The sequence below is a fragment of the Citrus sinensis genome, chromosome 3, assembly GCF_022201045.2.
Source record: "Citrus sinensis cultivar Valencia sweet orange chromosome 3, DVS_A1.0, whole genome shotgun sequence".
NCBI classification, from domain to species: domain Eukaryota; kingdom Viridiplantae; phylum Streptophyta; class Magnoliopsida; order Sapindales; family Rutaceae; genus Citrus; species Citrus sinensis.
The window spans coordinates 9,037,415-9,106,497 of NC_068558.1; the positions used below are offsets into that span (position 1 = coordinate 9,037,415).

A 69,083-nucleotide genomic window follows, 5' to 3' on the forward strand; every position below is an offset into this window, starting at 1 on the left:
ACTGTATAAGGTTGCTTATGTCTTAGCCAAACATGAGTATGCATATTCAATGCATGTATGATCCTATCCTTATTGTCTATACATCTTTCAAATTTAAGAGAAAAAGATAAGGGGTAAATGATCACTGTACCTGAAGAAGCATTGAGGGTGGACCAGGCTCTGGAATGACATGACTTCTGGTTTTTCTTCCACTTAATGCAGTAACTGATGGGCTGTTAGCTGCTGTTATGTCCCAAAAGCTTCTCTTTTTAGTTGTTGGGACTGGTGATCGAAAACGATGACTAGGGCTCTTCAACTCCCCTGTATTTTTTTCCTTGGGCCGTAAGGTAGCCCTTGTTTGTACGCCTGACTTCTTCACTCCTTCAGTTCCCCCTCTTTCCAACTGCTTATCACTTTTTCGTTTAAGTTCTCGAATAACATCATCCTTTTGCTTTAGTTGCAAAGCATGATCCTTCTTCATTTTCTCAATTTCTGCTTCTAATGTCTTCACAGTCTGTTGAAGCTCTCGAAATCCTTCTGGTGCTACCTTTCTCTTAAGTTCTGGTGTAAAACAATTCCCATGTAAGAAAGATGATCTTGGCTTTCGTTTTTCATTTGGATGGGCAGTGGATGGAGGAGTTAAGAGAGAGGAAACTGAAGAGGGGGTTGGAGAATTTGCAGCTAAGGCTTGTGCTTCAAGGGCTAGTAGTCTCTGTTGCTGGCGAGCCATTTGTACTCGCAACTCACGATTCTCCTTCTGCAGTTCAAGTAATAGCTTCGCTTGATCTGTTCCAGAATCAGGTACTTGAAGTGTTTCCTCATTTGCCTCACCTTCCTGCAGTTGTAGCATATGGCAGAGGGTACCATTAACAATAATTGAAACATATGTTATTTACTAATCACTATATAAAAGATAATTGGGTAGAAGTGATTGAATGACTAGGAAAAAGATATGAATTAATCTGCAAGGACGATAAAAGCAATGCTATTTGAATATTAAAAGTTCAAGGAGCTGATGCTATCTTGCCGTTAGAAGCAGAAAAATAAGAAGAAATATTGTGACACAAGGAGAGAATCTAGCCACAGTGATTAAAATGAAAGTTACTGCAAGTGAAGAGTGAAAAGTCAAGAGGATGAACCTTTGTCCGGATCTCCTTGGCTCGATCAGCCCAATGCAGGGTGTTTTGAGTTTCACCAAACGAGAGATTGCATGGACTTATATTAGCAATCATTACAGTGTTACAAGCTCCTCCTAATGAGTCCTTGAGAAGTTGCGTAAGCTTTGAGTTTCGGTACGGTATGTGTTTCTTACCCTCAACAAGGGCATTGATACAACTGCTCAGTGCAAGGAGTGACCGATTTATGTTGGCGCCCTCAAGTGATCGCAGTGTTCTCTGATCTGTTGCAAGGGCTCTTTCTGACCCAGCAAGATCAATGAGTGACAGTTTTCCTACTCTATTAATGATGTTCATAGAAGCATCCTTAACTCTATATTCAATTATAACCTGAACAGAATTTTGAAAAAGAGAGAGAAGATCAGTATTCAGTACACAGAATCCTATAAATCAGTACACAAAATCCTATAAAATTAATGAACTGATGGGGATAACATCCATGGCTACCTGCAGAATAGCATGGGAACGTGAAGAAGTTTCATTGGCACGAGTTGGTTCAGTGGTTCGGTTTTGGTTTCCTCGTTGAAGCAATGCCATTACCTGGCGCAACAAACATGAAAATGTTTTTCTCTTCTCTCATTTGACCATCTCCTAACTATCGAAATCATCATGTTGGAAACAAAATGTTTACCTCATCCGTAGAGTAAGCTCTGTATTGCGTAAGTCCTGCAGCTAAAATCCCCTACAACACATTTGAACGACCAATTTTCCATCAGATATTATTTCAATTTTCAAAAGCCTTGATTGAATTGAAGAGACGAGACTAATGAAGATCAGTATTCTTACTCAAGATCACGTTGATATTTGTATTCAAAACAAATAAATTTAATATATTTGGTTCAGGAAGAAAAAAAGACAAATGGATGCAAAATTTCAGGCCTGCATCTTTATTATTAGATAATATAATAAAAGAAGAATGCCCTCACAGCCAATTAGGCTATTCAAATGAAATTCACTGAAGTAGCTACTTTGCTTATTGGTCTTGCATTTTTAGTATGAGTTCATGACGGTACATTGTAAGTTATTCTGCTTGCTGGAAGAAGATTTCTAATAATACAACGTAATTAGACATCTATGGAAGTGTATAACATAAATCTTGTCAGCAAATGATGAATTTAGAAGATATTCTGGGAAAAGATACGGAACCATTTTAATTATCTTGCAAGCTAAACCATTTGGCAGTAAATATTGAGCTGTTAATTTCAAAAGCAACAATCGGCCACATTCAGAAGAGTGAAAAACTATTAGTTTCTAAAGACATGCAATGTGACAATCTGAAGTCGTGTGAGCTAGGAAACAGACCTGTTTATCTTCTCTAAGGACCAGAGGTCTTCCAGGTGAGAGCAAATCCCTGACAGTTTCATTGTAGACCTCCAGATACGAGAGGTGAACTACATGGTTTCCGTCACAACTTCTCTGCCTAATTTTGGTAAAGAGATCCTTGATTGCCAAAACCATCACTCCTGGATTCTCAATTGTACCAAGCATCGTATATGTTTTCCCAGCTCCCGTGGCACCATAGCAGAACACTGAACCATTCCTTCCCTGCAGAACTGCTTCCACCAGGTCTGCGGTTCTGAAAAGTCAGAAAGAAATTCTGTTCTGTTAAATAATCTCCCAAAGTCAAACTTCAAGTGGTAATAATACTTGAATGTACTAGTTAAATTAAAGTTTTAGGCAGTATTAGTAGCCTCTTTCAGGTGACATCAGGCCTTTATTTCCCTCTTGTTATCCTCCAATTGGTAACAAATATATAGATAATGAACATAAGAAAAAAAAGAAACTCATCACATAAGCAGTAACAAGTTTCACACAACATTAGCAGCATGTTTTATGTGGCAAGTTCAAAATATAGAATAAAGTTTAAAATGTTTTCTTTTCCATATTATCTTAGCTTACACAATGGGTAAATACTTTACAAAGCATTTAACAAGTACAAAAATGGAAACTCAATACATATTTGAAACACACAGCGGGAATAGCATTAACACATAAAAATTCAAACAAACACATGTAAGGTTAAATTTCCCGGAAACGATCTAATAATAAAAATATTCAAACAGAGAACTGTTCCAGTTTCATAGCATTAAATCAAGTATAGAGAATCAATCAAAGCTCAAGGTTTTCACAGACTCACGTTCTGGAATAAACCTCATGTTGAGAAGTGGAATCCGGAAATGAAGCATCAAAAGTAAAATGCCGGCCACGAAGCCTCTTCAGTCTAAGATAATCATGTTCATTGGCAAACTCAGTCAAATAAACATCCCTTTTATTCACAATTCTCACACAACACCTTGACCCAGATTCCTTCTCCTTCTTGGACATAGGCCTAAGCCTAACGAACACAAGAATTCGACTCCCACTTGGGACATGTTTCCCCAAAACAGCCTCCGGTTTCTCCAATTCTTGCATATTTTTATCCCCAGTTACACCTTTTAACTCTGTTTGTGCCACAGAACTCCCCATTGAAAGCTTTCTCGCCACAGTAGTCGTCACATTAGCCTTTCTTGGACAAGATGGAAAGCCTAGAATTCGATCAGGACCCATCAAAAGATTCTCCTTGGCGTCTTCCGTAGGTGGTTGAGGCAACACAAAGGTTCTTGTTACTCTAGAACTTGGCAGCTTTGCTCCCATTGGTGCTGGCATTGTTGACATTGAGTTCTCTTTCATCACATCTTGCAACAACCTTGAATCTTTTGTTTCTTTGTCTTCTCTTTTGCAAGAATTCACGAGATCAACGCTCGGATGTGTAGCGAATCTTTTTTCATCAGGCTTTGGCGACTGGTTCCTGAAAGCTGATGAAGCCCTCTTCTGCTGCTCATACAAGAGAGTCAAAGCTTTCATTTTCTCTTTCAAGCCATGATGTGGGTTCCTTAGAGCAACATTCACGTGGGAAGAAGCATCTTCTTGATCTGATCTGTGTCTCGTTCTTGTTCTTTGCTCATTTTCTTCGTGATTTGTGACTTGAGACCGAGTTGACACAGGCATTTGATTCTGTTATAATTTTTTCTTGCTATCCAAACATACCCAGAAGAAATTTTCCCTGACCCAGCTGAAAAAACCGCTCAAATTGCAAGATAGTTGTAATCTTTTTCCGGGAAAATGCAAGAAATTTTGCTGAAAAATAAAATCAATATGAAAGACCCTGTTGCAAGTGAAGAAGCAAAGAGAGGGAAGATGACGATCATGGGCGATTTGCTAATAATCTGAGCCGTCGATCTAAATTTTTGAAGTGAATTGCTATTTACACTCTTTTTTTTTTTTGAGAAGATGCTATTTACACTCTTATTTTTGCTATTAGCATTTCAAATAAGAAAAAGTTACTTTCACAAAAAGGGGAGTGGAAGAAGTAACATCTGGAGTTCAATTAGTGGCTTTTCTACTTTTGAATCAACAATATTTTAAATGTTTGTGTGTAACGGTCAAATTGTTGTCAGGAAACTACAAACGGTTCAATTCAATATCGAGAGGCAAATGAGTGGGGTCCATTTAGTAATTTCGCTTTTATTACAATGTTAATAATTAAAGAGAAAATCTCTTTTCAAAGTGACAAAACAGAAGGCAAAGGGGCGAATATTATCCGATGCACATCCTTTGTGCACGCTACATCAATAATTAATTTTTTTCGGATTTGTTTTGTTAATTACTGATTACATAATAAAAACCCAGATTAAAAAAAAAAAAAGGAAACAATTTGAGTACTGTGGCATTTATGATGATAGTGATCAAAATGCAGATTTGGGATGAGATTTGTATCAAGTGGTTGTAATTGCATCATGGGTTTCTGTTCAACCAAGTGGATTGCGGAGATCACGTATATATTTTCTCACTTTCTAGAATCGTTCGACTCGTGGGGGGTGAATGATGAGATGACAAATATAAGTCTTATCACTTTATGCTAACATATAAAAAAGGAAAAATATCCACCGTCTACTTATTTTTTACACCTTTTTTTAAAAATACATAATTCCTTCATTTTTTTACTAGACTCCACTTAAAGTTACATTTTTTTTTTACTTTTCCACTTCCGTTTGGAATCCGTTAAGAAAACTAACGGAAACTTAAAAAAATGACTATTTTACCCCCAAAACGAAAACTATAATTTCACCCTAAAAAATGCCAAAAATAATAAGATTTAATGATAAATATCATTATTGGTACGTTAATGAAGTACAAAAAAATCTTAACTATTAGAGATTATAACTCAATGAATAATAAAATTTTACTTATCTTAAATTCAATTAATGGTTTGTGAGATTGAGCTATTTTTAATACTACTGTTATAATTTAGCATTCTAATTACCGACATATTTTAAAAAAAAAACTTGCATTTGATGGTTGTGGAATTAATGTCTTTATTGACCGATGGGAAAAATTATTAGATTTAATCTGATTATTTTTTATAATTTTTAAGGTGAAATTGTAATTTTTGTTTTGGGGGTAAAATGGTCATTTTTTTAAGTTTCCGTTAGTTTTCTTAACGGATTCCAAACGGAAGTGGAAAAGTGAAAAAAAATGTAACTTTAGGTGGATTCCAGCCAAAAAATGAAGGAATTGTGTATTTTTGAAAATGATGTAAAAAACGGGTGGACGGTGGATATTTTCCCTATAAAAAATTGTCTTTGTTTTTATCTAGAAGGAAGCGCACCCCTGTTGAACAATCAATTTTCTACTTGGCTTCCAAATTTTCTTAATTTCTTTAATCAAATCTTTATCTTGAAGTCAAAATTATAGTAATGAACTAATGATTCCGTGTGTTAAGCTGCATTGAGCTAATTTAATTACTTCCTCAATCTAAATGCTTGTAGCTTGGTTACACGAATTAAGCTGGGCACAAGAAAAAATATTTTAAAATAATTGCAAATATTTTTATTATATTGTATTAAATAAAAATAATTAATTTAAATAATTTATAATATATATTTCTAAAATACCCAAAAAAAAAAAAAGTGGTTAGGTGAATGTGATTGAGAGTGATCTCAATTCTCATAGGATACTAATGAAGAATCTAATGCTTAAGAGTGAGGCATCATAATTTCGCATTGATTTGTTAGAAATAATCATTGGACAATACACGTAAAACCCTTCTCAAGCAATATATTCTTTGAAATAAGAGATTTAAAGTTAAAATTGTGCAAGCCGAGACCCAAAGTTAAAAATATCGTTTGTTACGAAGAAGTCTTTAAGTAAAATTTTCACCCCTAACAGTTGCATTTATTTTGTTTAATTAAGCATATCAAAAGCAAATAAAAAATATTATTGCTTTGGTTATATAAAAACATCATCCCAATACTAAAGACTATACAAATGCAATCAAACTGAATGAATGAATGGATGAATCTGTGCCATCTCAAGTTATAAACTAATCTTAGATCAAGTGGGACATCATTATATCAACAGCCCTTGGCAATGATAATTTGTGAGTGGCATATATACATACATATATATATATATATATATATATATATATATATATATATATATATATATAATTAATTAATTCCTTCAAAGGGAGGCCAATGCAACAACCAAATTATGAGTCTTAATTCATGTATGCTTTAGAGTAGAGAATGTCATCATTATATATTTTTATAGTCTATTAGTTTTCTCGTGATGAGTAAATTAAATGGGGATCGATATATGTAATAATAGCAATCTAGTTAATTATAAATTCTGTGCTTGGTTCGAATTGCACAATACAATTGATCAAACTATCAATTATCATTCTCGTCGTACACTAGCTAGTCCATGTGCTAATCCCATGCCACGTTTGGAAGCCAAATAAAAATAATTAAGAACGTTTTTTTATGGATTTAAGAAGACTTTGTGACTAATAAGAAATCTTTAAAAAGCTACAAATATGGCAAAGTGTTTTGTTATCTATCATAAATTCAGAAAGTACAAAAATAAAACTATTTTCTCAATATTCTAACGCTAAATTATTTGTCCCTCCTTCTCTCACGTAACATATGTGACAATTGACCCTTTTGGCAACAACCTAGATAGCTCAAGTTGATTCAATATGGAATATTAACCTCCATTTATCAACATTACTCTTAAACTAATTGTTCAAGGCAAAAAATCTAAATTGACCATATATAGTTTTTTTAATGGAAAGTAGCGTGAATGTATTCATAATTTCAACGAATATTACATGTTGCCACGCCATATATTTGGATTAGTCGTTTCTATAGCTAACTAATTAACTAGAGAATGGGCACATGTATTATAAGATATAAGAAAAAAATTGAAATTTTATATGTTGAAAACTCTTGCTTAGATTCTGAATGATTGAAATAACCTAAAAAAGTTAAATAATTTTTAATTTCTAAATTGTTTGTGCTATAATAAGCAAATATTCAGATCATTCTTGATGGATGTTTTTCATTTATAGAGTGATGATATTAATAGTAGGAGGCGGCTACTTTGCACTTGTGATTCCAAATCCCCCAATTTTGTTTTTACCAAACCTACCGTTGGATATTATCTAACGGATGAAAAAGCGATACACTGGCAGTGAAAGTTGTTAACATGAATATGTTAATAATATTGATTTTGATGATAAGAAACTTTAAATGGTTTTTAATTAAAATATTGGACATATTCCTTAATAAATGAAAACCTTATAATCATTCCAATCATATTCATAAAAAATGGACTTTCAAAGTAGAAAATGACTCTCTGCAAAATCTGGTTTAAAATGTGATTCTGAAAATAAACGGTGAACCGTTTTCTTTCAAACGATTAACCGATTAAAACCAGAGAGCAACAAATTGCCTAAGCTCTAACCAATTAAGAAAAACGGAAAACACAGAAAGTTGGGAAGGCTACTGGAATTTAACGGTGAACCGTTTATTTAAACGGTTAACCTATAAAATCCAGAATTGAAGGTTGTACTCTTCTAGCACCGTTTAACAAAACCGGATAAGGCTAAATTATTTTACAGGTTACTGGAAACAAACGGCGAACCGTTTATTATAAACGGTTAACCGGTAATATCCAGAGAAGTCACTTCATGCAAATCCTTAACCGTTTAATGTAAACAGATAACTGATGTTCATCTTGCAGGTCTCTGGAATTTAACGGCGAAAGGGTAATCCTAAACGGCAAACCGTTTATTTGAAATTTGGCCCAACGGTAACTTTTGACTAGTCTAAACGGTTAACCGTTAATGGTTAACGGCGAACCGTTTTCGGGCTGACAATTTGCAACGGCTAGTTTTTCAGCTCCAAATATAAATAAGCTCATTCAAATTCAAACAAGTTTGATCGCAACACGACTATTGAGCTTATACTCGAGAATACAATCTTCATAGAGCTTTGAACACATACTTGCTTCATCTATTCAGATATTGGGCATCATTGTGTAATCTTAAATATTGTGAGAGGCAAAACAAATTTGTAATCTTTTGTTTTGAGTGATTGTAAGTGTTGGGATACACTTGGGTTAAAGAGATTGAGATAATCTCTTGTTGTAAAGGTTATTGACACCTTGGAAGTCAAGTGTAAGCATTTGAAGCCTTGGAGGCTTGCTTAGTGGAATCCTCAAGCCCGGAAAGCTTGGAGGCGTGGACGTAGGCGAGGTTGGCCGAACCACGTAAAAATCTCTGTGTTTGAATCTCTCTTCCCTTATCTTTTTATATTGTGATCACCTTATTTGTTATTGCTTTGAATTTAGTTTATATTTGCATTAAGCTTTTTTTTTTTTATAAATTGAATAATTTTTAGAATTCTAATTCACCTCCCTCTTGGGTTGCATAACTAGAATTTCAAAAGTAACCTGACAAATAAGTTACAAACCGGTCACTAAAAATTGTGCAATTGTATGGTACACAATTACAACTAACTGGTTAGAAACAATTAACACATTTGGACAAGTATACTGCTGATGATACGTTAATGGAAGCTGCAGCAAAAATTGAAGGAATTTCTAGAAGGTAGATTGCAGAGTTAATGCAAGCGTGCAGGCATCTGGTTATGAAAGTGAGAATTGTGTGATTCATCCATCCTTATCCCGTGTAATTGTAGATTATAAAGTATCCAAGCATCAGCAGAGAAGGAAACTTGCAGCAATAGGCGGAGGAAGCGAGAGATTCAGGAATGATATTTTTATTTTAATCAGGTACTTTTCACTTGTAGGCTAAAAGAAAAATATTAATGAGCATTTGCATTTCCTAACATGTATATGATGTCAAGCTTCTGTTGTCGGCACCGTTACATTAACTTATCTCATTCTCTTTTGCTTTTTTCTTTTTATTAGATCATCATATCACCTTCAAAAGACGCCCCATTTTCTATAGGGGACTTTGTTCGCTCTATTAGTCAGTTCCAATAAATGTTGTCAAGTAATTTACTAGTATAATAATAAATTTCAATTTGTATTCTGCTCTCATTTTAATGTTTTTACCCGTTATTTTTTTTTCCTCATTTCTTGCTCCATGCTTATAGTGTGATGAAGAATAATCTGTAGATAATGGAAAAGCCTCTTGCGAATGACCAATCAAATATTGGAGTCCTAGGAATATGATTATCGAAATATTATATGGTAAAGCAATCTAAAAAAAACCCGGCTATGAGGTTACTGTAGCAGCACATAAGGTAAAAGAAGATTGATCATTCAAGTACACATACAAAAACAATTATGTCAATAGTAATTTAGTGCATATTCACAGCCTGAAATCAGAAAATGCTTGGAGCAAGGAAACAATCACAAATAATGGTATAGCTTAATAATAACACACCCCAGCAACTATCCAAAGGATATAATTAGTTTATTTACCCAAGCACCATCATTATTCATGAGCGATGTCGGCTAAGAAAAAGTTTAACATAAACCAATGACAAGTTTAATATAAGCATAAGCATTAAACCCAGTCAAAACATTCTTGCCAATACATAAACTATTATTATGATATGAAAACATACAAAATTTAAGATTACATATCATATTGAATTCCCATGATACAGCAAACAAAAAGGTTGCCAGACTTCAGGCATTTGCAATATCCAATCACAAAAGGAATCTTAATCTCAGCTGGGTACAATTATGCAGAAAGGTGTCGAATCCCTGTCCCCAATTATCCAATCACGAGAATCGTTTTCAAGCTTCCTGCTTCTCCCAAACTTCTTCAGTTTAATGAAAACTCAGCACACACCTCGGTTTCCACTGCACTCATTCTTTTCTTTTGTTCTTGTTTCTTCTCTCTCGTTGGTTTTATATCCACGTAACTTAGTTAATAACATAAGCTTCCACTATAGCATGACCAATAACTAATACAATTTACATACCAAGGGGGTTTTCCCAATCTACAATTCTTGTCCAACTTAACTCAGTCTTTAAATTAAATCTGAATCTAAAAATTAATATAAATTCAAAATATGAAAAGAGATAAAGACATAACACAATCGGGATGTTACAAAAGCAGGCTAATAGAGATCCAACACATTTGCATAGTGTTGATGGATATATATAAAATTTTGTAGATGAAAAATAGAGATAATCCAGATGACACAATGAACAAATGGTATGCAATGTGATTATGATTAAGAATGTGAATGTGGAAAATAAATTTAGATTGCATACAGAGCTGCAGGTGGTCTTTTGCAAGCCAAATACTTGGTGTAAATCAAAATATTGTGCAGCAATTAATAGTGAGTGATTTTGCATTAAAGGATGCCCTGATTAAAACTGACATGATTGTTCAAAAGGTTTTGTGCACAGAGGCTATATTTTGCCTACTTCCTGGGCATATGACGAGTTTATTTCTATTTTCCATGACATGAGATGTAGAATAAGTAGTCGGCTATGTGAATTTCAACAGCCATGGATGACAAGTTTGTAATCATATTATCATATAACAAGGTTACAACAACACATATTATTTTTATTATGACTTCAAAACATACAAAAGATTGTATACCATATTAAATTCCCTGAAATGATAAAAAAGAAAAGCAGCCCACACAACAACAATTTTCATTATTTAACAACAAAAGTATGCCAAATTAACTTGACAGTGTCGAACAACCGAGAAATAATCTAGAACAACTCAGTTTGAAGTCTATGGAGTTGTTGCAGTAAGACAAAACCGTATCAGTAACACGAACAATCGAGATAAAACCAGTCATATAGGAAGATACTTATTTACTGGTTAAGCTTTTGGGATCCGGTGAAACCAGCTCTGAAAGCCTTCATAGAGAAACAATCAAAGTGAATAAATTTAAATCCATAATACGCTGATTATAAAAAGAAACCCGACTTACATCTACATTACCCAAGCAAATACCCATATATTGTGTGTATCCCGTTCTATAATTTAATCCCATTGTATAATTTCAGAGCCCCAATATACCCACTCTAAAATTACACAAATTAGTTATTCACAAGCATGCTAACTAAGATACTCAAGTTTGCGATTCTTATGAAACACCTACCTCAATCTTCACTGACGCGTTCAATCACCAGCATCTGAATCTCGACCGACGATTTGACCTTCTTAAAATCCCCTTCAATACAGCTCGTGTACGAGTTTTCTTCTCAGTTCATCAATGAACGATGCGATTTCCTAGTTCTCCTCTCTTACCCCAGCGTCTGGATATAAAAAGCCTAATTAACGACTTACCATAAGAAACCCCTTAATGTCACGCTGCCGACGATTTTTCTAACCCAGTTTTTTTTTTAAAGTCTGGTGATGCCGGTGACCAGTTAACATCTTTATTGCCGGACGTTAGTTTAGAGCCTTTGGATTTTTCTCTTTGCAATCTAACGGTCAGATAACTAAAAGACAAAAATCAGTGATTCTAAATCACGTATGCACAGTAGTTGGACCCTTAATAGTATACCAAATCTTTTAATTCCCTTCTACATTTCACGTAATTTTGAAAAAAAAAAATCATTCTAAAAATAATAATAATAATAATTAGTGACTGTGACACTCAAACGAATTTCAAGTTTCTTAAAGAAAATCACTTTCATGCTAATTGCATTGGACCCTTAATAGTATACCAAATCTTTTAATTCCCTTCTACATTTCACGTAATTTTGAAAAAAAAAAAATCATTCTAAAAAAATAATAATAATTAGTGACTGTGACACTCAAACGAATTTCAAGTTTCTTAAAGAAAATCACTTTCATGCCATTGTCATTGTCGAGAGAGAAGTTGAGAAAAACGTGCCATTGTCATCACAATATAATATTGATAATTTGATAATACTGATTGGTACATAATATTAGTGCGTAATTTTCAATGTTGCACGGACCGGTCTAGTCAAAATATTGGACTTGTACAATATGACCACCACAATTTTGACTTGCTCGCGCCCATCACTCAAATTGATCCATCCCCAGTAAATTCTCATTATTTAAATAAAATAATATATATATATATATATATATATTGTTTGAATTTATATTAGGGATATTATCATTTTACTACTAAAGTTTTACTGACATATCATGTCAGTACCAAGGTTTGCCGAAAAGTGCATTTTACTACCAAAGTTTTGCGTCATTATCAATTTACTACCATTCCGTTAACAACGTCAAAAATTTATTAATGTCATAAGGGCATCAAAGACATTTCCAGCTGTAAGAGTAAAATTGTCTATTAATTTGATAGATAAATTATCATTTTACTACCAAAATTTTAGGAGAATTATCATTTTACTACCGAATTTTTAAGGGAATTATCATTTTACTACCAAACTCTTGGGGTTAAAATCGACTTTTAACTCAATTTCCGTTAAACATTAACTTTTTCTTAACGAAATGGTAGTGAATTGATAACGGCGCAAAACTTTAGTAGTAAAATGCACTTTTCGGCAAATCTTGGTACTGACATGATATGTCAGTAAAACTTTAGTAGTAAAATGATAATTTCCCTTTATATTAATACTGATTTTAACGTCTGTCACCATCGGCCTTTAAACCTCTCAAGTGACAATTTTATATCTCTATATACCAACCGCCGCCACTCATCCAAACCGTGTAAATTCTCATTATTTAAATAAAATAATTTATATATTGTTTGAATTTATATTAATACTAAATTTTAACGTCTGTCACCATCGGCCTTTAAACCTCTCAATTGACAGTTAAAAATAAACAAAAATGCGTTGCAGATTCTTGCCACCGTAAAACATGGTTGCCGATTAGCGACCGAGAACATTAAATAGGGCGATGCGTTGAATTCTTTTTTATAAAATAAATTACAAAATAAATTTCAGTGATTAAAAATCTTAAATTTAATGCAGTACAATATTTGGTCAAGCCTCGTCCGGAAGCGGCCGAATAACATGTATAATTGTTTGTTTAATTTTCAAAATTAAATAATAGAAAAATTAAAAATAAAATATATAGTTTTTATAAGACACTAGAATATATATACATATATAACTCTTCTCTAATGATTATTCACTTATCTAATGGAAATTAAAAAAAATTACGAAATAAAAGTTATTTTCTCACTTTCCTTACTGTCTGAGAATAAAACTAGTTCTCTGTTCACACAATAAGACTATTGAACTCAAAAATTTCCTTTTTGGAACAGGAATACTAATAATATTAAGATCCCTTAAGTTACATGCATATAATTTAGTATTAGCCATAATATTATTGAAGGCTATACATCATACATACATATATGTGTGTGTGTGTGCAAACACATATTCATCGACCCAATTAATATCTTCTCTTTCAAAATTTCAAAGATGGCGAGCGACTATGAAGATTACTGCGAAATATGGGCAGAAAATGCTAAAAGCATTGAAGACGAGGTACGAGCTTCTGTTACATTCTCTCTTGTCTTTCATGTTTCATTCATTCATCTACCACGGGATCCAGCGGAAGATGATGATGAAGAAGAAGATGGAGTAGCCGAAATCAACAACTTGACGGAATCGGCCGTTGAAGACAGGGACATCGAGGTGGCACGCGACCGATTGATAAACGAGGAGACATGTCAAGAAACCCTAGAAGGGATTCTTTCGTCCGTGCGCGTCCCTTCCAGGCCACTCTTTGTCGAAAAGATACTGAGCTGTGCTCGAGCCATGGCGAGTGACAAGGCCTTTGAAGGGTACAAGGTTTTACGCATGCACGTGAGAATATGTGCGGTCGTTGATGATGATGATGGTGATATTGAAGAAGTTAGCGAAAGCGCGTCGGTGGCGGAGGGTGCAAGCAGAGAGGCAATTGAAAGATTGGAGAAGGTCCAAATTGATGAAGACCGGTTGAGGCGGCAACAGTGTCTGTGTGCAATTTGTTTGCAAGAATTTGTGGTAGGTTTGCAAGTGACTCGCTTGCCTTGTTCCCATATTTTCCACGGCGACTGCGTCTTGAATTGGCTCACCAAGAGCAAGGCCTGTCCCCTTTGTAGGTCTGAGTTATGATCGTGCCGGGCAGCTTAATTTGCTATAGCTAATTAAGTGTCAGTGTGTCACTAGTGAACTTTTTATTTGTATTGTCAATTGTGTTATACATTCTATCTATCTTTCTCACAAAATTTAATTGGTGGATTTGCACGGAAGCTCTCAATTTTGGACTGAGTCATTGCGATTAATTAATATATTTACGCTTACGTACATATTGTCTGAATGAGTTAATAATGTTATATGTGTTTGTTCATTTTGGATATTTAATTGGGATACTTAATGATATAGTATATTCTATGTCATGTATTGAGTGAGTTGTAAAAATAATAGGTTAATAATTAACAAAAAAATCAATTAATATCATACACGTCATCATCTCAACAACTTCTAACAAAATAAGTTAATTTTGAAGATGCATATTTATGATTATGCGTAACTTTGATAGAGAAAAGTATTACGACAGCACGTGTAATTAGAATTTTTTTTAAGTAATATTCAATTATATTCTAAATTTATAATAATTTATCTCCAAAATCTTCAAAGACAATGATTAATTAGACCCTACGGTTTCAGAAATGGACAATCAGGTCACATTCCGTTTCTTTTTTTTTTTTTTTTGAGAGATTGTGTTACTACTACACTGCAATGCCGCCTACCAATGTTAATTAACTATATCATCCTTATTTTGTTCATTAATATATATATGGACTCTAGAAAATATTAACTTTTTATTAGATCTATTCTTAAAAATCTAGGTGTGTTTTTTTATAAAATTGGAAAAGAAACATGAGCCTTTTTTTACGCTATCATCAACCCACGTTCTAGAGCTTGGTTAAAATGTCTAAATCATTAACCGGTAGACTTTTTTTTTCTCCCTCAAAGAGATAAGTAGTAGCCTTAACAACACTTTGAAGAATCTTATAAATGTTAATTCAACAAGACTTTTTTTTTCTCCCTCAAAGAGATAAGTGGTAGCCTTAACAACACTTTGAAGAATCTTATCAATGTTGATTCAACAAGACTTTTTCACATGCCGTGTCACTTTCACATGCACATTATTATTGTATATATATGCAACCGGCATGGTGTAATTTCGTGAGAACCAAATGGTTTGCGTGTGATTCTTGCAACATAAAGTAGAACAAAATTGCTGAATTCAATAATTTATTGATAATAATATTTAAATTGCTGTGACCATATATACTACTAATTAAATTGAGGAAATTCAATAGTTTGATGATTTTGATTTAGTTATTTCTCTCTAGCTGCTTTTGTGTTAATAGAATATTCGTTTTTTTTTTTCAATTATTAATCTCTTATTGGTTTTATTTTAATTTTTTTTAAATTATTCTAAACTCATGTACCATTGAAACTTGAATATAGGACTTGAGCTCTAAGAAGGCCATTCCTTACTACTAGAGCTAGACTTTGACTTCATTTTAAGCTTTAATTATATTGATTAATTTATTGTTAATCAAAATCATAGTTTTAACATTGACCAATTCTAACTTTGTAATGATAGAAGGGCCCACTCCAACCTTATTTCAACCCTACATAAGAGTAAATAAAAGTTGAATTAATAAAGTTATTAAAATTTTAAGATTAATAATAAACTTGTCCCAAAAATTTGCTTTGATGGGGCTGAGATGGGATTCATTAGTGAAGTGCATATCATTTTTATTCTTACGTACAATGTGGTTAACACCTCACCACCTTATTTTTTAGTGGAGAGTTTGAGTTTTCTCATAAGATTACATTCTCTCTTATTTTTTTTTTCTTTCTCATAGTCTCAGCTTGATTTTATAATCTAGTGACATGTGGAAAATACAAAATTGAGCAGTTAAGATTGAGTTATAAAATAATTAATATTTTAAACTTATCCTTTATTGCCTTTTCTTTTTTCAGCTTTCTCATGATTATCTCTCTCATGGTAGAATTTGTATGTGTACACAAATTTGTTATCTATAATGAAAGAAGTTTTATTGTAGCTTCTGTTAGAATAAAGTCCTATTCTTTAGGGACATTTACTTGTATTTGAATTATTCCAAGTTTCTGTTACCACTTGGCTTTATTTTCGCTAAAGTTGGCTGCTTTCTCGTTTTTTGTTAAGATCGTGTGTTGAATGGCTATTTAAGCCAAAGTTATTGTCAATAAAAAAGTTATCAAGTGCAACTTGTTGTGTTCTTGTTCTCAGCTACATATAAGATCAAAGATTCCAACAATCTGGTATCAGAGCCACCTACTAGGCCTGATAAATTAAAGCAGCAGTCTTTGAAGTTCTTGTAGCAACGCAACAGATGACTACTGAAGGGAGTTTTATATAACAAGCCATTCCTCACTTTGATGGTCATTATGACCACTGGAGCATGCTGATGGAAAATTTCCTACAATCTAAGGAATTTTGGGAGCTGGTGGAGCCTGGATATGTTGAGTCAGCTAGTGGATCAATGCAGACGGATGCACAACGAAAGAAGAATGATGAGATGAAGATGAAGGATCTGAAAGTGAAGAACTATCTCTTTCAGGCGATCGATTGCACCGTTCTCGACACCATTCTCAAAATGATACTGCCAAAGAAATATGGGACGCCATGAAAAAAAAGTTCGAAGGAAATGCAAGGGTCAAGAGGTCTCATCTCCAAGCTCTCCGCAGAGAATTTGAAACTCTTGAGATGAGATCCGGTGAAAGAGTGATAGAGTACTTCTCTAGGGTCATGACAGTGGCAAACAAGATGTGAATTTATGGAGAAGATATGCAGGATGTTAAAGTGGTGGAGAAAATTCTACGCTTTTTAACTGAGAAGTTCAACTATGTTGTGTGTTCTATTGAGAAGTCAAAAGACATTGATGCTCTCACTATTAATGAGTTACAAAGCTCATTAATAGTGCATGAACAGAAGTTCCAGAGGCGTAATAGTGAGGAGCAGGTCTTAAAGGTGACTTATGAAGGAGGAAGAGGTCATGAGGAGCAAGCATTAAAGGTGACATATGAAGGAGGAAGAGGTCGTGGTCGTGGAGCCTACAGAGGAAGAGGAAGAGGGAGAGATCGAGCAGACTTCAACAAGGAAATTGTGGAGTGTTACTGATGCCATAAACTTGGACATTTTCGATATGAATGTCCTTCTAGGAACAAAGAAGCAAACTATGCAGAGCTTGGTGAGGAAGAAAAGATACTTTTGATGTCTTGTGTGGAGCTATATGAGGCTAGAAGAGACGATGCATGGTTCCTCGATTCAGGGTGTTCTAATCACATGTGCGGTGATCGAACTTTGTTTAGTGAACTCGATGAAAAATTTTGGTATTCGGTAAAATTAGGGAACAACACCAAGATGAATGTGATGGGAAAGGGAAGTGTAAAACTGTTGCTAAATGGAGTCAATCATGTTATTACGGAGGTATACTATATTCCGGAGTTAAGAAATAATCTCTTGAGCATAGGGCAATTATAAGACAGAGGCTTGGTTATTTTGATCAAGGGAGGGATGTGCAAGATATTTCATCCAGAGAAAGGTTTGATCATTCAAACCAACATGAGTGCCAATAGGATGTTTATCTTGTTGACTCAGTCTCAAGCTCATTTTCAAACACAATCTGATCAGTGCTTTCATGCAAGAGTTGAAAACTTGTCTCATCTTTGGCATCGAGGTATGGGCATCTGAGTTACAAGGGTTTGAGAACATTGATGTACAAGAACATGGTTCTCTGCCTTAAGTGTGACATGCACTGATTGCATCAACGGGAAACAACATTGGACCCCATCCAAAAAAAAAGTACTTGGAGAGCAACTCAGAAGTTAAAGTTCATTCATGCGGATATTTGTGGCCCGATTACTCCTACATCTAATAGCAACAAGAGGTACATTTTGTTATTCATTGATGATTATAATAGAAAAGCATGGGTGTATTTATTAGTAGAGAAGTCAGAAGCCTTAAATTCTTTTAAATGCTTTAAGACTATGGTTGAGAAAGAAACATTGCTGTTTGTTAAGTGTTTGCGTACTAATAGAGGAGGAGAATTTAATTCAAATGAGTTCAACGAATTTTGCAAACAAAATGCAATCAAAAGGCAATTGACCACCGCTTATACTCCACAATAAAACAGAGTTGCTGAAAGGAAGAATATAACCGTGATGAACATGGTTCGTTCAATGCTATCTGACAAGAACATTCCTAAGACCTTTTGGCCAGAGGCGGTGGACTGGACTATTTACGTCTTAAACAGATGTCCTACATTGGCTGTCAAATATGTTACACCAGAGGAGGCTTGGAGTGGTGTGAAACCCTCAGTAAATCATTTTTGGGTCTTTGGTTGCATAGCACACATCCATGTTCCAGAAGCAAGGAGGACCAAACTTGATAGTAGAAGCATTACTTGTGTGCTATTAGGAGTTAATGAGGAATCAAAAGGTTACAGGCTATTTAATCCTGTTACTAAGAAAATTGTTGTGAGTAGAGATGTAATTTTCGAAGAAGAAAAGCAATGAGATTGGGATGTGACCTATGACAAACAAATAGTAGTAGACTTAGAATGAGGTGATAGTGATGGTGAAGTAGGAGAGACCAATGATGAGGGAGATAGAGAAGAGGAAGCTAATTCTAGTGAGGGTGAAGAGAGAGTGAGGGAATTGAGGCAATCTAATGAGAGGCGACCTCCTATGTGGATGGGTGATTATGTTAGTGGAGAAGGTCTGTCTGAGGATGAAGTTAATATGACACTGGTGGAGCCAATTGATCCATTGTATTTTAAGAAAGCTGTGAAGAGTGCAAATTGGAGATTGGCCATGGACTATGAAATTAAATCCGTTGAGAAGAAAAAAACATGGACACTCACTGAGCTGCCAGCCAGAGCGAAAAGAATTGAAGTGAAGTGGGTTTACAAAACTAAATACAATGAGCATGGAAAGATTGATAAGCACAAGGCTCGTTTGGTTGCTAAAGGGTACTCTCAGAAGCATGGAGTAGACTATACAGAAATTTTTGCACCTGTAGCAAGGATGGATACAGTAAGGATGATTATTGCTCTAGATGCACCAAAAGATTGGAAGATTTTTCAGCTGTATGTCAAATCGGCTTTTCTTAGTGGTGAGTTGAGGGAAGATGTTTATGTGGAACAACTAAGAGGTTATGAAAAAAAGGGCAGTGAGCATTTGATTTATAAGTTACACAAAGCGATGTATAGATTAAAACAAGCTCCACGAGCTTGGTTTAGTCGAATCGAAGCACATTTCATTGGTGAAGGGTTTCAGAGGTGCGATAGCGAGCAGACATTATTCACAAAGAGAAGTACAGAAGGAAAAATTATCATTGTAAGTGTTTATGTTGATGATTTAATTTTTACTGGTGACGATGAAGCTTTGATGTCTGAATTTAAAAACTCTATGTTAAGATCGTTTGATATGTCTGACTTGGGGAAAATGAGATTTTTTCTTTTGATCGAGGAGCTACAAAAGTCTGATGGTATTTATATATGCCAAAGGAAATATGCACCGGAGATTTTGAGAAGGATTGGTATGATGGAAAGTAATTCGGTGGGCAGTCTAATAGTTCCAGGTTTCAAAATGAGCAAAGATGAAGATGAAGTCTTTGTTGATGAGACGTACTACAAGCAGCTGGTGGGGAGTTTAATGTATCTCACTGCCACGAGACCTGATATGATGTTTGTTACTTGTCTCATAAGTAGATATATGGCAAAACCAATGGAGATTCATCTACGGGCAGCTAAGAGAGCACTTCGATACTTAAAAGGGACTGTAAACTATGGAATTCATTATAAGAAATGAGGAGATGGTGAGTTGTTAGCATTTATAGATAGCGACTATGCTGGAGATATAGAGGACATGAAGAGTACATCTGGGTACGTGTTGCTAATGAGTGTAGGTGCTGTTTCATGGTGCTAAAAAAAGCAGCCTATTGTGACTTCATCAACTACAGAAGCTAAGTTTGTGGCTGCTACAGTATGTGCTTGTCAAGGAGTTTGGATGAAGAGAATTTTAAAGGAGTTGAGACATTCAGATGGAGGTTGTACTACTGTGATGTGTGACAATAGTTCAACCATCAAGCTGTCTAAAAATCCAATTATACATGGTCGCAGCAAACATATTGATGTAAGGTTTCCTTTCTTAAAGAATCTTACTAAGGAGGGTACAATTGAATTAGTTCATTGTGGGAGTCAAGATCAGGTGGCTGACATAATGAGCAAACCATTAAAGCTTGAGGTTTTTCAGAAGCTTCGAAAACTGCTGGGAGTATGTGATATTTTTGGCATAAACTAATTGCTTCACAGCACTTAGTTTAAGGGAGCGAATGAAAGAAGTTTTATTGTAGCTTCTGTTAGAATAAAGTTCTATTCTTTAGGGACATTTACTTGTATTTGAATTATTCCAAATTTCTGTTACCACTTGGTTTTATTTTTGCTAAAGTTGGGCTGTTTTCTCGTTTTCTATTAAGATCGTGTGTTGAATGACTATTTAAGCCAAAGTTATTATTAATAAAAAAAGTTATCTAGTGCAGCTTGTTGTGTTCTTGTTCTCAGCTTCATATAAGATCAAAGATTCCAACATGCAACAGCAAAACAATACTAGAAAAAAATCAAAATTAAATTAAATTAAATCCTGTATATCACTTATTTACAATCTTTACAACATTTAATTTGGAGGCAATCTTAGGTTGGAGCATCAACCAAAGCTTCTTTTTTTTATTTTTTTATAATCAAGTCATTTAATTTAGTTCAATTAGATTGCAAGTACAAGACTATCAAAGATTTCTATACTTGATTAAATTAAACTTCCTCAACTTCTTCAAATCTAATGATATAATATTCCAGAGCAGAAGCTATGTGTTCTTTTCTCTGTTCAAACAGCAAGGCAAATTATCAATCATCTACCTTCTATCAGTCTTGTTAAATTAACAAAGGGGCATACAACATATTTGGCAAGAGAACACATGCATGGCTATAATACGTAGTTTGAAGATTCGGATAGCTGTTGAACCACAACTTCGAAAACATTTATAATTTGAAGACAATGTCAAGATACCACAATCAAGACTTGGTCAAAACAACACATGCTCATAGACCATTACTCTTTATCTATTCATTATTATCATGATTATTAGTCAAAGCATACATATGACAATGCTCTAGAAACATCCATTTTTTTTCAAGATTCAAGGTTAAATCAAAACAAGTTACGAACACCAAGAAGAGAGAATAGAGCGAGCCTAGTCAGACAATCTACAATTCAAGCACACATGGCATGTTGCTGTGCGACACCATAAGTAAAACACATCCTTAATTAATTAAAAATTTCCAATTTTTTTTTTTTATATTTAGTGTGAACTAAAGAGTTATTTTCTTATCCCAGTGCTAAATTACAACCAGGATGCTGGCGGCCGTTGCCAGTAAAAGTTGAAATAGGTAGCCGTCATCATCAAAATGGATGACTAAAAAGAATGAAAAAAAATTGGGAAATGGGTTTTGGGTGGTGAATTAATGTTGGGTGCACTTAACAATCGATAATTTTTTCTTCTTCGCTGAGTGTTGAAGCCCTGAGGTTTTAATTATGTATAGTTTCTTAGGAATTAATAATTGAACCATAACCAAAGCAGTCTCTAATTTCAAGCATCGTAACAAGTAACACTGAAAATTCACACCAGAAAAGGATCCACATATAAGCTTAATAAACCGATAACCACTGCCAAAAACACAAATGATAGTAATATCCATATAGTAAACACGAAAATAGCAAATTAAGCATTAATCAAAACTAATACAATAGTAACCCTGAAAACGACATAATGAGCAACATAATAGTTAGAGAAGCAATGGCGGCAGGCCTTTCAATGGCAGCATCATTCGACGGTGGAGGGGTGGTGGTCTGGTTTTGATAAGGAAATGGACTTGGAGTCTCCAAAACTTTGATGATCATCTTCAGCCCTCGCTCACAGTGACCCGAAACTCCACTGATGAAGTAGAACAAGCCCGGCTTGGCCAACTTGTACACCGTGTTGCCGTTGTTGGAGTAGAACAATGGATGCGAGGAGCGGCATTTTTTGTACTCCACTTCAGTAACTGCCATTACTGAGTCTTTCTTGTACTTGAATTCTAAATGAATCCATCATCAATCATACACATGAAAATTTGTTCTAGCTATTAGTCCAGGATTCAATATTGCACATGTTACATGTTTATAAATAGTTTACATAAATGATACTCACTCAATCGCCACCTGAAGAACCCCCCCTCAAGCCAGAATAAATTAAAAAATAAAAAATAAAAACTGAGATTTCAAAGTGGCTTTTAATATGGGGTGAGTATCATTTCTGTTCATTATTTAACGTATTAATGCTCGTTTTGTTATTACCCAAAAAAAAAAAATTTATAATGCACTACATGTTATCACTAGGGCACAATATATATAAAAAAATGTTAAGATAAAGTTAAAAGGAGGATTAATTTAGTACTTACGAAGAGTGTCACCGATCTTGAACCTGTGGTTGGATGCCCATTTGTTGTACATTTGGGCACCTTCCTTAGCGTTGGGAACATGCCAGCCATTATCACCACCAACTTCAAATTCAGTGGAAGTTACAGTGCGGATATGAAGAAATAAAAGAGAAAAGAAAAAGAAAATGAAAATGAGAGAAGCTTTAAAGATAGAAGCCATGTTTGGACTCAAAGGGAGCTCCCTCTAGAGAGAATATCAGGAAGCTTTGTGTTGGAGAAGTTAACTAAATATACGGTTGATGTGCTTTTGGCTAGAGACTTAAAGGAGAGGACATTTGAACTTTGAAGTCCGTTCTGTTATTGAGAGAATTATTAGGAGAGAGATGTGGAGTTAGTGGGTTTATTGGAGGTAACCGTTGAGACGTGAGACCTATCCGTAATTGACTTGGTATTACTATTAATGTTTCAGTTGTTATTATTATTAATAATAAAAAAAAAAGAAAGGAAGGAAGAAAGAGTGACCAATTTGGGTTAAATTTCATTGAGGCATTATCATCATTAGGTCAGCAGCGTGTATGCGTTTCAAGTACTTAACCCAAAAAAAAAATAAAAAATAAAGGTTCGTGTAAAGAAAAGGTCAAAAAAGAGGGTTGATGATTATGAATTAAAATCGTTTAGCTGCTTTTTATTGTACTGAATCTGACACGAGAGAAACTGTGCCTATGCTAGTTCAGGCTGAACTGCTGAAGCAAAGCTTGAGGCCGTACCCTAATCATCTTTTCTGCTTTTGCCCTTGCGTTTTCTGCACATATAGGATAAGTGGTGGCCACCTTTATGTTAATAATATTTCACTATTCGAGGATAATACTTATTTCGAGACTGGGCCAGAGTAGAGACGGCAAAATCTGCATCGAGATGCAGGTGTATCCCAATTTGTACCTTGTATTGATATTTTGAGATGTGCATTCATATTTAGATTCGTAAAAAAAATATGCGGAATCGCGTGTAATTGGAGTTGATAAAATTTGACACTACTTAATTAGTCGACACGAATGTAATATAAATAAATAAGTATGTGTCGTCGAATTTAAAAAGATTATTAAATGAGTTGGGTATGGGTCGATATAATTTTTTTTCGTGTTGGGTTAGAGTTAAAGTTCTTGACACATTTATACAATCAATGACTTGATTATATTTTTTATTTTAAAATAATTTGTAAATTTTTATTATCAAAACTCAAATATTAGAGATGATCTCTCATTTATTTTTATTTTTTAAAAATATGAATATAAACACAGTATTTTATTTATAAAATTTTATATTCATTTAGAGCTTCAATAATGTAAATGTGTAAAATATTGCTAGACTCGTATATTTTATAATATCGATATATAATATTTTATATACATATATATAATTAAAACTTCAATAGTATAAATGTATAATATTTTGGTAGATATGTACATTTTATAATATCGATAAATTATGTATGTATTTATGTATGTACGTCAATGTATAAATATTTTATGTAAATTTTGTTTAATATATAGATATTTAGCGGGTTATTGGGTAACCAGATTATTTTTTCGTGTTGGGTTTGGGTCTCAATATTTTGACACGATTATTAAATGGGTCGGCTTTGAGTCGACCTAAATTTGACACGACACGAAGCTGACACGACACGAACACAACCCGATAATCCGTTTTACCAACTCTACATGTAAGTAATATCCATAAAGTGTGTGGGCAGATTTTCTTAATTATCTAAATCTGTATAATATTAAATTTAAATATAATTTAAAATGCAACAAATTTATCTAATAAAGTTTATCTAAATCTGGGCATAATTGCCATTTTCTTTGGCAAATTCCCCGTCAGCTTATTATCGTTGAGACCCAAAAATCTTAGCCTCTCCATTTCTGCCACAGACTCCGGAATTGCACCCATCAATTCCATGTTACAAAGATCCAAAATTTCCAAATTTTGAAGATTTTCCCATCGAATCCCGTTTAGGCCACCACCAAATATTGGGTTATTTGATACCACCATCTCTATTAATGATACAATTTCTTCAATTGACTGAACCAACCCACCCGAAAAATTATTGCTCCTTAGGTCCAAAAATGTCACATTATGTAAATTTCCAATCTCTTTTGGTATCTTTTCTTGTAAATTGTTGTAGCTCAAATCAAGCTTTAGTAGTCGAGCAAGTTTTCCCAAAGTCAATAGCATTGACCCTGATAAATTATTCCTGCTTAAGTCAAATATCAAGAGCTTGGTCAACCCTCCGATACTCGCCGGAATTTGACCATTGATTTGGTTTCCGGCAAGGGCGAGACGCCTCAAATTGACCAATTTGCTCGGTTCTATTGGTAATTTTCCAGTTAATCCCTTTTCTAGTAGTACTAGAGACTGGAGGTTCTTTAAGTAATCAATGCTTGTAGGAATTGTGCCAATGAGACGGGGGTTTGATCCAAATTCTAAGGAGTCCAAGCTGTTTGCAAGTTTTTGCCAATTTGAAGAGGGGATTTCAATGGGGCTTTGGCTTGGTGAAGAGAAGCAATTGAAAATTGATAGGGAATTTAGGTGATTGAACTCACAGAGGTGGTTTGAAAATTTTGCACTGTGAGCAAACGAGAGAATTGTCGTAAACTGGACCGATGCTTATAGCACTCACATGCCATAATCCATGAAAGAAATCGCAGGAAACTCCCTGAACATTATTTATTTTCCCAAATCAAGGTATTAATTGACCAAGGAAAAGTTAATTAAGAATAGACCATTTTATAGACATATATGATCGATCCCAATGCATGCACGCATTAACAAATTATATATTAGCATAGATTCATTTTGCATGCAACAAAAACATAGCCTGTATTTTCTTAGTGAAAAAAAAAAAAGAACCTGCAATCCTGTCCGCCCAAAAGGATCTGGATAGAGATCTGAGCCATTCCACCATTTCCCTACGAATCCTTGAATTGTAGAATAAAGAGCTTCTTTCTCTTTTCTCTCCATAGGTGCTACAGTTGATGTCCCTTCTTGGCCTGCACATGAAAGAAAAAGACCAACAAAAGGAAACAGAAGAAGTAAATCTCGAATTGTTGCAATTGAGCCCTTCATTTCCTTCCTCAGCCTACAAACAGAAGTTTTAGAGAAGAAAATTAGAGATTGTTTATCAATATGAAAGGAAGTACAGAGAGAAAGAGGCAAAATGTTAATAATACTTTACAGCTCAATATTTAATAAAGAAGGGCGTCATTAGATTGTATTTGTAAGTTTCAAAAAACCGTAAGTAACTTCGTTTTTGTTTGTACTTATAACTTACGTGTTAACCTAATATGTGTGAGCATCTAAAATGCATAATGTAAAATATGCATATTTAATTTCTAAAATGATTCAAAGAACAACAAAGTCTAAGAATATCATAAAAAAAACTCTTCAAATGGGATTCTACTTCTCATTTAAAGAGTTAAATAAGTGAAAAGAGTTCTAAAATTTCTTTAAATAGAAAAGAGAGAAGGATAATCTCATTTAAAAAATCTCATTTGAAGAGTTTATTGGGGCTTTTTAATTTAGTTTTATATTATTTTATGTCTTATAATTCTTGAGTAGAGGAAAGTATTATAATTATTGTTATTTTGGTGGAGGAAAAAATTTAATTAAAATAATATAAATTTATTTTTATTTTGAAGAGTCTTATGAAAAAGATTTATCTTTTTTATATTTATATTTACCACGTAAGTGAATAAATGAATATTTAAATAAAAAAAAGATTTTTTTTTGTCTGAACCACGAGGTGATTCTAAGTGGCCCCAACTGTGGGAGATACCTTTAAATTTGTACCACAACTTAGACTAATCTCCGCTCGCACCGAGTTGACCCATAAGCGGTAAAGTGCTGGCTAAAGTGGTGACTTTATACGAGAGCGGAACTTGAACCCCTGACCTTTCTTAAGAAATGACAATACCGACACTCTCACACCAACCAACTTTAATTAAAAAAATATAAATTTTTTTGTGATAGTGTAAGAAACGCTGAGAGAGTAAGTAATGAGAATCACTTCTCGAGGAGAAAAGCGCAAGATGTATAGTTATTGCAATTGCAGACGAAAAAAGAGCTGGCTCTTATCTTTTTAGTCTTTTAGATATGCTGGGTCGCCATCGGCCATCTCACAAAATCTTGCATGTACTCTTGAAGTTAGTGAAGTTGGCTTTTAGTTAAAGAGTTTTGGGGTTTTGTTCGGGATTATTCGATTAGCTACATGGGGATTTAGGGCTAGAGTTAGGGTTAGGGTTTATTTTGAAATGCTATATAGAGAGCTGGTGAGTGGCAAGCATTGTGTATTTTTGCTGATTCTTGGGTGATGGTGATGAAAGTGCAAATGGGGTAATTAAGTACTATGTTAAAAGTTTTGGGGATATGGAGTAGCATTTAGCATCAATCGATTTGTTAATTGGCGTTGAGGTGTGGGTTAGGGCTTTTGAATTGTGGGTGACCAATTAGTTTTGTTGCATGCTTTTGCACAATTTTGTATTCATCTGCAAATGCATGGACAAATTTGGAAAGTATGCACGTGCGTATTGCTTTCTTCTGTGTTGCAGCTGCTGTCCCCAAGAAAGGGTGCAGACTTTGCTCCCCATGCACCTTCAAGTCAGAATTACATTGAAGTCTCTACCAATTTTCGAGATAGTGAAATCAAACTTACAGGTAAAATCTATTATTTTGATACAACAATTTCAAACTGGAATCTGTAATTTTCACAGCAGGGAATAGGCAAACCTTAAATCAATTTAAGTTGTTAGAAAATCACTTAATTAAACCTTCTCAAACCAATCAGGTATCGTAAGTTAACGTGAGTTTTTCTTTCTCTGCGAATTTTAGTCCACAAATCAATGATCTAGTAGCCCCTATATTCGCTGCTCTACAGCAGCCCAACTCTGACGCAGACCATAGCAATAACATAGACGCACGGCGCATACATCAAGCGCGGCCGTTCATTTCATTTTAATTTGTAAACCGTACAAGGGGATAATCACGTGGATTAGAAAACGACATGTCAATTAGATGCTACAGGCTTGAGCCTTGAGGCCTGCCAGCAGAGCATCACTTTCACTTAGGCTGGTCCTCCATTGATTGATTCAGTATAGCTTACTGTTCCAATGATGGTTCGACTTCGACAGCATCTTCGCCTTGTGCCAAGTGCCAATCCATCCCCATCTTTGAATTGGGACTGTCTGTGTAGCCCATATCTTTTGCGGGTTCTGGGCTCGTCTGCGTTGTTGGTTGGGGCCTTAATATACACATTCTTGGCTTATTTGTGTTGTCTGTTGGGGCCTTAAGCCCATGCCTATGCACATTCTGGGCCTATGTTGTATGGATTGCTATTGGAGACAAGCTTAATCAGCATTTCAGCTTCCTATATTTTACAGTATTATTTTATTTAATCAGAATTATTAAAAATTTCATCTTTTATTCTTTTACCACAAAACTTCACGATTCAATGAAATATCTATTCGCGAAAAGAAAAGTCGATCCGATCAACGGTGATTATAAAGCAATCAGATGTAACAAAAAAATTTCATCCTGCATGTACAGTCACGGGATCAGTCCCCCCATCACAGTGAGCAAAAGTGCGCCTTTCTGTTGTGCGCGTGTCATCGCCATCTGCCGATTTAGGGACGGAATCACATACTCGAAGAGACGCCGAAGGACGGTGTCGTTCTGAACGAGACAAAAGGTTTATTATTTCAAATTTCAAAAATTCTTGAAAAAGAAAATTAATTGAAAGTAACAAACAATGGCTCAGGATTCAGAGAAGAGATTCCACTCGATCATGGATAAGCTTTTTCAGCCTCCTAAATCTACACCAAGCTCCTCCAGGTTCTCCTCTTTGTTAATCTTTTTGTTTTTGTTTTTGGTTTTATTTTTATTTTTAAAATTTTTACTTTGAGCGTTTGGTTCCCGAGAAAACGCAAGAAGATTTCGGAAAATGAAACACTGAGGGGGAAAAAAATGGCGAAGCTATCTTATTTATGCATTTGTGAAATACAGAGCATAGTATTAACATTTTTTCTCTTCTAAATAAATAGTAATGGTTCAGGAGTGGAAGAATTAAGAAGAGGCACAAAGCGTTCAAATCCAGAATCTGCACTAGCACTAGTAGAACCGAGAGTAGTAGACAGATACCACCACCATTCTTTACATTCGGCTTCAGCTGGATTATCAGAAGCTCCGTTATGTAGACCGTGGGACCGCGGTGATCTTATGCGGAGGGTCGCCACATTTAAGTCTATGACATGGTTCGCCAAACCTAAGGTTTGATTTTCCAATCCTCTGCAGTTGTTTGGTTGAATGAATATGATGTATTATGTACTTGTTTTCTATTAATATGTCATTTGGTTATTATAGGTTTGTATTATCATCATCATTTTTTTGTTTATTATCATATATGTTCAACTATGCTCTGCGTGTGTGTGTGTTTCAATTTTCTCTTTCTCGCTTTTATAATTTGTGGGATGTGAGATTACCACAATTTGGATGCTCGTTCATGCAAAACTTTCGATCTTACAAATGTTGTAAGAAGTTGTGTTATCTTCATTTAAGGTTTACATTTATCAAGTCCTCTGTTATTATAGGATGTGGTTTGTCATAGACTAAACAGCCCTTACAACGTCATTTTCTTTTGCTGCATACTTGTGATCGAATTCTATATAATATATTTACAATTATCACCAAGAGGAGGAAAGATAACTTCTCTTGTTTCTCTCTGATACTAACTTTTGTATACTCTTCTTATGTCTTTTGTAGGTTGTAAGTGCTGTAAATTGTGCTAGGAGAGGTTGGATCAATGTGGACACAGATACTATAGCCTGTGAATCTTGTGGGGCACGTATCCTTTTTTCAACCCCTTCATCTTGGACGCAGCAGCAAGGCATGTCATATTCCTTCATCATGACAGTGACTATTAAAACGAAATTGTGTAATTTTTTTATTCAACTTTAGGTGTATTTTTATCTAAATTGGACTGTTTCCTATATTCTCTCAGTTGAGAAGGCAGCCTTGGTGTTTAGCTTAAAGCTCGATAATGGACACAAGTTACTCTGCCCGTGGATTGACAATATCTGTGATGAAACACTGGCACAGTTTCCTCCTATGCCACCTCCTGTTTTAGTTGAGAAGTTTAGAGAGAGATCATCTGCTCTCATTCAACTTTTAGCTCTTCCAGTAATTTCACCTTCGGCCATTGAGTATATGAGAAGCACCCAGCTTGAAGAATTTCTTAAATGGTTTCCAATTCTAGAATGTGGGAATGAAGCGGCAAAGGGTTCTGAGACGGATTCCCTTAGGAACCAATGTCAAGATAATTCTGTTAACCTGTATTATCAGGTTTGATACTTGTTTGAATGTTTTCTAACTTATAGTATACTGTATCAATTGTTTGAATGATTTCTAAATTATAGTTTACTCACACTAATATATGTTTATTCCTAACATTTTTACTCATCAGCATATGAGCTTCAGTGCATTTAATGTTGTTGCCGTCAGCCCCTATCATATATTGAGTTTTTTGTATTCACTGCAATGGTTGAGACACTGCATTCCTTCTAGCTGATAGATTGTTCCATTCTCTTTCCGTTCTTTTACAGTCTCGTTTACTTCCATTATCTGCTGATGTTAACTCTATTCATTGCCGATTTCTCACTTGGAATTCAATTATGTGATGGAAGTCAGCTTGTCTCGATCTATATTGATGGTCAGATTACTCTGATTATATCATTATATCATTTTGAATCCTGCTTATGTTCGTTGTACTTGCAATTAAAAAAAATAATGAAGATGTTCAGTTATTGTTGAATGCATTTAATATTTCTTCTCTCATATATAATTTGCGTGTGTTACTTCATTTTTTCACCTTCCTCTCACATTTCAATGCAATAAACTAGAAAGTGTATTTATTTGCTATACAACACACCAGTGTTTTCATGCTCTTCTTCTGTTTCCAAGCCCTCAAAGAAAAAAGGCAAAATACTGAAAAATTTTGCAATTTAGTTGCTTTGTTTCTGCATTCTTAATGATGAGTGGTGTTGTCATTTTCAGGCAGAAAAGCTCATAAGTTTATGTGGCTGGGAACCACGTTCACTTCCTTATGTGGTTGACTGTGAGGATGGAGTAAATCAGTTTGTCGATGATGTCAATGGACAGAATCCGAGTGTCAATGTCCACTCTGCTGGTAGCAAAGAAATTGTTGAGGTGACAGAAGACTATGGGGCTCATAAGTCTGTTGTGTTGGATTGCAGGCTTTGTGGTGCCAGTGTTGGATTATGGGCTTTTGCTACAGTTGCACGTCCTGTAGAGTTTTTCAGGGTAGTAGGAGATACAGAAGTAAATGGTGAAAACCACTGTGGGTCTCATGTTTCGGGGAATGAAAATCATGTTGGCAATAGGGAAGTTGCCATGAATACCGTGTCAAATGGTGAACCATCGCATGCTGAGAGTTCATCACATTTAAATCTGACGATTGCAGGGGGTCCCCCACCAACAAAACAGAATTTTAAAGCAACAATTTCTTTTCCGGTTGTTGGCCGTGCTTTAAGAGCTAAGTTCTCTTATGATTCTGATTTTAGAGATTATACATTTGATCACCCCAAAGAAATTCAATCCACATCTAGGAATAATAATTTGCCTGAGGAAGGGAAAGACCATACTGAAAATAATCTTACTGGACAAGTTGTCCTGGCTGAAGATGCTGGGTCGTTAAATAGGGGACAATATGATCATGGATCAGATAGTTCTATAAATGAAGAAACTCTTGGAAAGGAAAACAATGATCATGTGCCATTGGAAGGACCGAGTGTCACCGGACAAGATACATTTCCTGGAGCTGGTACTGGTTGTGCCATTGTCCAAAGTTCCACAGAAACAACACAGAATGAAAAACTAGGCCAAAGTCAAAGTGATATGCTGGCTGAAAATGGGGAACAAAGCAAAAATGAAGGATCACTTGTGATTCCATCTGGCAGTGCAGTTATGGCTGGAAGTGCAGGTAAGATGTAGTATCAGTTGGACCATAGCTCGTACACTAATATTTTGTAATGCCATTGATATTCATCTAGGCTATGTATATTTGCTTCCTTGATTAGGAGTTCATTGTTTTTATGCCTTTTCTGTTTTAATTTTCTCTTGTTTGGGGTTCTTGCTTATTCAGATGAACTGAGAAGTTGACTTTTCAGACTTCTTGCATATTTATTTCAATATTGACTTTTTTAAAAATAAATAAATAAATGAGAAAGTATGCCATCTTCTTTCTTCTGGCAGTTGTTATCAGGTTCTTGCTTGCCTCTTCTGGTGAATGACATTGTAACTTTCTGCTCTGACCTTTTGATTTCACCATTACATCATCCTTACAGAACTTAGTATTTCTAAACCATTTCTTGTCTGTTTTATGTATATTTGTTGATATCTATATTGTCTAGTATTTTTAGTTACGTCTTTAACTATCCCCTCTGCATATAAATGTGCTGAAATTAAATTAGTAATTCTAATGTGGTTGCAACTTTTTATATTGCAACTCTTTTTTAATTTAATATCATTCGTACCTTAGGTGAGCTTAGAGGAGGTTCCTATTTGTTTCTTGGATTGGTTATTTATAGTTTAATATGGGCCCCTACTAAATTGATAGTGTACCCAGAAGACACAAGTTCGAAGAAGGCCCCGCCCACCCGCTCCCAAACCCCAACACCAAAAAAAGAAAGGAGTTCTAAGAAGCAACTATTCATTTCTTTAATATGTATATATATGTTTTTTCCCAAGTTTAATTGATCACCTATCCAACTTTTTGAAAACTTTAACTGTGTTGACTACTTAGATGTACTCTTTTGCAACCAGCACATCATTGACGATTGATCCTAATTGAACTTCCTATGATTTCTTTCCTTATCAAGTTAAATTGGTTGAAATTCTAAATTTGGCAGCTTGGCTAACTTTTCTAAATCCTTTCATTGGTACATGTGGATTACTAGCAAGAGTTTTTATTAACGATGCCCCTTTGTTTCAGGAATGGATCCGAAGCAACTACAGGAAGTGAATGCAATGAAGTTTGATCCAATTAGGCAGCACAGACATTTTTGTCCATGGATTGTATCAACAGGTGGTGCCTTACCTGGATGGCAACAAACCCTTTCTGCTTTACATCGACAGAGAGACGGTTCTTATTCATCACCTGCAGATTCTTCTCCATCTTCCTCATTGATCAAGGTATATCCTGACCTTTTTTATTATTAATAGTAGTTCATGGCGATCATGATGACCAAATGGGTAAAGGGAATGAGATTCATCCCCGTTTTACTCAAGTTCTGTTAATTTTAATGTAAGCCTGTATAAATATGGGTAGTGTTTTCCCTGTGAAACCTCCTGGTCCTGTTTCAGTTTGATCCTGTATAAAGATTAAGCATATAGGCAATGATGGCAAAAATGAGTTTTTATTTTTATTTTTTTTCCCTCTTTTGATCATCTGAAAGGATTCATATCTTACTGCTTGTAATTTGACAGGTGGATGATCCAATTGCCTCAGTTAGAAAGCTTTTCACGTCTCCTGTCGCCAAAAGAATGAAGTCAACTCATGGGTCAAGTTGAAGTGTTGGCAGTCAGATCAGTTTGTCTAGGTGTCAATGAGTTTCCAAAAGACTCTGGGATGAGACTCCATTCCTCTCTTATATGGTGGTGCCACTGGTATGCAAAATGCTTATGAGTTATGTCCATAGAAATGTATTAATTCTCTCTTCTCGTGCCACAATTTAAACCCATGAAAGTGTTGTACCCACTGTTGTAAGAAGGAAAAAAGTTTTGTTCAAATTATCATCCCATATTTCTTAACCCCGATCCAGGGCTCTGTGTTTTCAAAGTTCGATTTTTCTTTCTTTTGAGAATGGCAATTAAATTTATGTTACTCGCATGAAATTGTTCTCTCATTACACAAAATTGAAGGAACAAGAAAAGAGTTTCAAACTGTTGCTATTCCATTAAGCCACAATTTGTGACTAGCACCTTTGAATAGGGGCGGTTGAATCCTCGTTCCGCCACAACAGCCCTTTTGTCTCCTATTAGTTTCGCCACTCTGATCACCAAATAATATGGTTATTTTCTTCGTGATTATATAAAAGATCATGAGCAGCCAAGTTAGAACAAAGGAAAAAGCTATTTTGAAAAGGCAGACACTGAGCAACCTTTAGCTTTGAGCTTTGCAAAGATGAATTATCCCATTGTTTCCTCTTATAAATTAGATCATGTTTTAGCTTCGGTTTCTCTTATAAATTAGAACATGCTTTTGCTTTGAGGTTAAAATTTTGACAACCAGACTAGATCTCCGAGAAAGAATGAGAAACATCCAAGGAAACACTTGAGATTTTCTGAAAAAAAAAAACTAACCTGAAATACGGAGAACCAGTATTTTCCTGCACAGTCTTCACTTCTCCAATCTTCTCTGCAACCTCCATTCCTTCCAGGACTCTTCCAACGACCAGAGACGAGGCATCAAGCTCCGGAGAGTCCTTTGTTACAATCACAAACTCTGTTCCGTTCGGGTCCTTACCCACCTCCTCTTGATCAATCTCCAGCTTGCCTTGCCGGGCAACCAACTTGATCTTTGGAGGTGGCTTGGAAGGATCTCTCACGATAATACCGACAGTTCCAGCCAAGTTCTTAGTCCCAGGACACCTTTCATTGTTTGCCTTCCACTCTTCCATGAGTCTCTCAGTTTCCAAATTGCTTCCTGATCTCCGTGCTAGCTCAGCATCCACACCATACGATCGAACTCCACCATGCTGCACATAGTTTGGCATGATTTTGATGAACTCTTTTCTTCTGTAGCTAATCCCAGCTGTTCCGCTAACAAGACTACTAAACCTAGCAGCTCCAGCTGGAGCACTGTCTCCATATAACCCGATGACAATGCGACCAGCAGATTTTCCATCAATCGATATGTCAAGAAAAACTCGCTTTGTAGGATCTTTGTTGGCACAGTTCTGTTCTTGCTCATTTTTATCGGCGTTAGGCAATTCATCGGCTCGCGCCCTGGACAGATTGAACGGTTCTAGAACCAGGCTGCCCCAAAGAAGAAGCAATGAAGAGTTGCCGCATAATGTGAGCTCTCGGCGTGATAAATTGCAGGTTTGTTTGAGGCTGGGAAGAGATCGAGACGTGGGAAAGTTCTGTACTAGTGGATGAATTTTTGGTGATGGAGTTGGGGGAAGGATTTGTGGGGAAGAATTCAAGATTTTTTGGCTTTGTAACATTTCTAAGAACAAATTATTTTCTGGGTTGGTGCCTTCGTTCTCAAGGCTGTGTTTTTTGGTGAGCCTAAAATCTGTTTCTCATTTGAGTAAGGGATTTTTTAGGATAAGATACAAGGCCAAATCCATCCAGATATGCTTGGAAAGGCATGATTTTATGATTTTATGGCACTGAATGCACATCAGCAATCTGAAGTGTTCATAGTGGGCCAAGCCTACTCCCAACTTAGATTCAAGGTCTCAAATCCTATGCGGACCACAACTATAAGAAAAAAAAAAAAAAAAGAGAATCTTGGTCCATAATTTCATGAACTTCACTCAAGAATTTTCATGAACAAAAATGCATGAGGCCAGAATGTAATGGACTAATTCGAAAATGGAAACTAGAGTATACTTTGGTCTAATTCCGGTATCAAATTAAAACTTTTTAGATCGTGATCCTATTATAATTTTGCTACAAGTTTGATTATTAACATGTTACATGCTCATGGTTTAGCAATTAGTAGTCTAATATTCTCTGTCAAAAAAGAAAAAAAAAGTTCAATATTTATTCTATAAATCATTAAATAAATACTAAAAGAAATTGTGTTTTTGCCGCGTGTTACTAAACCACGAAAAGTGAAGAAAGAAACATTTTGCCACCACTAGGGTTTAAGCCAAAACCCACCACGAAAACCAAAAATCACAAACACAAAGGCATTGAAACTAATCAATCAACCCAGAAAAGAAATTGAAGATGATGGCAGCTCTCACAAGAAGATTCTATCGCTCTCTTCTCTTAAACCCTAAATTCTCTGAGTCTCCAAAGCCCTTTTTCACCTCCAACATCTTCTCCTCCTCATCTCGCGTGGACTCCGACCTGGACGAGTCTGCTATCCACTCCGACGCCGACCCACTCCCTGACTCATCTTCAACTCAGAACTCGGGTCAGCAACGAGAGAGTTTTGATCGGCCCCTCGAAAACGGTCTCGATCCTGGCATTTTCAAGGTAAAACTTCGCCCCCCCATTTAAATTAAACATTTTGTTGGCATTTTTATTGTACACGGTGGACAAATTTGTCTGACATTTGATGGGTGTTAGTTTGTTTTTTCTTTTTTATTTATTTTTATTTTTTTAGGCAATATTGGTAGGACAGGTGGGCCAGAGTCCGGTGCAGAAGAAGCTGAAGAGTGGGAGGACTGTAACGCTGTTCTCGTTGGGGACAGGTGGAATTCGTAACAATAGGAGGCCATTGGAGAATGAAAATCCGACCGAGTATGCAAATCGGTGTGCTGTTCAGTGGCATAGAGTTTCGGTTTACCCCGAGAGGTTGGGTGGGGTTGTTATGAAGCATCTTGTTCCTGGGTAAGCCTTTTATTTTATTTTATTTTATTTTTTATCAAGAATGTTTCAATATATGACGCCACATGGATGCATGCTTATTCATGGTGTAAATGATTGCCTTTTTGTAGAACCACATTTCATCTCGGTTTCATTATGAGCCTTTTTTATAGTACTTTATTTAATTAGTAAATAATATAAGATTGATACAAATTATTCATGAGCATCAGAGCATGATGAAAGTCTAAATTTGCGTGCTCATTGGCATGGGAACTCATATTAAGCATTCAATCAAGAATCATTAACCATACCATAATTCAAAATTTGAAACTTATACTGGCTTAACTGGGTTACAAGTGAAACTCTGGCTCTCATGGACTCTCGTGGTGGGGTAAACTTAATGCCAGTATTTGTAGCTTATATACCAAATGTTGTTGTTAACTAGATGATGATCTGAGATGATTGGTAACCTATAAGTCTCTGGGAAAAAAATGAATTGTTTGTTGTTTCAACTTCAGTGATGTGGAACATTTCACCATTTGTATTGTTTAACTATTATTGCTAGTGTTTTTGTCATTCTTTTGTTTGTTTCTGTTTTAAACATTGCTGGTTCTTCTGAATTTGTATTTCTGATTGTGTCTGATTTCAGTTGCAGGTTATTACTTCCTGATCTCCATTATGACATTGAAATTCTTTTATTTGCTATAGGTCAACTATTTATGTTGAAGGAAATTTGGAGCAAAAAGTTTTCAATGATCCAATAACTGGCCTTGTCCGGCGTATAAGAGAGATTGCTATTCGTCGTAATGGTACTTACCTCATTTTCTTCTAGTGTGTTACTTGGCACCCAAAAAATGAAAATTACTTTTCTTCTTCTTTTTACATAAACTGCATCAATAAAATCTGACCTCAAACTTATAGAATTCTATTTTTGTAGCATATTACTTAAGAGTTATCTTTAATTTTTTTTTTTTTTAGTTATTTAAAAAAGACATCCCACTTTAGAAGCACGGCTCTACTTGAAAAAATCATTTCAAATTTGTCATTGTGACAATTCAGTAGCTACTTTAACCTCCATTACTTGTTTCAAACTATGTGCAACCTGCATTCAACATTTTGAAAAGTATCTTTTCTATGCTGCTTTCTTGTATCATCTAGTCGGATATTATTCTTTTACCTTACCTATGCTGACATGATTAGCATTTTTTCCCCCATTTCCATGAGACTAGTTTTGCAATTTTTTTTTTTCCTCCACCAAGCAGAACATGTATTACAAACTATGTGGCTATTCTCTCATCTCGGGGATGACACTAACTTAGAAGAAATATATATCTCCTCATGAGATATAATATATTTTGGGAACACTGGTTATTAATGAAAGCAGGAAGACAGAGGTGTATAGTGGCTATAGTTAGAATAATTTCAATTAAGGAGTGTCAGTATTATATTGAAGACATGTAAGGAATACTCAAATATTAAGGATCATAAGTGCAAAATATAAGCGAATTGTGAGTAAGGAAGGGTGAGGAATATGGTTGTTTTGGACCCAGCCATTTGACAAAACAATCAAACAAGTGGAAGTTAAAATGACATTAATTTTTATGAACAGTTAAAGACTAAACTTTTATAAGTTAATTTAACTGTCATATTATTCTTCTTAAAAAAAAAAAAGGAAGTCATATTATTCTTTGCTAGGCAACTTGCTTGAAGACCTTAACAATTACTAATTAGGCACTTACCGAGATCAAGTGTTTTTTGTCTTTCCTCCATGTATCTCATCATATAAGGTGATATTGATTTTAAACAAACACATCTTTGCTTTGTGTAAACGTCCCTTTTCCTGTGGTCCGAATGCTTTGAAAATGATGCAAGAAAAATTTTCTGCTGAAGACAACAGTAATTATTGTCAAAATATAACAACCAAAAATGTTCGGGCTGTCAATTTTGTAATCCAACATCAGCTGGGTGAGATGGCTAACTGGCATATTATTTCTGTCTGGATTTTTTTCTTGAGATTAGCTGCGCCACCTTGGAATTTTGTACTCTGTTATCATGGAAGTTTTAGATGGCTAAGAAGCTTTCGCACTTAGTTTATGGTGACAAAAGTTTACTCATGGATAGAGAACTGTGTTTTTCATTTTGCTGACCTCCTCCCATCATCTTTAACAAGCTTTTCCAATGTGGATGTGGCAGGTCGTCTTGTGTTTTTGGGAAAAGGTGGTGATGCGCAGCCACCATCTCCGTCAGAGGTTAGAGGTGCGGGCTATTTCTGAAAGCATAGCCTGAAATGGGAACAACCGGAATTCATTAAACATTGACTCGAATTTCGGTTCACTTGTGTAATTATATTTTTCACTATTCTTCCCAGTTAGTCGTGATGGATGCAGAATTGGGCCTAGTGTGAAAAACTTTGAGCCAATCGGCCCAATCCTTTTAAGCCAGAAAAGCTCTCGGTATCAATCTTTATTATCGACGGTGACGTTTCTAATGCCGCAAAGAAAAATGAAAAATTGCTGGTTTCTTCAATGGGGTTATTGGCTCATTGCTAATTCATCATATCATCATTATAAGGTGCTTTAATTGGGGAAAATTTTGAAAATAAATAGTGTGATATATTGTGATGTATATGACGAGTAACAAATTGAAAAGGTGGGTGAGTTAGTGAATTTCATGAACTTCAAAAAGAACACTTCACATGTGTTCTTTGAAATTGAGGTGGATATACTATTGTGATGAAAATTGAAAAGAGGAGAAGATTGAATGAATGGTCCGAATTGCTGGACTATAATTGTGAATAATATGTAGCCATGGAGTATCATCGGAGTTCAAATTTGTACATCATGTGTCATTGAATAATGTCGGTCAAAAATCACTGCATCGTTCCCACTATACATCTAGCGTATGTTCATTTTTTTTCTTTCGTACATTTTGGAAAAAACATTAATCGTGCCAGTTGCCACCGCTCAGCGTGTAATGGGTGGGTTATTTACACTGTAAAAATTATTTTAAATATTATGTTGTTGCGTGTAATCATATTAATTTTTAAAAAATTAAGTTTTATTTTGTATACTCTTTTAAATTCTTAAAAAAAATCTTACTTAAATTATTTAAATTAATAATTTTATTTACTTAAAAAGACCAATAAGATCATTTAATACACATAATTTTAAGCGATTTGACACTTACGATAATATAATCAAGTCAAGTTGTGAATAGATTATTTAGCATAATTTTAATTATTAAATTTTTACTTATTTATGTTCAATATTAGATTTTCCACCAAAAATAACTTGCAATGCACCTTAACAGAAAGTATTATATACGTAATACCAAAAAAAAAAAAATTCACATAAAGTGAGTTTTTTTAATTTTATTTTTGAGACAAACGAATCGCATTTATTATCTAGTCAGTTTTTTTTTTTAAATATTGATTTTCTCGTTACTCATCTAAATATTAATTAATATATTAAAAATAAAAGTTTTATGGTTTAAGAAATAAGAATTATACATTAAATAATGAATGTCTTACATGAGTTTTCAAAATAATTATATAATATTGACTTATGGTAAAATATCCTTAATAGTAATTTATACTATAGCTATATTTGTAATAAATTTTTTTTTATTAAAATCATATTGTTTAAAGTAAATTTTTTAGAGTGGAAATAACAGCACCCGTATGCAATCTATACATCAGTACATATATGAAATAAAAATAGAGCTGAATTGTAATATACTGAAGTGGCGGTGATAACTGATAACAACGTTTAAGACTTTTTTAGTTAAAGCATACTTTTGCTGAAAGTTTGCACGTTTTGTTGCTGCAGTATACTGCATACATCTCAATTTAAACGTTTATTGCATAGGTAATGACCATTTCAAAATTGATAATATGACCCCAAAAAAAAAATAATTACCTTACAAAATTGTTTAATTTAATAATTTATCTAAATAATATGTATTTATCTCAATCTTGATGGCATCTATTTATTTAAAAAAAAGTTCGCTTTCCTTTTTTTTTTTCTCTTAATAGTGTATCATTTTTTACGCATCCTTAATAAGATACTCCCAACCAATTCTTTATTTTTTTAATCAAATAAATCCATAAAAATTCCTTCTAATTTGTAAATGTTCTCCTGTTAATTAAAAAAAAAAAAAAAAGGAAGAAGAAATCTCATGGTACGTATAGGGTGGTCCAATTTGATGGACATATTAAATAAATCAAGGCCGTTCAAGTCACCGGGGCCCAACCGTTGTGGCCTTTTGCTGACGTGTACGTCACTGATGCAAGTGGACTGTTACAGCACTAGAACGAAGGCCTTACAAACGACACAACCAAATGGAACAGAAATAACCGACGTCGAGCACAACGCAACCACTTCGCGCGCGCGCTCTCTCTCTCTCTCTCTCTCTGTCGTCATCACTCGTCATCCACCGAGATAAAAGAAAAATAAAACGACAAGACAGCCACTGATTCGTATCAGTATTTTTAATCAGTAAGCTAATGACCGTACACGTGGGTTCGTTGCATTGTCAGCTGATGACGCGCTCTATGCATGCCCAGCTCGTTTATCTGATCAAATGGTTTCGAATCGATCAGGGCCATGACACTTGGCAATCATCGAGTGGTATTAAGGCCTTAAAGTTGACCGCCGGTATAATGATGAGATACAAATTACGACGTCGTATATTTGTTAATAATTGCAATATTTCTCATGAATGTGAAGGGGACGTGCTAGTATTTATTATGGATAAAAGTGACATGTTTTGGTCATCATAAAATTTTACCATCCCAAATTTATTTGAATTTTTTGTTTATTCGATATGATATGATAATTACACACCGTATGATCAAAATGCCAATTCGCATTCTAATTTATCTGATACTATTTGTAAGGATTTCTGCCCACCATTTGAACGCTCCTGATTTTGACATGTTACGTATGCACAGCTGTACAATATAATTCCCCAACAATCACATTAGGCTCTTAATTAATAATGATCAAACTCAGCTGTCGCGAATTCATGCCATTTAAAAACTCGACCAGCCCAATCCAGATTTCTGAGTACAGAAACCAGCTAGCTCATAACTCTTATGCCAAATTTATTATCAAGACTTGACAAAAACAAAGACAAAACACAACTCAAAAAACTCAATGAGTAGAAATATATTATGAGCTGTCTCCAGCAAACCCATTTCGCCAAATTAAGTTAGAACATCAAAAACCAATGGATGTGAAGAAAATAGTGGTGATTGTAGAAGATGTTGACGCGGCAAGAGCAGCACTTTTGTGGGCACTTCAGAATCTTCTTCGTTTCGGTGATGTCGTCACTCTTCTTCATGTATTCCCTTCGTTGAATTCAAGAAACAGGAAGAAACTGAGGCTGCTTCGCCTGAAAGGGTATCAGTTGGCTCTTTCTTTCAAAGACATATGCAACGATTTCTTTAATGTAAGTTTTAGTTCTGTAACCGTACGTAGAGCTACTGTTTAATCTTAGCAAAATTTTGTTGTTTGTGGGAATGCGTCTTGTATGAGACTGATGGATGTTATGTCGTCGATGGATCTTATGTTGTTGATATAGATGAGAAAATTGTAATGTTACAGACAAATGTTGAGATAATAGTCACGGAAGGGGATCAAGAGGGTGCCAGGATTGCGGCTCTTGTGAGGGAGATTGGTGCTTCTGCTCTTGTTGTTGGTCTCCATGATCGCAGCTTTCTTCACAAGTGAGTTTGTACATATTTAAAACTCTACTTTTATGATTTGTGTGATGATTGTGATGATGCTTTTTAGTGGGTTAAAAGGGAGATAAAGTGAGCTTCTCTGGAAAGTTCAATTAGCGAATCAACTGTCTTGTAGGTCATTGGGCTGAGTTTCTGTCTTTCAAGCATTGTCTTGAAATTGAAAATCCATTGTTGCAGCCACGATGGTGAAGTGAAGGAGCCAAAATGTTTTATGGGTTTTTGGACCTTTGGTTAAGAAATTGGTCAATAGTAGATATTGGTTTGGTGGCTGAATCAATCTTAACAAACTGGAGAAGAAAGTTTTATTTTGTTAATAGCAGTAGCAAATGGGGGGCCCTTGACCAAACGTGCCCTAATGTGATTGAAAACCACTAGTTTCATTGTTAATCCACTCAAACGTCATCAAACAACAAGACCCTTTAGAAAATGGTTGCCACAAGACGTCCAATTGTACTAAATTAATATGGGTATATGAGCTGCAATCATTTACTGCAAGCTTCAGGGACCAAAATCTTATCCATATGAATTATGCAGAAATGAAACGACATTGGTTCATGTGAACTTTGTGCTGTAACCAAGGAGAGAAATTATATTTATAGAAGTAGACACTAGACAGAACTCAAAACAGTGTTTGTTTTCATAATTGTGCAGGTTGGCCATGTCGCATAACGATATATCAAGCAGCTTCAATTGCAGAGTACTTGCTATCAAACAACCTGCAGCATCACCCCAGCTGAGGACCCAAACCAGTGCAGCAACAACACCTGACAGATCATCTAACCTGGACTTTTCGCTTTCGCAGATTGAGATTGATAGATTAGAGTGAGATTCCTCATTTCAATTTCTTACCCATCATTATTTACCTGCTCCCCTGATAAAGTTTCCTAATGATGAACAAATTACAAACTATTTTTCTGCATCAACCCAAATGCCTTTTGTTGCAAGAATCAAGTGTTTTCAAGTGATGATTACACACAATGTTTGTATCCTATCTAACAAGTCATACAAAGCAATAATTATTAATAGCTGAGATACCTATGTTGCTCATAAATTTTGTAACATTGTGTCAAGTGCATTATCATATCGTTGGCCATGTATTAACTAATGCAGATACTATCATGAATGGATTGCAGAGTCCCTGATATTCCTCCACCAAAAATTCCATATCGAATCTGCCCAAACCCATCTGCGATAATATGGAGATCAAGGAAATCAAGAAGAAAGGGCAGTTCTCGAAGGGAGGCCCACTTGTGAGCTAATTTATATATCAAAGGCCTGTTAATCGTCCAGACAGATCATTTAGATAGTTTTGGCTGTTTAGGCACAGTCTGGTGTCTGCCTTTTTTACCCCCTTCCTCTCTCTCTTTAACTTGCCTCACATCACACACTTAGATATACAAAAGCACAGTGGAATTGACATTGCTTACAAATTTCTGATTTGTGGAAGATTTGATTACGACATTGTAGTTTGTACACATAGTGAGAATAACACAGCATTCACAGTGAGAATAACAAAGCATTCATCTTTTTCTTCTCTTCTTGCTATATGCAGCCAAGTTTGGGCTTCAATACCTACCAATCCTTAAGCAATTTCTTCAGAAGGTACTGATCTGATATTCCGACAAAATTTTTTAGATAAAATGTTAACAAAAACAGCCATAAACCGAGCTCAATTTACTTAATTGTGAACACGGTAAATTGGAACCATTTTAATGTTGTTTTTGTTAGGGTTTATCTCTTTATCTTTATCTTTTTTCTTTTTTTTAATTTCTTTAAAAGCACAAGCAATCACTAAGTTAGGTCAAACGTAAATTACAGTCTAAAAGATCTCAACCACTCAATCTGTTAAAATCTTATCCAATGGATGATGTTTAATTTGTCCAAAAGTAGTAACGAATGGAAACTGGCTGAATTGGTTTGTTTAGAATGATGGGCAACCTGAACAAATGGTTTGAAGACTATTTGTGGAGGGTAAAAATTATAAATTTAAGAGGAAATGCTCCAGGGTTTTTGAAAAGGGAGAAAAATTAAAAAATGAAAAGTGCTGGTTTAGGCCTCTAGGGATTGTAGAGTTATAGAATTTAATTAAAGTAAAATAAATTAAAATCTTTTTAATAGAATAAGATAGTAATCTAGTTGTTTGACATAAATATTCTTTTGAGTGGTGCATATATTTGTTCTTCACAAGTTGATTAGTTTGGTAGCATTAAAAACAAATTCTATCATAGTTGATCTTAATTTAATTTTGTAATAAAAGATGTAATTATAACATCAACTTTTATTATAAAGTCAACACTATTGTTTTGTTTTTGATTCATCACAATAGATATAATTTGATTTGTTCAATATTTCAGTTTAGTTAATGTGTTATCATATCAATAAAAATTTTAAGTAATTAAAAAATAACTTCAAGAATAATACAAAAAAATTAGGTTTATATATAATATTGAAAATACATAAATTGCTAAGGGTATTTTTGAGACTTGAAATTAAAATTTTTCATTTAGACTTCAAACTTTAGATAAAAGTGAACTTTTTCTATTCAGATAAAATTGTCTAACAATAAGTGATAAGTTAAAAAAAAATAAACAACTTAAAATAAATAATTATCTAAAAAAAAGTTAAATTCAGATTTCAAACTAAAAAACAAATAGCACCTAACTATAATTTTTTTAATTCAATTCTTCGGAGTGTATTAATACTTTTGATAGCAACAAATAGAATTAAAATCATTATTGAAATGTAGTATCTATTTTTTTTTAACCATATTGAATTTAGTTTCATTAAAAGAATATGTAATATTGTGAATCGTTTACACGTAAGTGATAAAATTTGAAGTATAGCCACATATTCAATTGAAATTGCTAGTAAATTTACAAATCAAAAAATAATATAACTGATAATCCAAAATCAATATAATTGAATTGGGACAAATAAAACACTGCTAGATTTTTGGTTATTGCATTTAATCATTCAAAAAAACAGTTATAATATGAGACACTTACAATTAGCATTAAGATATATTGAATTGTAAGCATTATGGATGCGTTTGGCACATTGTTTTGTACCATATTATTTTAGTTATATTGCATTATACTGTGTTATATTAAGGTATATCCCTCTTTGGTGTAATATAAACTCTATTATATAAAATAGTATTATTTATATTAATGTTAAAATTAAATTAATATTATTTTAAATTCATTAAGATTTTAGGGGTTTATTAATAATTTTTGAAATTAAGTTAAAATATTTATTTTTATATATTAATTTTTGTAATAAAAATGATTTAATAATAAACTATTATTAAATAATAAAATATTGCAATATTATGTTTTATATTAATCATATTATATTGTAATATCATTTATTTCTATTTATTAGTTATTATAATATAGGATACTAATGTTGAATATAATTGTTTAATTTAATTTTTTTTAAATTTAGTGTGTTTTTAAATAATTAATGATTAAATAAAATTTATAAATTTAATTTTTACTTATTATAACGATAATAAAACGATTCTATGTAATGAAAATAAAATAATGTATTATTATTTGTTTATTAGATATTTTGGTTTATTACTATCTTATATTATTATTTAAATTATTATATTTGTTTAAATATAAATATAAATTTAACAACTTTATAATTTATTAAATAATAAAAAATTAAATAATTATATTTAAAATGTGAATAGTATTTTAATGCAATAAAACCTAAACTGAACCTTGCAAGTAGTGGCGGATTTAGAAAAATAATTTACCGAGGGCTAAATTAAATAATAGCAAAATGTAAAAATTGAAACTTAAATATATAAAATTTTTGGTAACCCACTTACAATTGTTCTCTACGCGATTTCATATTCTGAAAACATTGTGCAATAGACTCATTATCAATACTATTAAATCCATCTTTTTCTACACAAACAATCAAATTATCATTCATCCATTTATCTCCTATCTAATTCCGAAGTTCATTCTTCATAAATTTCATTGCTCAAAATTATATATATGAGTACTTATGTAAAAATAAATTAATTACAATTGAAAAAATTAATTTACTAATAGTTATAAGCAAAATCACTAAAAAAAGAAATTGTAAAGACTATAATTAGTCACTTGAACAATTACAATTTATATAGAGATGTGTTGACATGTGAACAAAAAATAAAATACGAAATTCTTAACTTAATTTGAAAAAAAAAACCGAAAAGAACATGCTTATTCTCATTACGATTATGAGAATAAAGAACAGAACTGATGCCTGCAACTTCCTCTTTTCTTCAAGACAATCCCTAATTACAAGTTTGGCACTCACCGTTCAGTTTTGGGATTATAAATATTTTGGGCTGTGGGCTTTATTTTTTTAAGTAAAATTATTACTTTATAATTATTAAAATAATAGTTTAAATTTTAAAGAATGAGATTATCTAATAATTTTTACAGGGGTTATTTTAAATTTTAAATTTTCTTTTAAACAAAAAAAAGATTTTTTTTTTAGTGGGGCCTTGAGCCCCCAATGGTCCTGCACTGGCACTGCATCCGCCCCTGCTTGCAAGAGCTTATTTATATGTATTTTATTGTATTAGCTACATTTTTTTAATAAATGCAATGCAATCAGAAACTACATTCAAATATGGGTTACCATAAAAACAATACTCTAAATGCAATGTAACCTACCAAATGCACCTTATGAAAACTATGATGTATGTCGTGTAATACATGCTATCAACAATGTAATCAGTTGAGATTAATGAAACACTTTTATTTAATAGAAAATGATATCAATAGTGAAAATATATTAAATTTACCCCCTACTATTATAATACTATTAATAACAATTGCGTGAACATTATCTAGTACATTAGACAAGTGTTGTCGTGCTGATAAGCATAAGTTGTATAACATTCATCACCTTTTAACATATTACTCTTAAGTCCTTAACTGGTAATAAAATTTTATTTAATAATTAATTCTAATTAATACCTATTTTAGTGTTTTATGTAATATAAAATAATAAGTGTTAGGGGTCAATCTCGTAATAAAAGTGGTACTTATAATTGCACATAATATACACTATTATTTGGAGATGGCCAAGGTACAGACGCTGTACCTAACAGCACAGCTGCACTTTAGTCAGCTTCACAAAGGGTGCATTTGGTTCGTAATTTCTCTCTCCTGTGCTTGTATGTCCTTCCACCATTGGGTGGCTACGTAACAGACAACGTACGATAGCAAGCTCCCTATTATTTAATCGCATGCATCGTGAATTTTATTTTTTTTTTGAAAAAACTTACATCATGAAATTGGGATAAAAAAATTCGGTAATTACTCTACTTGCTGATCACCTGATTTGTTGTGTTGTTTTGGTGTTTGAAATTTTATCTTAAAATATTTGATGTTTTGAGCATGCAAGAACTAAAATGGTTAATTAATTAATTAATTTTTTAAAGTTGCTGAAATCATCATCCACCCCACTGTCACAAGTCCAATCCATAAAAAAGAGCTCACATGAAGATTAGAATAATAGGAGAAAATTATAGTGCAATAGAAGTACCGTGTCATCATTGCACCTAATCGTTAAATTTTAAAAGATTCATTCATCTAAGTGAATCTAACAACTGGATGCAATGGTGGCATAATGAGAGAAAATTATAGTGCAACAATGGTATCATATTATTGTTGCACTCAGTTGTTGAATCCCAATAAATTCATTCATCTAAATAGATCTAACGACTGAATGTAACGATGACACAGTACCACCATAGCCGAACCTAAAATAATGATAATAATATGAAGCTTGTTATCTTGTACGATAATATAAAAAATATGATTTTTTTTACAATCATTTGATGAAAATTTAACGATCGTGAAAATATAAGATAATAAAATTATATTATTTTACAATCGTTGAATTTTTATTAAATGACTGTGAAAGAATCATATTCCTTACATGGTAAGATAACTAGAGCCAAATTAATGATAATAAAAGACCGGTAATCTTTTGGGTTGATTTTTTTAAGTCACCCGTCTGCAAGCATTTTATCGTTTAAGCCAGTTACATTTTATTTCTGTTATGTGCATGTGGCGCACTTTTATTGGTTAAGTAGTCAAGTCATAGGCTGTAAGTTATGAAAACAGTAACTTAGGGAGATCCTTGAATTGCTCGTTTACACTGCAACTTGTGTCGGAATTTTGTCGGCTTTGTTGTGCTTGCATGCTGTAGATGCTTTGGTTCAGCCCTCCAAGCTAACCTTTCAGAACTTAAGAGACTCAAGGAATTGTCTAATTTCATCACCAGACAGACACATTGCCTTTAATACTATGTTTTGGTTGTAATTTTTTTTTATTAATTACGGTGTTATAGTATTAAGAAATTGTCACAATCTTCTTTTTAGTTAGTTACTGCCTAAGGAATGAGAAGAATGCGAGTTAAACCAACCGTGCTCTGTATCTTTGAAATTCAAAAAAATTGTACAAGTTAGGTTCCTCACATATATAAATTTAAAACAAATATTTCTCTTTTTCTTTCTTTATTATTTATAGAGGTGTACGGAATCCAGTATTAGGTTTCTCACATATATAAATTAAAAGAGTAAGCTTATGTTACAATTTATGTAAGAAACATAACTGACACGACCAATTAACTGATGTAAGCGCAACACGTGTCAATTTGGGACAGTAATAAAAACTTATTGAAATCAGTTGGAAACCAATTGCAAAATGGATCAATGGTAAAGTCGATCCCAGGCGTTTCTCATTATAGCCGGTTCAATTTGCTCTGTCATTTCTTTCCATCTGCTTAACATTTTACCTTTCCACTAAAATAAACTAACAAATTTCCTACTTTCATCCTTTCATTCCTAACCCTTGATATGCGCCCTTCACTAAGCTTCGCTTACACACGTAACCCATGCTCATTTTGCTGCCATGCTTTTATCAGGATCAATTTTGAGATTTTTCCAAATCACCGTGTTCCAATAATAACGACCCACCCATAACAAGGAATGATGTGAGGGAAAATATATGGTGAAGACAACTTAACAAGATGATGCTTCAAATTTTAGCATTTTCTGTGATATTCCAGCGCCTCTACCTTCGATTTTATGGTGCTGCAATTTTTTTTTTTTTTGACAAGTGGTGCTGCAATTTTTTTGGTTTCCCCAATTTGTGATCTGAAAAAATGAAATAGGAATTTGGTTATCTCGTTTGCTGCTTCTATTGCTTTCCCTCTTTCAAAACTTATTTACTGTACTTTCTGTCTTGAATTTTCTGGAATATTTAGACGACCGCTCGTCACTCATCATTTCCCTCTAAAATTATCATTACCGACTAACCCCTTAGGTTAGTTTTTTCAACAACCGTTTTAGCAGGTTGCCATTCTTTTGTTTTTAAAAATGAATTTACAGCCAGTACCTGAACCTAATTTTGCGTTAACTTTCATCATAGCTGTTGGATCTACAAAATGAGGAATCCAACGATTCATTTTCTCGGAATGTTACTTACAGTAAATGTAAGTCAAGCGCTGCCAAATTAAAAATAAATATTTCTCTTTTTCTTTCTTCATTGTTTAACACTAATAACATGTGCACGTTATTAGAGATCCTATCTAGATAAATCAATTTCGTGATAGTATAATTTGGATATCTAAACTCAAAATAAATTATACTTCTAGATATTTGAATTGTACACAAAGAGACTCGAACCCTTTCTCATATTAATAGCTCGCTACTAACGAATCATTTCAAAATAAAAATTTAAGGTAATTTATATAAAGAAAGAAAAGAATCCTACACTTCTAAATTACTATATATTTGTAGTTCAACATACATTAAGGTGACACTTAATTTAGGAGACATCTCTTAAATTGTAGGTTCTAAACGAGACTTTATTCGCTTGATAGTAATTAATTCATTCCACTATCAAATGAATAAATACCGTATTTATTTATTTATTTTATCTTACTATTATTTGTTTTGTGCGACACTAAAAATCTTAATATTTGAATTTGAATTGATTTTGTTATTTATCAATTGAATCATAAAATATAATAATAAATAATTTTACATTTATTATCCAATAGGTAAGTGACACATCATATTTTTACTTGAGTTACAACTTAAAAGTTGGGACTCCCAAACATTGTTCAGTTTCTATCTTTCTTACAAAACTAAGGGACTGCAAAAATTGTGTTATAAAAATTGGAACGTTTCATTTGAAATCAAGGTGAAAGGAGGGAGCGCCCGAGCGAGCGAATTCAAGTCGGAGCCAAAACGGAAGCTAGCGGGAACCTTGGGCTCGACAAAGAAAACAAACAGCAGCTAGAAACTAACTGTTGCAAAACTTAGCCGCCACCAGGAACCAGCCCAGCGTCGTGGCTGCAGCAGCCCACACCCCACCACTTTTATTTATTTACTTGTTTCAACAAAGAGCAAGCTGGCTCACTTATTATTATTGTTGTTCGCTCACTCTCCTGTCTCTTAAAAGACCCGAGTCTACTGCCCCCCAGCTACTGAGTCTAGTCGGATTCCCCGTTCCAATCATTTGACTATTTGAGTTGACTCACACAGCCGAGCCAGAAAATTAATAAAAATAAAAAAATAAAATAAAGCCGTTGAAACATGTATAGTTTCAGATCCGGCTGATCTTTTTCTTGTTTTGCTCTCTGGTTCTTCAGTCTTTTCGCTAGCTCGGCTCAGATCCGGCTTAGATCCAGCGCCGATCTTTCCCTCTTTCTCTCTTCATTCTCCCTCCATTTCTCTGTCTAATTTTAACAAACAAACTTCTTCTTTCTCTCTCTTTCTTTCTCACTCCATCAGCAGAGCTACGTCGTCGTTTCCTTTGCTTGTTCGGTTCTGAAGTCTGATGTCTGGAGTTACGAAGGTGGAGTCAGCGATCGGATTTACGATCAGTGACTGTCACTTCCTTTTTGCTGGAAAATAGCTTAAAAAAATCAAATTATGAAATGATTTCTCTTTTGTAAGGGAAAAAAAAAAGTTGTTGAGCTGTCTTACTGAAGAACGCAACAGGGTAAAACGATCGGCGGCGGCGGTTTCATGAATTTCGCGGTAAGTAACAGAGTGATTCTTGTAAAGTCTTTTGATTGTCTAATAAGTAACTGATTGTCTAAAAAGTAATTTCCATATTTTTTTTTGTTTTTCTTGTTAAAAAAAATAAATCTGTATTTTGAAAGCTGGATTGGATTTACAGGCAGGAATAGTGACTGGAAAAGCTGGAGGCTCGATGGATTGGAGCGTAAACACTGCTTACAAAACTTACAAAGGTACAAATAGTTCATTTAAATTTGATTGGAAAAATTGAGGTGTTGCTGCTTTTAATTCACAGACTGCTTACAGTATAATGGAATTACTTAGCTTTCAAGTACAATTGAGTGTTTACGAAACGCTTTTCACTGTCAGTGCTTTTAAAAATTATGTTAACAGAGCAGCTGTTAACCAACTTAACCTATGTTGTTCGAGCGTAAGGTTCTCCTAAAAGCTGTTTGTTTGTGTCATCTTACGTAATATTTTGTACTGCTAGTGTGGTTGAAGATAGTAACTTTATTGGACCATGTAATTTAATCCAGAACAACATTTCGACAATAGGAGATGTAGGCAGGACATAATGCGGGTGTTAAGGGATTGATGAAAGGATCCATAGAACTTTAACGGTTGGCTTAGGCTGGCATTGTTGACTTGTTTAATATTGTGTAGTAATCTGAAGTGTTCAATGCAGTTTGCTTTTTTTTTTTCCCTTTTTTATTTTTTAAAAGATGTGGTGGAGAAATGAATCATGCCTTAACTAAGAATCTACAAATTCCTTTTCTCTTGTTGATTGTAGGAGTAGAAGTGGAGCCCAAACACATGATGGATATGACACTAATTCCAAGCATTGATCCAATAGATATTGGATTGGGTTCTTCAGAAAAAGGAAATGCTGCTCCTTCAGCTAAGCCAAGAAAGAAGACAATGACTTCAGTTTACCTTAAGTTTTTTGAGACGGCTCCGGATGGGAAAAGTCGAAGATGCAAGTTTTGTGGTCAAAGCTATTCCATTGCAACCGCCACTGGTATGTTTCGTCCACTTGCTTCAGTTAGACCATGAATATCTAACTGTCTATTTATAGTTATATATGAGCATTTGCAATTGAGATGTCACTACTATTTCTCCTTTACCCTGTTAAATGCTAGATGAATCTGTTTTGCTATTTGGCAAGCTTATGGGAGGCCTGAGCATTTTTAGAATATCAAAACCCGTATGCAATGCTCTTGCGTCTAATACTCTTCCTTTTTGTTTAAGGTAATTTGGGTAGACATCTGGCTAATCGGCATCCAGGATATGATAAATCAGGGGATGCTGCCACCAGTACTGCCACAGCACCACAAACTACAGTCATAGTTAAGAAATCTCAGCCGCAGGCTAAAGCACACCAGGTGGATTATGATCATCTAAACTGGTTGCTGATCAGGTGGCTCATTCTAGCTTCTCTCCCTCCTTCAACATTGGAGGAGAAGTGGTTGATGAACTCCTTTAGATTTCTAAATCCATCAATACAACTTTGGCCGGGTGACAAGTACAAAGCAGTGTTTCGTGAAGTTTTCAGGAGCATGCAGGAAGATGTAAGGTTATCATTAGAACAAGTTTCTTCTAAACTCTCAATCATTCTTGATTTCTGGACTTCCTATGAGAGTTTCTTTTATATGAGTGTCACATGTCAATGGATTGATGAAAGCTGGTCCTTTCGGAAGGTGCTTCTTGATATATGTCACATACCTTACCCTTGTGGAGATTCAGAGACCTATCACTCCCTAGAAAAGGTTCTTGAGAATTACAATATTGAAAATAAAGTTCTGTCTTGTACACATGATAATAGTCAGAATGCTATCCATGCATGCCATACTTTAAAAGAGAAGTTCGATGGTCAGAAAGTGGGACCCTTCTGCTATATCCCCTGTGCTGCTCGTACCCTGAGCTTGATCATAGATGATGGATTAAGAACCACGAAACCTGTAATCTCTAGAGTCCGGGAGTTTGCACTTCAGTTAAATGAATGTACAGACTTTTCGGAGGATTTTATTCAATTTTCAATGGCCTATAGAGAAGGCAGTTGGAAATTTCCCCTCGACACTTCAGCACGATGGAGTGGCAGTTACCAAATGCTTGATATAGTGCACAAGGTACTTGTTCTTTCCTGTAAGGCTCTTGTATAAGGTACAAGAAAATAACTCAATACTCTACATCTCTTGTATTGTGCTCCGTAGATGCTATTTAGTGGCTAATGATGGCTTGAGATTGCAGGCTGGTAAGACCATGGAAGCTGTTGTCAGGAAGAATGGAGAAAAATTAGGTGACCGGATGATACTAACCGCCGCAGAGAAGACTGCAGTCAGTATTGTGCACGGATACTTAGAACCCTTCTATAAGACCACTAATAACATGTGCACGACCAAAATGCCCACAATTGGGCTGATTCTCTTCTTCATGGATCACATTTCTGAGATGATTACTGTGTGCAGAGAATCCCGTCATACCCCTGAGTGGCTAAAGAGTGCAGCTGAAGACATGGCCAAAAAGGCCAGGAGTTACAGCAGCCAAGTTTGCAACATATTTACCTACATGACAGCCATTCTTGATCCCCGGATCAAATGCGAGCTTATTCCTGAGAACCTCAACTCAGAAAATCACCTAGAAGAAGCAAGAGCCCATTTTATGAGAAATTATTCTACCGGCCATTTCCCATCCGTTACAAGTGGATATGGTGCTCATGAGATCGAAGATGGAGGGAGTGTTTCTTTTGCAGAGGAAATCGCCCGAAAGAAACGAAGAGGCAGCATAGTCAGTGCTACGGACGAGCTCACTCAATATCTCTCAGAGCCTCCAGCTCCAATGCCAACAGATGTTCTGGAGTGGTGGAAGGTGAACAGCACCCGATACCCTCGGCTATCAGTGATGGCTCGAGATTTCCTGGCAGTACAGGCAACTTCAGTGGCTCCCGAAGAACTATTTTGCAGTAAAGGCGATGAAATTGATAAACTACGCTTTTCCATGCCACATGATAGCACGCAAGCTATCCTTTGCATAAAGTCATGGGCACAGGATGGAATCAAGTTCAAGTATAGATCTACTGAGATAGATTACGAGAGGTTGATGGAATTGGCAGCAGCTTCGGTAGCTGATAATAATGTTACCAGTTCCGACAAGAAACAAAAATGACAATGGAGACCCAACTTTGAAGAATTGAGTAACAGAAGATGTAAAATAGCTGGTGCCTCTAATTTATGCCATGTCCTTAGTAATCTGTTTGTAATTTAGCATCCGCTAGAAAGTGGAACTGTGGAAGTTCAAATTCTATTGGTCGTTGTTGTATGTACGAAGTGAAAATTATGTATTACTGTACAGTTGAGGATTATGATAATGTTAACCAGGGAAGGAGACTGTAATTATTAACTAGTGTTATCAGATTGAGAGAGAGAGTAATATTATAAAGATCATCTCAGGGTAATCTTTTGTCCGTAATTTTTGGCTCTCTTGAGGATTTTTTGGGTCGTTTTCATTTTTAAAAATTCTCTCTTATCAAAGTATGAAGTGTTAATGAGCGGTTTAAATTTAGTTTCTCGAATATAATTTATTTATTTAATATTTATACAAAGATCTAAAACTTTCTATGTTGCTAATAAATATTTCTTTTAACTATTCTTTTAGAATTTTGAACTTATAATTTGATACAATACCATTTTAAAGGCTTTGGCTAAGTTACGTTAAACGTAACTTACGCCAGATACAGCAACAGTGCTAGTGATGGGACTTGTCACTGTTGCTGTGCCTGGCGTAAGTTACGTTTAACGTAACTTAGCCGGCTCCCATTTTAAAATATCAAACAAATCCGTTTAGATCTTATCAAACTGTTTTGACTTGTAAAACTTTAGTGCCTACGTAAAATAAAATACTAGTTTTCAAATGTTCTCATTTAAAAAAGAAAATAAAATAAAAAAATTAAGCATTATATAATAAATAAGATTTAAATATTCTGATCTATTCAAACTATGAAAGACATGTAGAGATGAAAAGTTTTGTCTAGATCCTAGATTTTTTTGCCATGAAAACTAATTTATGCTCTCGCATAAATTACTAGTGCAGTAAAGAAAACACTTTTAGTTACATCAATATTCCAAATTTCCAATTGCGGCTTGACCTTTAGCCAAGTAGTGCCGGTTGTATGAGAATATATATATTCTAATTAATTTTAGTATTATTATGAACTATTTGCCTTGTTGTTGGTGAATTTCAACTTCTCTTTACCATCTATCGTTTTCAATTACCTCTATATTTCATTGGATCATCATTTTTTTTTAAATTTTTGTAGCTTGTGAGACTTTATTATAGATAATGACAAGTAAAAGCACTACATCAAAATCTAAAAGTATTACTTGAAAATGTAAAATTTTTTTTAAATAAAACTAGAAAATCATATTGTCAAAAAATTCAAAATATTACAAGTAAAGGAGGATGGAAAAACTTTCATGTATATAAAAGAATGAACAGCTCAAAATCTGTTGCTTGATTGTAGACCTTTGAAATATGATAAATCTGGAAAGCCCACTTTACCACTATATATAACGAATCCGACTAGACAATCAATGGAAATAAACTTATTTTAATAGCAAACCGTAAGCCAGAGGTGATTAACTGGAAAACGTAATTAAATGTTATGCTCATGTCTCGTTCCATGTACACATGTTTCGCTATGAAAATGTGGGTATGCATAGCTTAATGTGGTCACCAATCCTAAACTTCCCCCCTCAACAGTGAAAGTTGATTAAAACACTTAAAAACAAATCCCAACATCAACTATTCAAGGGAAGAAGAAGCTCAAAACAACTTTAAACTTCTACAAGCAATGCAAGTTATCAAATCTAAGCAAATATGTTTTCCATAGCAAAATTGCATAACAAGAAAAGTAAAGTTTGTTATTCGTTTGCTACAACAATGGAATTAAGGGTTTACTGTAACATGTATTTACATTGATCTTGAAGGTTGAAACATTTTGCTTAATGACTGTTAGAACATCATAAGGTGAGTTAGAAGGCTAGAAGTTCACAAATATTAAATGTCAAGAATTTGATTATATAAAAAAAAAAAAACTATAAAAACTAGACAATAATAGTGTGTTTGTGAGAAAACCTTAGCCATGTACTGGATATTTATGCAACAAAAGGTTGATACGATGCATATAGTTTTTGTACAGATTTCTACCCTTTTATATAAATTTAGATTGGAGAAATTTCATAGTTGACATCAAAGAGCCGGTATCAATACTTAAGGAGGCTGGATGTGGTACGTGTTTTATACATATATATATTTTCCAAATGTCTTTGTTTTTTAATTTTTCCTTCCACTAATGATTTAATTTGAAGAATACATGCCCGAAGTAGATAGAATCTGTAAATTGGCCCGTCAACACATGGGCCGAGTTCCAACACGAACTCCGCAAGCACTTTGCCCCTAGCAACGCTGAGAAGGAAGCTCGAGCGCGCCTACGTCGGTTCAAACAAACGGGTAGCATCCGCGATTACATCAATGATTTCACTACCATTATGCTTGAGATATCCACCATGTTCGATAAGGACTCTCTCTTCTACTTCGAAGATGCCCTCAAGGATTGGGCCAAGGCGGAACTAGATAGGCGTGACGTACAAACTCTCGATGACGCCATTGCCGTTGCAAAATCACTTGCCGATTACTCTACCTCACTCAAAGACAAGAGGCCTACTCACGTTATAGGTGAGGGAGAGGGCCAACGACCGCATCGCAAGGAGTAGGGCAAGAAAAAGCCCATAAGCAGCAAGAGCGGGCAAGGTAAATCCGAGAAGCTGCCCAAGCCTTGAAGCCCATGCTTCGTTTGTAATGGCCCTTATTGGGTACGCGATGGCCCGGAGAAAAAGTCTCTTAATGCCCTCGTGGCTCAGCTCAAGGGTAACTCCACACCGTCGATGAAGGAACCCCAACACAGCATGGGTACCCTCCAATGCCTCGGCGCACTCAAGGGCCACTCGCCAGCACCTACAAAGAAAGCACTCATGTACGTGAGTGCGTCTATCAATGGACAAGCCGTGCGTGCCTTGCTCGACACCGGAGCGACGCACAACTTCATTTCGGAAGATGAGGCCAAGCATCTAGACCTCAAGGCAACGCAACATAGAGGCGCCATCAAGGCGATAAACTCACCTGTCAAGTCATTTGCGGGAAGCACACGAGGCATACACGTTACGCTTGGGATATGGAATAGGAAACTCGACTTCTCGATAGTGCCGATGGATGACTACGCGGTGATCCTTGGCATGGAGTTCTTTGACAAGGCCCATGCCTTCCCACTTCCAGCCACGAACTCTTTTAGCATTTTCGTTAGGAGTAAGGCATGCGTAGTACCGGTCGAGCGTGCACAGTCCACGGAAAATGCGCTCTCGGTCATGCGATGCAGACGAGGATTCAAGAAGAATCCCGACTCCTTAATCTCCATCCGGCAACACGACAAGGGAGAGGATTCCTAAAACCCTCCAATCCAAGTCCTACAACAAGCACGGGCCGTCCACGACAAAGACAAGGACGCTATGCCTCCAAAGTTTCCACCGAGACAAGTGGTAGAGCAACACGCAAAGCCTCCCAAGCGTGAGGAGTTGCAGAAGCACAAGAGGGGACGCCGCAATACCAAGCGAGAGAAAGAAACGACCGCACGCGACACAAGTGACGGAACCTTTCCAAACGCAAAGCCACATGGGAACGCGAAGAAGACCAACGACAAATCACGAAACAAGTCCAAAGGAGTAAGGACGAGATCGCGACGAGGATGCCGCGAGCATAGGTGGGGGAAGATTGTCACGGGCAGCCTAAATCTCCCGCAATCGGAGGTTAATTCTGCGCATATGGGGTCGCTTAGCAAAACTCTGCCTCGACGTGGAGTACGCTTAGAAGCGAGATGCACTTAGCACAAAAGGCAGGGTACTTAGAAGTGGGTTGCGCTTAGAAATGGACCGCCAACACAATAAGCCATCTATAGTGCTCTTAGCAAATCACATACTAAGGCCCAAGATCTAGACTTCTCTACCAATTGTACACATAAGGTAGAAGTTTCTAGGTTTCTCCACATAGGTCTAGGGGTGGGCAATTTTGGATTCGGATTGAAAAAAGATCCATCCGAATTCAATCTGAACCTTAATCCGATCCAATCTGATCTGAATTAATTCGGATCGGATGAATATTTCTGATAATTTTGAATTCGGATCGGATTCAAATGAGTACGAATTTTGGATTATATTTCAAGTTCATATTATATTTTAGATTCAGATTAATTCGAGTTTGGGACCTTTTTATAATTCTCACAAAAAAAATAATGAAATATGTAATTAATGAACACCGTACGAGATTTAAAATAAAAAAGAAAACACATTAACGGTATTGATAAAATACATGTAGGTATATTCTAACTTCTAAGCAACCAAATCATATTTGCGAATGATCAAGACAAATCATATAAACAAGTAAAAAATTCAAAGTTTCAAAAGCAAATCATCGGGGGCTGTCAGATTAGTGGATTACCATGAACAATGCAAGGTTTCTGTCACTATCAGCTGCTCGTCATGGGTTTGGATGATGTCACGACAGCTGGGTTTATGCCGAATTTGATCTAGTTGGGTTTGTGTCGAATCTGATTTGGTCTGGAGGACGTCTTGGCGGCTGGGTTTGTGTCGAATTCGTTCGGTTTGTGTCGTCGGCGACATGGTCTTGGGTTGCCTTGTTAGGTTGCGGCCCATGGGTGTGGTGTGGTTTGTGGTCGTGGATTGGCTCATCAAGGGCGCGTGGCGGTGGTGTGTGGTTTTGTCATTTGGAAATTGGGATTTGGGAATTGGGTTTTGATTTTTCATCTTTAGTTTTTTTTTTTAGTATAGTGCAATACAATCAGATTATTCGGATTGACCCGAATCCAATTCGATCCGAATCAAATCCGATCGGATTGTAGAAATTATAATCCGATCGGATTGTAGAAATTATAATCCGATCGGATTTGAAAGTAAATCCAAATCCGATCCAAACAAATTAGGATAGGATCAGATCGGATCGGATTTATCCGAATTCGATCCGATGCTCACCCCTACATAGGTCCTTAAGAATTCCACCTGCAAAAGGAATTCAAATTACAGAAGAAATAGCTAGTGCAAGAGGCACTTCACGATCAACCCCTCCTACAACAAAGACAATGATGTATTAGATTTCCTTAATTGTGTTAAATTGTTTGTAAAATATTGTTGTTGGGTTTTATTGTAGAGTATGTTGCAGGTAAAGGCATAGAGCAACATCATTAATTCATTAATTACATATTCATCACCAAAAAATGATGTTGGTCATTTTGTATAACTTCGTATCTATAATAGTATATTATGACAGTGAATGAATATGATAGTTGGAAAACAGGAAATTTAGCCTAAATTTTTTAGTGTGTTGCAATTCATATTTTGGACAAAGGTAGGAGGAGCAGCAATAGAAATGTGCAGACATTCACTTGATTTTTTGTGAAATATTCATTGCAACATACATATATATAGGAATGGCAGCACTATCAATGTAATGAACTATAACTTTTGATAATGAAATACATCATTTTCATTACTTATGTTCGTACTTTACTTATTTAACTCTATTATTTAAGCCTTATAGTAATCTTATTTATTTATTTTCTGCCCAAGATGATAAATGTACATTAGTAGCTGCATTATGATGATGGTATACAACAAACTCTTCATCTTGTTTGATTTTGCAACAAGCTTGGTGGTCATTGTTCTGAGCTTTTTATTTTCGTGATGGAAAGTTTGGTTCTCTTCTTCATCTTGCAATTTACCCAACCCTCTTGCAATTACCTTGTACTCAAAGCTAGATGGTTCTTACTACTTAAAGTAATCGCAGGTCGGCCTCTCACATTTATAATAAAGCCTTTTGGAATTTGCATTATTCAAAAATTTTAATTGTGGCTCGTTCACTACAGTCAGTACACAATTTGTTTCTAAACTTGATGACCTTGCCGTTCACTTGCAACTTCTCTTCTTTGTCTCCATAAAAAAAGTTATTGGAGCTTCCCTTAGAGGATGACATTCTCACTGCTTCGTTGAAGCTTTTGCAGCAATAACTGGATTTCGATGCTTTGGGACTTGTGAGTTGTGTATAGGGGTCTTATAAATTTATGAAGTAATGCTGTGCACAGTCAATTTGAATTTTGAACTAGGTGGTCACGTGAAATTTTGTCATTTATCGTAATTTGCATACAATGTCATAGCTTGTAATTTCCCTAGCTAATATGTCTAATTCAGGGAAACTAATTACTTTTTCAAGCCCATGAAGTCATTTCCACATTTTATTTTTTTAATAATTTATTCACTATTTACATATTAATATTTTAATAGTTAACTTTTTACATTTTCAATGACTTAACGTATATAAATTATTTTTGTTGACCTAACAAACTCGTTACAAGAATATTATGCTAAGATAGGGATACTTTCCTACTTTCATGAGCCAACGACGGTCAATGATTAAAGATAACGAGTTTTGAAGGATAGATTGATGCTTTCAATAGTAAAAAAGTAATTTGAAAATTATCACTTTACTAGAGGGTAACACGAAGTTAATGCTTTTAAAAACGAAGAATCTAACATATGAAAAATTAAATTTTAATAATTTTAAGACGATTTTAATATTTATCATTTTATTATTCATATCAATCTTATATTTAGGGCTTTGATTTATTGTTTAATTATGATTCCCTTTTCTTACTTAAATCTGCAGTGGTTAAGGGGTATATATTAGACAACAAAAAACTGTATATTGTTATTTCAACCCAATAATTTGTCTTAAAAAAGTGTATTATTGTGCCTTTATTGTTATTTCAACCCAATAATTTGTCTTAATGAAGGGTATTATTGTGCCTTTATTGTTATTTCAACCCAATAATTTGTCTTAAAAAATTCAACAATTATTAAATCATTTAAATCATTGTCTTATTAAAGAAAAAGATACTTCTTTTCAACATTATACTTCAAATATATTGATAATATAATACGACATTCGTCACATTCCGCAGTGCAGAAGCTCATAAATTTTAAGATGTAGATTTGCTCTATATATATATATATATAAAATTTGTTGAAACCTCCTAAATCACTTGTGGAATAACATAACCCAAATATATAAATTTATAATAAATTGGAGGTGTTTATGATCGTGCTAGTGAGTGATTGATTCCTAAGAAAATGAAATAATTTACTTCAATGATAAAACAATACCCAAAATTATTAATTCCAAATTTTTCTTAAGGTTTACAAGAAATATGCAGTGTAGAGTTGTCTTTTATTGGCAGCATGTAATTTGGGTCATGAAGCAAAAAAATTTATCCCATATAATAAAAACAATAAATTGTGAGAAAATAAGGGAGAAGTTCAACATAAGTGAAAATTCTTTAAATTTTTTTAAATTTAATATTGATTATGTGTGCCTTACCGGGACATCAAAGAGTGAGATAAAGGAGTAAAAATATGCAGGGTTCAGTCGGTCACTGTGATGTACAATGATTTTTTTTAATCAGTTCACGGCCTTTTTTACGATTTTAAAATTTAAAATTTATAATTACGTTATTGTCCTTAACTACCAAACGGTATCCCAACCCTTATAAACGTTCAGGGGTGCTATATGTCAATATATGCATATATTCTTTCCAAGTGTAGTAAGGACAAACCTCAAGGAAGGTATCCAAAAATTACCCTATTAGAGTGTGGGTGCTATTTAATTGAGATGATAAAATTTCTTATGTTGAAAATAAAAGACCTATGGTTCAAACTCCGCTCACATGTGTGAATAAGAGATTGGGTTGCTCTTAGACTAAATAAATAATAATAATAATAACAAAATTAGAGAGAAATTTTGCAAAGCGGAGTGCAATATATACAAGATAATAGTGAACTATGAGATAAAAATGAAGCACCTCCAAACCAAAATTGACAGAAGAGGTGAAATATCACTCTCTTCACTTTATTATATTCACCAAAGGCTATAAAATTCAAGCTAATTTGACGAGTAATGAGAGTTTCTAGTGCAAGAGTTGAAGAATTAAGTCCTGTTATCCAGTGCATACAATCCCCTGCCGGTAATTGTGAGAACTGAAGCACGAATAGACACTGTTTATCTGTTAAAATCCAATGATGAATGAATATTTTATATCAACAAATACTCCCTTCGATACTCGCGTACAATGACAGGCACACTGGTGGGCGGGATCTACGGAAGAGAAGAAGAAGCACATAAGAAAACTAACAATTAAAGAAATCTCAAGCAGCTATAAATTTGCCAAGTCCTACCACCATGAATAAATCATAATACAAAGCACCTGCTAGCTGGAACAATCTAGTAAAAGAAAGCTAACATGAAACGTTGAAGATATATATTCCACACTTGTACTCCCTATTTGGTACATATAATTTAGTAGCTTAAAGTTCTTACCTATTTGGTACTTATAATTTAGTAGCTTAAAGTTCTACTGTTTGCTAATTTATTCTCAACTATTGTCCATAGATAGTGTTGTTTCTGCACAGACATTAAACATTCTCTAACATACTACTAAAAAAGCCAAAAAAAAAAGGAGAACATTTTTTATCGATGTGACTTACCATGCCATAATCTGTGATAATCATAGAAACATATTCTGAAGGAGTAGCATCGTACCTGTTAGCATCGTGCGGACACAAGTGAGTACAAAATCAATAGATAAAAGATTTACACTTTACGTTTTTCTTCTACTTGATAAAATATCTAAAAACTTACATTAAATTGAGAAATTGGAGATTTTTCTCATTGGTCCGATTATCCATAGAATTCACATCTGGTCTCCCAGGTACTCTTGCAATATCATTTGAATCACCTGCAAGTAACTAGAAGATGTATCAATGCAGTCACTTTGAAAGCAAAAAATTATCTAACAAGCACCAAAACAAGCATACCTAGTTCATTTGAGCAGATCGAATCAAGCTGTACCCTCTCATGAAATTTGTATGCCTCACAACAGATTAGTACAGGAACACGAAATGCATGAGCAACCATTGCAACACAGGCAGTCCCAACCCTTGAATATGTAGTTCCATTAGACAAAACCGAGGAAGCTCCCAGAAAAACTCGTGTAACTTCATGCATAATGTAAGAAACAGCATTTATATGAGTATATGTACAACTTAAGCCCTTTGCCAACAGTCTACGAAGTAATGCTTGGCCTTCATGCTTTGGACGCGAGTCTACCACCACAACACGGAACTGTTTCCCAAGTTCGTGGGCATATAATAGAATCATCTCAACAACACATGATGATCCATAAGTGAGAAGAACATCCCCATCCCTGACCTTTGTAGCAGCATGTCTAACTATCACCTTATCAGCAAGTATTATCTTCTCATTTATGAAACGATCGATATCGTTACACAGGGCAGCCTTTGCTTCTGTTTCAGAAAGAGTTAAAGGTAGCTTGGCAATACGACTTTTCTGAAATCTGATAGCATTTCCCATGCTCATAGAAAGTGGCCGGCATTCAATCAGAAATGAGACATAACTACTGATTTTTGCTGTTAAATCTCTAACAAGTGTTTTTCCTGGTGGCGTAGAGTAGTCGTTAATGACTTCCTGAAATGCTCGAAGCATTGCGATACAACGAGCATTGCCCCCAGTAACATCTCCTGCCAAATACTGCACTCCAACCTGACAGTTTATTGTGACATCAATGAACAGAAGAATTCATAACTAATTCACAGTGTTTTCAGGCACTAAGGGCATCTTAATTATATTTAGGAAGTAGGAGATTATATATATTCTATGTTATATTAGCACATACTTTAAATCTAGTTCTCCAATACATGAGAACCCAATAAATTTCATTTCATGTAAACTTCACAAGCTGTCGCATATTAGACAAGGAATCAGCTGAAACAAAATTTGACATTGACAAGATATGAATAAGATTCACGAAAAAAGGTGACGATTGGCAACAGACGTCACACGGTACAATAAATTTTTTTTTTTGTAACAATACCAACTTATTTAAAACTTAGTATAATAATTCAACCCTAATTTTGTTCATTAAAAAAGGTCCAAAAAATGGCATTTAACCGTGGCTGGAAAAAGGAAAATCATCAATACTAAGTCCCAAAGACAAGTAAACCAAGGAGTAATATCTGCACTAGGATGTTGCAAAGTGAGTCGACATACATTTAACTACTACCCAGGCCTGATGCCTTCATGTGAAAAGAACACAGGAATATAAGCTATAGACATATTTGACATCGAGGTATGAGTGTAAAGTACATAGTTGCCAGATACATGCTTGAACACATCTAGAACTAAATTTCAGAGAACTTCGACAGCTCATACAGAATGAGGATAGATAATTACAGTTTATTAATTTAAAAATGAATCTATTTGCATACACACACTCACTCGTCATGCCAGTAATTGACTGGTGACAAGCTCGATTAATGATCAGAATATGAATAACCATGTTTCAATTACAACTTGACTGCTAGATTAAGCAATCATTTCACCATAAGTAGTACCTTGTAAACAGCTGGATGCATTGAATCAAGTTCTAAAAATTTAGATTCAAGATCAGTAAGCTGTGATCCATGTTCATACTGAGGTAGATGCCGGAATAACTCAACTCTGTTTTTAGCTTCAGGTTGATTGAACACTGCACGTTTTTTGGACTTGTTCACTCGACCCTGATCATCAAACTGCATGCGTGGAGGGGGAACGTCTTTCTTCCTCTCTCTCTCTGGTGGACGATCGCCTCCTCTCCTGTCAGAACCAGCAATTGTGGATCCAACTGCAGGATCATCTCTGTTTTGTGAAGGCTGCCTCAGAATATTACCAGGGCCTGCTCCCCCAGCCGCAGCAACAGGTTTATTTCCTTGAGCTGTAAAAAACACCATGAATGAGGAAAATGCAGAACATGGATATGCCAAAATTTGTCTTCAAATTTCATGGAAATAGGGGGCGTTTGTTTTTTAACTTAATGACTTAATTGACTTACTTTCAATTAGTTGAGTCATTAATTCTGTTTTTTATTTTTTCAACTTAACGAAAATTTTCAGTCATTAAGTCGTTAAGCCAAATTTTTTTGGTTTTTTGCATAATCGAAAAATTCTAAATGGCATCATTAAAAGATATTCTCCAAATAATCCCTATCTAATTAGTTTATTTTCATCCTTACATAAACTTACTAATTAGCATTATTATTCATCTCCATAACTTGTGATAATATAGTATTGTTATCAAACAAAGGCTTTACCACCAATTCAGTTAAAGGTTATTTACGAATTACAATTTTATTTAATAAGCCTATGATTAGATTTTATATCAGTTAATATGATGGCAAAGTTTTCCACAAGTACCTTCATCTTTTGTAATCTTGATGGCTCCACTTTAATACAAAGAAAGAGTCAATAGCCTCTATAATTTTTCTCTTATCAATATTCTTATTTAATTATCAATAGAGTTAGACCAAAACAAGTAGTAGACTGTTATTATTTTTATCTGTTTATATTCTTCAAATTAGCATTATTTATCTTTACAAATTTTTATGAATATTTTTCCATATGGTACATCATAAATTACAATAAAATTGATTAATATATTCTAATTTAAAATAGTAAAGGGAGATATTCACTTGAACATGATATATGTTATGATAAAATCTTATTTATGTTCATTGAGATATTTATTATTTATTTAACATTTAAAATTTGCAAGGGCACAAATGTAAAGGTGTTGATTTCAGATTTTTTAAGTTAAAAAAAAAAACTTAATGCTTATTATACAAAAATAAACATGTCCATTTAGATTTAGAAATTTAGCTCTATCTAAAATTCAGACTAATTCAGCTTTATCCAAATTTCAGACCCGAAAGAAAAAAGGCCACCTTAATAATAACAAAAATGTTTTATGAAGGACCAACTCCCTGCCTATACTCCAGCATTAGTTTAGCATAAATTAGTACAACCTATTGGTTGCAATTTCGAATTTTATTTTATCTTGAGATAAAAATAAGAAAAGATCTTTTTTTTTTTTTCTTTTGGTACCAATGTAGAAGAGAGCAAACTATGGATCAAACATAGTAGCAGTAAAGGAGGCCCCTTAAAAGAGAATTCTTCAGATAGCAAACCAGCAAAGGGAATACAAGCACATAGCAATAAAATTGCCTGTACCTCTCACTGAGCAATTTAAAAATGAAAACAGTAAGAATTTTGTTATTTAAATCCAAAGAAACTTACTACTACTAGCAGAATTTGGCTTCAAATACTGAAAAGAACATAAAGATCACTTTTGAACCTTTTCCAGCTGCTTTGGCAGCTCTTTGAGCTTCCTGCGTTTCACGTCGTTCAGCTTTAGTTGTTTTTGCTTTCAGAGTGTTTGAACTTGACTCTCGATTATTCACTTCCACACCACCTCCTCCACCTTTTCCTGTGGTGTTTAAAACATTGTAAAAGACACGGGAAAAAAAAAAAACTTCTATATGATAAGAAAGGTTTCAAAATACAAACAGACACCAGCTACAACCTCAGAATCTAAGTGAATCCTCAAACATTATTACAACTTCACAAATGCCTCCTTTAGCTAGCTTTGTTGCTCACTATTGGCAGTCTTGCATGTTTACAGAAATCCTTTAAACATGTTTCATAATCTCAATCCTGAAAATATTCATTCTATCATCCTAAAACATATCGCAAATTTCACACAGTTACCAACGGAAACTATGCAACTGAAGGCATTTTGACCTGCCACCCAAAAGCATGAGCAGAAGCACAATCTCTCTTATGTCTTACAGTAAAAAGCATATTCAACATACAGAAAAAAACAAGACTTCTTGTCTAAATGCCATTTTTTTCTTTTTTTGATAGGAAACAAAGAAACTAGTATTAATAAGAACAATAATTACAAAATGTGACCAAGGGGCACACAAAGAAAAAACCCCTAAAATATTTAGACTTCTTGTCTAAATACTTAATAAAAAATAAAAAGGAAAATCATTCTTTTTTATAAATTGTGCATTCTGAACTTCATTCCATTCTTTTTATTTCAACCAAAATTACAAATCTTTTCCTTTTTAAAGGGCAAAAAAACTATATATATCCAGTTTAAATTCTAATAATCATCAATTTTAACACTTCACGTATCAGTCCAAACATTCAAAAGATGAAGAAAAGATAAGATCGCTGTTTGAACCTTTTGTAGCAGCTTTGGCAGCTCTTTGAGCTTCTTGCATTGCACGCCTTTCAGCTTTTGTTGTTTTTGCTTTTGCTGTTGAACTCGATACTTCATTATGCACTTCCACAGCAGCCCCTCCGCCTCTTTCTGCAATGCTAGATGTTTTAATCACATAAAAAAGAAAACCTTTTCATATGATAAGAAAGCCTCCCAAGTACAACCAGCACCATTCAACAACCTAAGAATTTTAGTGAATCCCAAAACACTAATACCACCACAGAGAATACCTTCTTTACTTAAATCAGAACCATAAATTCCACGCAATTGCCAATAGAAACTATGCAACTAAACACAGATAGGATATGTGCTTCTACTTTGAAAGCAAAGCAAGTGTTTGAAAAAGCTGCAGCCGGCAACCCAATCCCAAACATACCCTGCCACAAACCCAAAACATAGTCGCTTTCATACTCTCTATATCTCTTCTTGATCCCATTCATTATATTTTTTAATTAAATATACAATAAAATTTAACCATCAAATTTGTTACCAAACAAAATAGTTTAATTTAAATTTACTTCTGATTATGAACAAATACTATAAAATTACACATTACCAGGAACAGCTTCGGGTTTTTTACCCTCCAATTGGGTAAAATTCTCCATTTTCACTGTGGTCAAGTCAAAACCGCCACCAGGAAAACTCGAACCCGCCGAGAATTTCCCGGAACTGTTCCTACCGAACCAGCCCAAAGTCGTTGAAGCCTCGGAATTAACCTCCGAAGAATTCGGCGAAACCGGTTGTCCAAGCAACGAATTCCCCGGATTGTAGCTCCCGACTACCGCGACGCGGTCATCCCACATTGGACGACGGGACGAGGACTCCGGCACTGCCACGGCCGCGGAACGGAGGTGAGAAAGGTTTTCTGAGTGGTGACGTGGCGGCGGAATCATGACGGGCGAGAAGTCGGGAGAATCGGAAGGAGTACCCGAGTTCGACTCAATGGGGACTGACTGTGCCCGACTTGCCTGCGGGGGCGGGTTCGGATCCGAATGAGTCACGAAGCCCACCTGCCGGACTTTGGGCACGACTTGCGAAACGCGACGAGCGTCCATTGAGCGTGGTGTCCAGTCGCCACCAAGCTTTTTTTTTTTTTTGGGAAATTATTGGACGTGAAATCGGAAATTGGATGGTTTTAGGGTTTGAGGAATCAAAACGACGATAAAACGAATTTCAGAATATTTTGCTTTGCGGAAAGAGATTTTTCTTTTTTTATTCTTTTATTACTGTTTATGGAAATACGTTACCTCAGTTGAAAAAAAAAATTGAAATCAATTACATATTTATAATTAAATAGATGTTTAATTTCTAAAAAATATGGATAAAATATTTATTTACTTATTTATTTTGAAAAAAAAACCTATATCATTATTTATGATATTAACGTAATTTCGTTTTATCATTTAAACAGTAATATTCTAAAA

At 34.7% G+C, this 69,083-nt stretch overlaps 9 protein-coding genes and 1 long non-coding RNA gene across 16 annotated transcripts in view; 5 read left to right on the top strand and 5 right to left on the bottom strand.

The window, feature by feature from the left end:
- LOC102621652 (kinesin-like protein KIN-8A) overlaps positions 1-4,427 on the bottom strand; it is a 5,205-nt gene extending 778 nt beyond the window's left edge. For both annotated transcript variants that reach the window (XM_025093902.2, XM_006494196.4), the window contains exons 1-6: positions 3,292-4,427; positions 2,457-2,730; positions 1,786-1,836; positions 1,602-1,694; positions 1,119-1,484; positions 131-814 (exon numbers count right to left, since the gene is read on the bottom strand). In XM_025093902.2, coding sequence (XP_024949670.2) covers positions 131-814; positions 1,119-1,484; positions 1,602-1,694; positions 1,786-1,836; positions 2,457-2,730; positions 3,292-4,142 — 2,319 coding nt within the window. In that variant the 5' untranslated portion in view covers positions 4,143-4,427. The remainder of the gene's footprint in view (positions 1-130; positions 815-1,118; positions 1,485-1,601; positions 1,695-1,785; positions 1,837-2,456; positions 2,731-3,291) is intronic.
- A 5,608-nt stretch (positions 4,428-10,035) lies between these two features.
- LOC107176850 (uncharacterized) lies at positions 10,036-11,952 on the bottom strand. Its single transcript, XR_001508084.3, has 2 exons — positions 11,588-11,952; positions 10,036-11,342 (listed from the first exon to the last, which is right to left on the bottom strand). It is a non-coding gene; the product is annotated as an uncharacterized LOC107176850 (long non-coding RNA).
- A 1,778-nt stretch (positions 11,953-13,730) lies between these two features.
- LOC102621366 (E3 ubiquitin-protein ligase CIP8) lies at positions 13,731-14,775 on the top strand. Its single transcript, XM_006494195.3, has one exon. The coding sequence runs from the start codon at positions 13,863-13,865 to the stop codon at positions 14,538-14,540; it is 678 nt and encodes a 225-aa protein (XP_006494258.2). The 5' UTR covers positions 13,731-13,862; the 3' UTR covers positions 14,541-14,775.
- Positions 14,776-21,923: 7,148 nt separating this feature from the next.
- On the bottom strand, positions 21,924-28,213 carry LOC112496492 (piriformospora indica-insensitive protein 2-like). Its single transcript, XM_052435687.1, has 6 exons — positions 28,119-28,213; positions 25,871-26,099; positions 25,588-25,676; positions 24,815-25,400; positions 22,985-23,207; positions 21,924-22,621 (listed from the first exon to the last, which is right to left on the bottom strand). The coding sequence occupies exons 1-6, from the start codon at positions 28,211-28,213 to the stop codon at positions 22,284-22,286; spliced, it is 1,560 nt and encodes a 519-aa protein (XP_052291647.1). The 3' UTR covers positions 21,924-22,283.
- A 243-nt stretch (positions 28,214-28,456) lies between these two features.
- Positions 28,457-33,866, top strand: LOC102620623 (uncharacterized). 3 transcript variants are annotated; one of them, XM_006494193.4, is made up of 8 exons: positions 28,457-28,703; positions 28,773-28,846; positions 29,056-29,281; positions 29,774-29,897; positions 30,012-30,352; positions 31,064-32,009; positions 33,021-33,220; positions 33,515-33,838. In XM_006494193.4, the coding sequence occupies exons 2-8, from the start codon at positions 28,800-28,802 to the stop codon at positions 33,596-33,598; spliced, it is 1,968 nt and encodes a 655-aa protein (XP_006494256.2). In that variant the 5' UTR covers positions 28,457-28,703; positions 28,773-28,799; the 3' UTR covers positions 33,599-33,838. The 3 variants fall into 3 exon arrangements, with proteins under 3 accessions (XP_006494256.2, XP_006494255.2, XP_024949672.2); XM_006494192.4 differs by having other exon boundaries at positions 28,457-28,846; XM_025093904.2 differs by having other exon boundaries at positions 28,458-28,846; positions 29,067-29,281; positions 33,515-33,866.
- A 16-nt stretch (positions 33,867-33,882) lies between these two features.
- LOC102621093 (peptidyl-prolyl cis-trans isomerase CYP26-2, chloroplastic) lies at positions 33,883-35,485 on the bottom strand. Its single transcript, XM_006494194.4, has 2 exons — positions 34,391-35,485; positions 33,883-34,079 (listed from the first exon to the last, which is right to left on the bottom strand). Exons 1-2 carry the CDS (start codon positions 35,254-35,256, stop codon positions 33,977-33,979), a joined length of 969 nt encoding a protein of 322 aa, XP_006494257.2. The 5' UTR covers positions 35,257-35,485; the 3' UTR covers positions 33,883-33,976.
- A 336-nt stretch (positions 35,486-35,821) lies between these two features.
- On the top strand, positions 35,822-39,100 carry LOC102620340 (single-stranded DNA-binding protein, mitochondrial). Its single transcript, XM_006494191.4, has 4 exons — positions 35,822-36,241; positions 36,372-36,598; positions 37,283-37,383; positions 38,768-39,100. The coding sequence occupies exons 1-4, from the start codon at positions 35,990-35,992 to the stop codon at positions 38,845-38,847; spliced, it is 660 nt and encodes a 219-aa protein (XP_006494254.2). The 5' UTR covers positions 35,822-35,989; the 3' UTR covers positions 38,848-39,100.
- A 2,482-nt stretch (positions 39,101-41,582) lies between these two features.
- Positions 41,583-43,854, top strand: LOC102620062 (uncharacterized). 2 transcript variants are annotated; one of them, XM_025093901.2, is made up of 4 exons: positions 41,583-42,025; positions 42,181-42,302; positions 42,972-43,142; positions 43,431-43,854. In XM_025093901.2, exons 1-4 carry the CDS (start codon positions 41,804-41,806, stop codon positions 43,513-43,515), a joined length of 600 nt encoding a protein of 199 aa, XP_024949669.2. In that variant the 5' UTR covers positions 41,583-41,803; the 3' UTR covers positions 43,516-43,854. The 2 variants fall into 2 exon arrangements, with proteins under 2 accessions (XP_024949669.2, XP_006494253.2); XM_006494190.4 differs by having other exon boundaries at positions 41,586-42,025; positions 43,454-43,854.
- Positions 43,855-50,754: 6,900 nt separating this feature from the next.
- LOC107174830 (zinc finger BED domain-containing protein DAYSLEEPER) lies at positions 50,755-54,837 on the top strand. Its single transcript, XM_015526026.3, has 5 exons — positions 50,755-51,390; positions 51,533-51,605; positions 52,163-52,390; positions 52,621-53,498; positions 53,620-54,837. Exons 1-5 carry the CDS (start codon positions 51,379-51,381, stop codon positions 54,532-54,534), a joined length of 2,106 nt encoding a protein of 701 aa, XP_015381512.2. The 5' UTR covers positions 50,755-51,378; the 3' UTR covers positions 54,535-54,837.
- A 7,405-nt stretch (positions 54,838-62,242) lies between these two features.
- LOC102619478 (uncharacterized) lies at positions 62,243-68,923 on the bottom strand. Of its 3 annotated transcripts, none has more exons than XM_006494189.4 (8): positions 68,216-68,923; positions 67,621-67,749; positions 66,727-66,858; positions 64,953-65,311; positions 63,357-64,101; positions 63,181-63,277; positions 63,027-63,081; positions 62,350-62,637 (listed from the first exon to the last, which is right to left on the bottom strand). In XM_006494189.4, the coding sequence occupies exons 1-8, from the start codon at positions 68,712-68,714 to the stop codon at positions 62,575-62,577; spliced, it is 2,079 nt and encodes a 692-aa protein (XP_006494252.2). In that variant the 5' UTR covers positions 68,715-68,923; the 3' UTR covers positions 62,350-62,574. The 3 variants fall into 3 exon arrangements, with proteins under 3 accessions (XP_024949675.1, XP_006494252.2, XP_015381511.2); XM_015526025.3 differs by lacking the exon at positions 68,216-68,923 and adding an exon at positions 67,890-68,036; XM_025093907.2 differs by lacking the exons at positions 67,621-67,749; positions 68,216-68,923 and having other exon boundaries at positions 62,243-62,637; positions 66,669-66,816.
- Positions 68,924-69,083: the final 160 nt, after the last annotated feature.

What these genes read in the sequence shown, in the direction of transcription:
- LOC107174830 (XM_015526026.3), top strand. An exon ending in TTCCATTGCAACCGCCACTG is followed by an intron (nt 52,391 to 52,620) that starts GTATGTTTCGTC and finishes TTTTTGTTTAAG; the next exon opens with GTAATTTGGGTAGACATCTG. An exon ending in TGCTTGATATAGTGCACAAG is followed by an intron (nt 53,499 to 53,619) that starts GTACTTGTTCTT and finishes TTGAGATTGCAG; the next exon opens with GCTGGTAAGACCATGGAAGC.
- LOC102620062 (XM_006494190.4), top strand. Translation starts at nt 41,804, where the DNA reads ATGGATGTGAAGAAAATAGTGGTGATTGTAGAAGATGTTGACGCGGCA. An exon ending in TATGCAACGATTTCTTTAAT is followed by an intron (nt 42,026 to 42,180) that starts GTAAGTTTTAGT and finishes GTAATGTTACAG; the next exon opens with ACAAATGTTGAGATAATAGT. An exon ending in GATCGCAGCTTTCTTCACAA is followed by an intron (nt 42,303 to 42,971) that starts GTGAGTTTGTAC and finishes ATAATTGTGCAG; the next exon opens with GTTGGCCATGTCGCATAACG.
- LOC102620623 (XM_006494192.4), top strand. Translation starts at nt 28,764, where the DNA reads ATGGCTCAGGATTCAGAGAAGAGATTCCACTCGATCATGGATAAGCTT. An exon ending in ATCTTGGACGCAGCAGCAAG is followed by an intron (nt 29,898 to 30,011) that starts GCATGTCATATT and finishes ATATTCTCTCAG; the next exon opens with TTGAGAAGGCAGCCTTGGTG. An exon ending in AGTTATGGCTGGAAGTGCAG is followed by an intron (nt 32,010 to 33,020) that starts GTAAGATGTAGT and finishes CCTTTGTTTCAG; the next exon opens with GAATGGATCCGAAGCAACTA.
- LOC102621366 (XM_006494195.3), top strand. Translation starts at nt 13,863, where the DNA reads ATGGCGAGCGACTATGAAGATTACTGCGAAATATGGGCAGAAAATGCT.
- LOC102621093 (XM_006494194.4), bottom strand. Translation starts at nt 35,256, where the DNA reads ATGTTACAAAGCCAAAAAATCTTGAATTCTTCCCCACAAATCCTTCCC. An exon ending in ACTGGTTCTCCGTATTTCAG is followed by an intron (nt 34,080 to 34,390) that starts GTTAGTTTTTTT and finishes TTTGGTGATCAG; the next exon opens with AGTGGCGAAACTAATAGGAG.
- LOC102620340 (XM_006494191.4), top strand. Translation starts at nt 35,990, where the DNA reads ATGATGGCAGCTCTCACAAGAAGATTCTATCGCTCTCTTCTCTTAAAC. An exon ending in TCGATCCTGGCATTTTCAAG is followed by an intron (nt 36,242 to 36,371) that starts GTAAAACTTCGC and finishes TTATTTTTTTAG; the next exon opens with GCAATATTGGTAGGACAGGT. An exon ending in GATTGCTATTCGTCGTAATG is followed by an intron (nt 37,384 to 38,767) that starts GTACTTACCTCA and finishes TGGATGTGGCAG; the next exon opens with GTCGTCTTGTGTTTTTGGGA.
- LOC102619478 (XM_006494189.4), bottom strand. Translation starts at nt 68,714, where the DNA reads ATGGACGCTCGTCGCGTTTCGCAAGTCGTGCCCAAAGTCCGGCAGGTG. An exon ending in TGCCAAAGCTGCTACAAAAG is followed by an intron (nt 66,859 to 67,620) that starts GTTCAAACAGCG and finishes TAAACACCACAG; the next exon opens with GAAAAGGTGGAGGAGGTGGT. An exon ending in TTATCACAGATTATGGCATG is followed by an intron (nt 62,638 to 63,026) that starts GTAAGTCACATC and finishes TCTCTTCCGTAG; the next exon opens with ATCCCGCCCACCAGTGTGCC.
- LOC112496492 (XM_052435687.1), bottom strand. Translation starts at nt 28,213, where the DNA reads ATGGGCTACACAGACAGTCCCAATTCAAAGATGGGGATGGATTGGCAC. An exon ending in GTCGAACCATCATTGGAACA is followed by an intron (nt 26,100 to 28,118) that starts GTAAGCTATACT and finishes TTCTGTTTGTAG; the next exon opens with GCTGAGGAAGGAAATGAAGG. An exon ending in CAAGATCGGTGACACTCTTC is followed by an intron (nt 22,622 to 22,984) that starts GTAAGTACTAAA and finishes GGATTCATTTAG; the next exon opens with AATTCAAGTACAAGAAAGAC.